A 66,834-nucleotide genomic window follows, 5' to 3' on the forward strand; every position below is an offset into this window, starting at 1 on the left:
CAAAGGCTCGGCTGAGAAGTTGTGAGGTAATGCCAGGTGACCAGGATGTCCCAATGATCCACAAGCAATTCACACTGCAGGAGAATGACTCTGGGTCGCTGGGAAGTTCCATCATATGAGGAAGAAGAACTGGATTGGACTGATACTTTAGCCTGAATGAGAGACTGTGTGGAAGGATGCCCAGATGAAGACCTGGACTGTTGCTAGACATGTCATGAGTACAGTTCTAATTTGATGATATGTTTTGGGTGCAGGGATTATGGTATGGAATAAGGGGTGGTGTGTGGTGGTTTAGGCTGGGGGCTGGCCTGGATGCCACTGCATAGACCACACCTGGGAGGTCTCAAGGGGTGGGCCCAGCCCAGGGGGTGGTCACAGGAGACCAGGTATTGCATTCCCATAATGCCCTGCTCCCCTATAAAATGCCCATGCGGGGTCTTCACTTCCTCTTTTGTCCCCAGCTGCAGCCTAGGTAAAATGGCTGAGCTGCTTCCCTTGAGCCTGCCCAGGCCCAAGGCTCGGTTGGGGGGGGAGGAAAGAGCTCTGGGGGGGGGGGGTGGGTTTCAGTGTACTCCCAGGGTGTGTTCTGGGATCTCTCTTTGTCACGGTGCTTGTGGTGCTTTGTAAAGCTTTCATTGCTGTTTGTTTTGTTTTTAAATTGTTTTTCTATTTAAACTTTCCATCACTTTTGCAATCCTTTTGTCTGAGTCGTTGTTTTCTGCCTGTGGTGGGTAGGGGGTTTGCCCCAACCCAGTACACAGCCTCAGCTCCCCACTCCCTCCCCACAGGGCTGGAGGTGAGAGGCACCAAGAGCTTCAAAGTGCAGCCCCTGGCACTTGGACTTGTCTCCTGGGAGCCTTCTCTTCTCCAGATTGAACAGCCCCAACTATTCAAGTTCTGAGCAGAGAAAGGGTCAGGAGGCTAACAAAACTTCCCAGGCTCCAAAGATTTGGCCAACAGTGAGATGAGTCCTTGCAAAGTGGAGCTGTGGTTTCACCCAGGCTGCTTGTGTGGCTTCACCCTTGGAGCTAATCCCTCAGCCACCACCTTGGTAATGCCAGAATTCACCTCCAGAGGCTTGGTTTTGGAAAAGGAGAAGGCCATGTGCTGGCCCCTGGCCCCAGGGTGGTCCTGCATTGGTGAAGGACCTCTGCTGAAGTCTCTGCAGCCAGCTGCAGCCCGGCTCTAGCTCCAAACCAGGCCACAGAGGCTTCGGTGTGCTGCTGGGAGGTGCAAGCTCTGCTGGCTGCTGTTGGCTGCAGAGGCAAAGCCTGCAGGGGCATTTTCTGCACCCTGGGGGGGAAGGTGGCAGCAGGTGACCTGTGCCCTGTGTCCCTGCAACAGCCTCAGCTCCCTGCTCCCCACTCCCTCCCCACAGGGCTGGAGGTGAGCGGCACCAAGAGCTTCAAGATTGTCCCCGAAAGCCTCTCCGTCACCTTCGAAGACACTGATGGTTTCTACAGGCCTGGCATCCCCTACACTGGCATGGTAATGGAGGGGTCCCTGCATCCCACAGGGCTCCTCTGCACCCTGCTGCAGCCAGCCATGTCCCTGCTGCCCCCCAGCCCCGTGCAGAGCAGCCCACCCCGGGGCTCCTCCCCTGCCCTCCCGCTGCAGATGCTGCTGAAGGGAGCTGCCGGCGCCGCGCTGCCGCAGAAGCAGCTCCTGCTCATCGTGAGGCACCAAGGAGGAGAGGTGAGGAAGACCCTCCTGACTGACTCCTCAGGGACAGCCTCCTTCGAGCTGGACACCTCTGGTTGGACTGGCAGAGCTGGTGGCCAGGCTGAGAGAGTTGGCCTTGGGCAGCCTGCAGAAGAGAAGGCTCCAGGGAGAGCTTCTGGTGGCCTTGCAGTGCTTCAAGGGCCCAGCAGAGAGCTGGGGACAGAGCTTTGAGCAGGGCCTGATGTGACACAGCCTGCTGTGGCTGGGGCTGTCCCTGGGGGCTGCAGGGGGCTGCACTGGCTGAGCTTGGAAGGTCTCTTCCAGCTCAACCTGTTCTGTCATCCAGTGGCTCTGTGGAGCTGTGCTCTTCCCTGTGGGCTCTCAGTGGCCATGGCTGCTGTTCCCCTGCCTGCCCTGCTCAGGTAGTGCTGGACACCCTCCTGTGCTCCCCTGCCTGTCCTTCAGGAGCAGTCCCACCTGCTGCTGGTGTCCAGAAGAGTCTGCTCTCCCCCAGCCCCATGAACACAAGCAGGGAGCACGGCCCTGAGCTGCTGCTGCTGCCCCAGGCTGTGGGCATGGCTCAGTGCCCCACAGGCACCCTGGGGTTCACTGTGGCAGGAGCTGGGGGCCAGCAGCACTCCAAGCCCTCCAGGACACAGCACAGGATGTGTTGGGCACCTCGAGGAGCAGGAGGCTGATCCAGGAGCAGGAAGGGCTTTGCCTGTGGGATCAGTGCCTGCAGGGCAAGTACTGCCCAGAGGATTTGCCATCTGCTGGTGGTGATTTGGGAGCAGGAGCCCAAGTGCCTTGGCCCCAGGCCCTGCAGAGCAGGCAGCCCTCAGCCCATGTGGTGCTGCTTCTCCTCCTGCCTTGCTGCCCACGCCATCAGTGCCCTCTCTGCTTCCAGCTCTTTATTCAGCAAAGCAAAGGGAAGATGCAGCCCCTCTGGCACATCACTGGGGGGCACAGGAGACCTGAGCCTCCAAGCCCAGCTGAGTTTGGATCAGGAGCCTGCAGCAAAGAAGCTTTCTTGCAAGCAAAGCAGTTTGCTGCTTCCACCTCCCTTAGCCCCCTTGGAGATTTCTTTGGTTTCCAGCCTGGGGGAGTGGGGCCAGGGCCAGGGCTGCACCCAGAGCCCCCTCTCCATGGCCACCCACCAGGCTTCCACTCCTCTCCCAAGGCCTGTGGTCAGCCCAGGCTCAGCTCACCTGCCCTGCTGTCCTCTCCAAGGGGCTGCAGGGGCACCAGGACTCCATGGGGGGCTCAGAGTCTTCTTCTCAACACTGCTGCTCAGGCTGCTGCTGGGTCAGGTGAAGGGGGCCAAGGGATGGGAAGAGGCTGCCAGCTCTGGAGGTGGTGGGTGGCTGCTGGCTGTGGCAGGGATGGGGCTGGAGGCACAGCCAGGCAGCTGCAGTTTGCCTTCACTTTGATGCTGGAGGCTTAAAAACAGGAATACAGCAGGGGTAGAATCAGGGAAGGGATTGGAAGGGACCTTTAAAGCTCAGCCAGTGCAGCCCCCTGCAGCCCCCAGGGACAGCCCCAGCCACAGCAGGCTGCTCACAGCCCCACACAACCTCCCCTGCACTGCTGCCAGGCATGGGACAGCTCCCAGCTCTCTGGGCAGCCTGGGCCAGGCTCTCCCCACCCTCACTGCCAAACATTTCTCCTTCTCTCCACTCTCAAGCTCCCTCTTGCCCTTTCCAACCATCCCTCCTTGTCCTGTCCCATCAGGCCCTGCTCAAAGCTCTGTCCCCAGCTCTCTGCTGGGCCCTTGAAGCACTGCAAGGCCACCAGAAGCTCTCCCTGGAGCCTTCTCTTCTGCAGGCTGCCCAAGGCCAACTCTCTCAGCCTGGCCACCAGCTCTGCTCACCTGCACCAGCAGCAGTCTCCCTGCACCAGCAGCAGTCTCCCTGCACCAGCAGCAGTCTCTCACCACCAGCAGCAGTCTCTCTGCACCAGCAGCACTCTCCCACCACCAGCAGCAGTCTCCCTGCACCAGCAGCAGTCTCCCTGCACCAGCAGCAGTCTCCCACCACCAGCAGCAGTCTCCCACCACCAGCAGCAGTCTCCCTGCACCAGCAGCAGTCTCCCACCACCAGTAGCAGTCTCCCACCACCGCCACAGCTCTGCTCACCTGCACCAGCAGCACTTTGGAGTCGGTGTCCTGCTGCCCCTGGCTGAGCACTGTGGGCACCTGGGTGCCACAGAGATTGCCAGAGTTCAGGGTCCTGGCCACAGCCATGGCAGTCATGTTCCCTGCAGAGGCAGATGGGGAGGTCACTGTGCCACTGCCTCAGGGGCTGGCTCCAGCTCAGAGCCATCCTGGGGAGCTGGGGAAGGAAGAGGAGGAGGGTGGGGGTGGGGCTGTGATGGGACCAGAAGTGGAGGGAAGAGGCTGGAGAGTGGAATGGAATGGAATGGAATGGAATGGAATGGAATGGAATGGAATGGAATGGAATAGAATAGAATAGAATAGAATAGAATAGAATAGAATAGAATAGAATAGAATAGAATAGAATAGAATAGAATAGAATAGAATGGAATAGAGCAGGTTGGAAGAGATCTTTGAGGTCATCCAGTCCAACCTCTCCCCCAGCACCATCTGATCAGCTAAACCATGGCACCAAGGGCCTCATCCAGGCTCTTCCTAAACACCTCCAGGGATGGGACAGCACCAAGCATAAGTTGCTTCATTACCTTTCCAGGGATGGAGGTGAGGCTGAAGGGGAAAGTGGAAGAGGAGAGAGGTGGCTGGGAGAGGGAGGAAGGGTTTGGAGGGAAGAGGCTGGAGAGTGGAGAAGGGAAAAGGGAAATTGGAGAGAGGTGGTTGGGAGAGGGAGGAAGGGATGAGGGAAGCAGTGAGAAAGGGGAGGTTTGTGAGGGGTGTCACTGCTGGCCTCCCCTGCCCCCTCCCCAGCCCTCTGCTGTCCCCTCTGTACCCTGGCTGGTGGCTCTCAGTCTCCAGTGGAAGGTCCTCGGTTCCTCGGGGCAGACGCAGTCTCTGTAGACCCTGCTCATTCCTGCCAGCATCTCCAGCCCCACAGGTGTCACCAGCCTCACCTGGACCTGCCAGGCCATGGCCACAGCTCCATCAGCCCCCACCAGCCCCCAGCCCCAGGGCCCCCTCCCCGGCCCCACTCACCCGCAGGCACTGCTGCAGGTAGTTGGCGACGGTGGCCACGGGGGTGAAGGCTTCGTGGGGGGCCACGGAGGAGGGCAGTGCCAGCTCCACGGAGAGGGGCTTGAAGGTGGTCAGGGTGGTGGCAGGGGCCAGCCCCAAGCCCAGGGGAGTCGTGCAGAGCATCCCAGCCTCCCAGCTGGTGGTAGCGTTGGGCACTGTCACCATCACCTCTGCCGAGCCGCTCTCCCTGCAGGGCAGGGGAGGATGGGGCAGAGCTTGCAGGCTGGGCTTGATTTGGCACAGCCAATGCCCTTCCTCCAGGTCCTGGGCACCTGACCCCGCCAGCAGCTCAGTGGGCCAGGAGAGTTGAAGGCCACCTGCTGGCCAGCACAGACTCGGGGATGGGCTGAGGCACCCTCGCTGCCCCTGCCCCTCATGGCAGCTCCTGGATCTCATGGCAGTCCCTGCCTCTCATGGCAGCCCCTGCCCCTCATAGCAGCCCCTGCCCCTCATGGCAGCCTCTGCCCCTCATAGCAGCTCCTGGATCTCAAGGCAGCCCCTGCCTCTCATGGCAGCCTCTGCCTCTCATAGCAGCTCCTGGATCTCAAGGCAGCCCCTGCCCCTCATGGCAGCCTCTGCCCCTCATAGCAGCTCCTGGATCTCAAGGCAGCCCCTGCCCCTCATGGCAGCCTCTGCCTCTCATGGCAGCCCCTGCCCCGCATGGCAGCTCCTGGATCTCATGGCAGCCCCTGCCCCGCATGGCAGCCCCTGCCTCTCATGGCAGCCCCTGCCCCGCATGGCAGCTCCTGGATCTCATGGCAGCCCCTGCCCCTCATGGCAGCCCCTGCCCCTCATGGCAGCCCCTGCCTCTCATAGCAGCCCCTGCCTCTCATGGCAGCCCCTCCCTCCAGAACAGATCCTGAATCCCTCTCAGGGATCCTGAATCCCTCCTGGGTATGCTGCTGAGTTCCCAGGGAAGGAGCTGGACATGTCTCAGTGTGACTCCTGGACACCGAGCTGGAGCTGTGGGTGCTGCACCCAGGGGTGAGGCTGATGAGGTCAGGGCAGCCCCTTGGCTCCAGCTCTGCTGGAGCTCCCAACTCACCCCACGGGGAGCAGCTCCCACAGCCACGTCCTCAGCAGGTCCCTCTGCAGCCCAGTGTCCTGCAGCACCCCTGCCTGCTCAATGGCCTCCAGGGGTGCTCCTGCAAGCAGTGTGCTGTCAGAAAGGAAGGAAGGGAAGAGGCAGGATGTCCCTTCTGCAGCCAGCACCCAGGCAGCTCCAGCCCCTCCCCTCTTGCCTCTGTCGAAGAGAAGGCTTTGGAACGTCTGGTACCGGAACCTGAAGGAGCAGCCCAGGAGGGTGTTGGTGATCACTTTCAAACTTGCATCCTGAAACGTGGCCCAGAACAGAAGCATGGAACACAGCCACCCCAGGAGGGCTGCAGGCTTGGGCAGAGTGCCTGGAAGCTGCCTGCTGGAAGAGGACCTGAGGGCACTCGGCCAAGGGTGGCTGAAGATGATGCAGGGCCACCAGAACATTGAGAGGTTGCAGCAGGGCCAGGGAAGGGCAACAGAGCTCTGGGAAGGGTCTGGAGAACAGGGCTGGGGAGGAGCAGCTGAGGGAGCTGGGGGTGTTGAGCCTGGAGGAGGCTGAGGGAGATCTCATTGCTCTCTGCAGCTCCCTGAGAGGAGGCTGGAGCCAGGTGGGGGCTGGGCTCTGCTCCCAACTATCACAGAATCATAGAACCAATAAAGTTGGAAGAGACCTTTGAGATCACCAAGTCTAACCTCTCACCCAGCACCATCTGATCAACTCAACCATGGCACCAAGGGCCTCATACAGGTTCTTCCTAAACACCTCCAGGGATGGGGACTGCACCACCTCCCTGGGCAGCACATCCCAGTGGCCAATCTCTCTTGCTGGGAAGAACTTTCTCCTCACCTCCAGCCTAAACCTCCCTTGGCACAGCTTGAGACTGTGCCTTCTTGTTCTCCTGCTGCTTGCCTGGCAAAAGAGCCCAACCCCCACCTGGCTACAACCTCCCTGCAGGCAGCTGGAGAGAGCAAGAAGGTCTCCCCTGAGCCTCCTCTTCTGCAGGCTAAGCAACCCCAGCTCCCTCAGCCTCTCCTCCCAGGGCTGTGCTCCAGACCCCTCCCCAGCTTTCTTGCCCTTCTCTGGACACCTTCCAGCAGCTCAACCTCTTTCCTAACCTGAGGAGCCCAGAACTGGACACAGACCTCAAGGTGTGGCCTCAGCAGTGCTGAGCACAGGGCACAAGGACTTCCCTGCTCCTGCTGGCCACACTCTTCCTGCTGCAGGCCAGGATGCCCTTGGCCTTCTTGGCCCCTGGGCACACTGCTGCCTCCTGTTCAGCTGCTGTCCCCCAGCACCCCCAGGTCTCTCTCGGCCTGGCTGCTCTCAGCCACTCTGCCCCAGCCTGCAGCACTGACAGGACAAGAGGAGATGGTCTCAGGTTGCAGCAGGGGAGGGTTAGGCTGGATATGAGGAATAATTTCCTTGCTGCAGGGGTGGTCAGGGACCGGCCCAGGCTGCCCAGGGGGGTGGTGGAGTCCCCATGCCTGGAGGTGCTCAGGGAGCCTGTGGCCATAGCCCCTGGGGCCATGCCCTGGGGGCAGGGTGGGGCTGGGCTCCTGGTCCAGCCTGAAGGAGTCTGTGATTCTGAGAGCATTCCTCATGAGCACAGACAGGGGGCTGGCTGGGGGAGGGGGCAGTTGTCCCCAGCACCCTGGGAGGGAGAGGAGTGTGAGGGAGGGCTGGGGGGCTCCTACCTTCAGGAGCGTGGAGGGGCCTGGGGTGTCTGCAGCCCTGCGCTGCAGGCTGTGTAAGCAGCGCTTCCAGCTGTGGTTGCCTGGCACCTCGAAGCAGTTGAGGGCAGCCACGTGTGGGGTCACGTCTATGAACCCCAGCAATGCACACGTGGGTAAGTCATCCTCTTCCACTTCAGAGGGGTACTTGCCTTCATAGAACCTGGGGATGCTGTCATAGACCTACAGCAAAGCCACACACAGAACACTGCCGGCCCAGCTCCAGCCTCTGTGGCCCCAGGCTTTGCTCCTGGAGCTTCTGCACCTCCCAGGGCATGGCAGTGATGCTGCCCTGCTGCCAGCCTCTCCCCTGGGCCTCATCACTGCCCCATCTCTCTTCTCTCCAAGAGCAGGGGATGCTTCCCACCCCCCACCCCCTCTTCTGGGGGTTTCCACCCCAGGAGGCACCCCGGAGCGCCTCAGCTGGAGCCTGAGGGGCAGCTCCAGGGAGAAGCAGCCTCTCAGCCCTGGAGCACAGGAGAGGAGATGGGTGGGGAGACACTAGAACAGGGTGCCCAGGGAGGCTGTGCATGCTGCTGGGAGGCATCACCAGGCAGTGGTGCAGCATCTCCCCAGCAAAGCCCCGAGGGCCATGGGTGGTGGCAGTGGCTCACTGCAGGCTCCTGGACACCCAGCAACTCCCCAGGCTCCCTGCTGCCCTCCTCTAGAATAGGTGGCAGTAGAAAGAAACCGCTGGCCCCATGCCCCTGCCCAGCCCAGGGCCAGCTCAGCTCTGAGGTTACTTCATCCTCACCACATCAGGGCTGAGCCTGGGCTTGGAAGCTGAGGGCTGAGCGCGTTGGTCCCTGGCGTAGGTAGCACAGAGTGACCCTGGGGCAGCCTGCACCTTCAGCCGGAGCTGGGAGCCCCCCAGGGCCCTCTGCTCTGAGAAGGAGAGGTTCACCTGGGGAGGGAGGAAGCCTTTGCATTAGGAGAGTGGGAGCTGGTCCCAGGCAGCACCTCTGTGCCACAGCCTGGCCCCAGGCACCAGCAGAGGATGGAGAGTGAGGGGCGTGAGCAGAGCCAGGAGGTGGTTTGCAGCAGCAGCAGGAATGGGAGGGGAAGGAGAACCCTCCCTGAAAGGAGAGTCTGGGGGTGAGGGAAAGCTCTGCTGAGGAGTGAGGCTCAGTGCCTGCAGCTCCCCACCAAGGCCAGCAGCAGCTCCCCTGGCTCTGGCAGCCCCTGCTTCTGGGGACGACGGAGATTGGAACCAATACGGCTGATCAATATGATCTAGTATTGTTCCTTTATTGCTTCATCATTGATCCGTTATAAAGCCAGCATAGTGCAAAGCAGACAGTAGAGCTGACAGGCTAGTAAGGAGTGCGCAGAAGTGCGCATTAAGAAAAACTTTACAAGTCATATAAGCTCGGGGGGCATTGCTGGCATGGCGTCATTGGCCCCTCACGAGTGACCACACACTGTACTACTGTGGATTATTGGTTAACAAGCGGGATTGTTGATATACGAGTGTGTCCTGTCATCCCAAGATAACTCTCTATGTTTATGGCTACCAGTGCCCTGCTTTGGTTACACAGAGCAGGCACAGCACTGTTCTGCTGTACTGCTAGCCACTTCCGCACTCATGCTGGGCATGGCCTACCACCATGTCAGGCTCTAGGCCTACACTGCCAGATTGCTCACAGTGCCTGTCACAACCATTACCACACCTGCTCACCTTGGTGGGGAAGCACTTGGCCACGCTGAACTTGGTGCTGTCAGCCACCAGCTCCCCATCAGGCAGCACCATGTAGCCCAGCACCCTGAACCTGGGTGCCAGCTGGAGGCTGATGGGCAGCTCCAGGGAGAAGAAGCCTTTCAGCCCTGGACCACAGGAAAGGAGAGGAGGTGGATGGGGAGACTCTGGCACAGGCTGCCCAAGGAGGCTGTGGCTGCCTCCTCCCTGGAGGTGTTCAGGGCCAGGCTGGATGAGGCCTTGAGCCAGCTGGGCTGGTGGGAGGTGTCCCTGCCCGTGGCAGGGGGCTGGAACTGGATGATCTTGAAGGTTCCTTCCAGCCCAAACCATTTCCTGGTGCTGTGAGCCTATGAGGAGCAGGGATGGAGAGCAGAGCCCTGCACAGCCCCTCCATGCCTTGAGACTTACCAGGCTCTGCATGCAGCTCTTTCCTGAGGACAGTGACTATGGCCCCCTTGGCCAGGACCTGCAGAGGAGGAGATGGAACAACCAAACTGATGCTGAGCAGGGAATGAGCACAAGCAGCCGAGGGGGGTACCACGGAGGAGGCTCAGGGAGAGACCATTAGAGCCACATCCTGCAGGAGGGATGGAAATGGTGCCTCAAGACCTGCCAGCTCCAGCTCTCAGGGCTGGCTGGGAATGGTTTCTGCTGAAGCCCTCCCCTGGGCAGCCTCCCCTGCAGCCTCCCATCCCTCCCCAGGTGAAGACTCACCAGGAAGACCACATCCAGGCTGTGCTGCTCCATCCCCGTGGCCTTCTCCCCCAAGAAGTAATCCACCTCCAGCTGCAGGGTCTGGCCACAGGGCAGCTCCTTTGCCACCCTGTGGATGGCCAGGAAGGCTTTTCCCCCCCAGGAGCTGGGGTACAGGCGGTAAACAACACTTTGGTAGTGGGAGCTGCCCAGGATTTCAGGCTCTGCAGCTGGAGGTCCATCCTTGAAGACTCCCTGAGGGCAACAGCAAAGAGCAGAAGCAGGGAGGGGGGCAGAGCCACCCTGCAGCTGTGGCATCCCTGCAGGAAGGTTGCCAAGGAGCAGAGCCCAGCTGTGCTCAGCACCCAAAGCAGAGAGCTGAGCAGCAGCACAAGGGACCCTCGAAGGGGGTGGCAAGAGCAGGAGGCAAGGGCTGAGCAGCAGGTGTGAGCAGGGGGTAGGAACTGAAAGCCCAACCCCTGAGGATCTGATCTTGTGCCCCAGGTGGTGAAGGCAGAAAGGGGTCCTGAAAATGGGTCCTGAAACTGGGCAGTGGAGTGGGAGAGCAGGAAGGCAGAGAGGAGGAACTTGCAGAGAGCAGCATGACTGAGAGTTGTGCAGCAGGAGCAGGAAGGGTCTGCAGGTGGGCAAGCAAGGCTTGAAGAGGGCTAAGGAACAGGTGGAGCTTTCAGCAGGGGGGTGCTGAGGGGGCAAAAGGACCAGCTGGGGTCAAGAGGAGGCTGGAAGGTGCCCCATAAGAAGAGCTCTGCCTCCTGAGGGCTCACTCACGTGCAGGGTGATCTTGTCACTCCAGCCAGAGGTGTCCAGCTCCACAGAGGCTCTCCCCAGCTCATCTGTCAGCAGGGTTTGTATCCCCACCAACCCTGTCACATTGTTGATCAGAAGGAGGAGCTCCTTCTCCCTCAGCACAGAGCCCTTGGGGCCCTTCAGCAGCACCTGCACCAGGAAAGAAAGGGAAATGGCCTGGGCTGGGCTGGGCTGCAGGTGTGGGGCAGAGGGCAGGGCTGGGCAGGGCAGGGGCTCAGAGAGAGTAGGGTTGGGGGCAGCAGGGTGCAGCCCCCCCCCCCTGTTACCGTGGCTTTGTAGGGAGCCCCAGGATTGTAGAAGAAATCAGGGCTCTGGAGGCTGATTGTGGTTGTTTCCTGCACGACCAGACAGGTTTGGGTCACCGTCTGCCACAGCCCTGGGGACAGGAGAGAGGAGTGAGGAGAGAGGAGTGAGGAGAGAGGGGAGAGGGGAAAGGTGAGAGATGAGAGAAGACAGGAGAGATAAGACAGGGGAGAGGAGAGAGTGGAGAGGAGAGAGGGGAGAGGAGAGAGGGGAAAGGAGAGAGGACAGAGGAGAGAAGAGAGAGGGGAGAGGGGAGAGGAGAGAGGATAGAGGAGAGAGGGGAGAGAGGAGAGAGGAGAGGGGAGAGAGGGGAGAGAGGAGAGGGGGAGAGAGAGGAGGGGAGAGGGGAGAGAGAGGAGCGGAGAGGGGAGAGAGAGGAGAGAGGAGAGAGGAGAGAGGGGAGAGGAGAGAGGGGAGAGGAGAGAGGCTCTCAGCAACTGTCCCGGTGATGCCCTCCAGGAAAGATGGGTCAGAGACTCTCAAAAGCACAGTGATTGACCCAGCCAGGGGAGAGCAGGGCAGAGGTCATGAAGGTCAGCAAGGGCGTGTGCTGGACCCTGCCCCTGGGGAGGAACAACCTCCTGCACCAGGACAGGTGAGGGGAGCCCTGCTGGGAAGCAGCTCCAAGGAGGAGGAGCTGGGAGAGCTCGGGGGCAAGCTCCCCATGAGCCAGCAAGGTGCCCTGGTGGGCAAGAAGGGCTATGGGCTCCTGGGGTGCATTAAAGAGAGTGTAGCCAGCAGGTCGAGGGAGGTTCTCGTCCCCCTCTGCTCTGCCCTAGGGAGGCCACATCTGGAGTTCTGGGTCCAGCTCTGGGCTCCCCAGTTCCAGGGAGACAGAGAACTGCTGGAGAGAGTCCAACAGAGGCTACAAAGCTGCTGAGGGGCCTGGAGCAGCTCTGGGAAGAGCAAAGGCTGAGAACCCTGGGGCTGAGAGCCTGGAGGAGAGCAGCCCCAGAGGGAAGCTGAGCAATGCTCAGCAAGAGCTAAAGGCTGGGGGGCAAGAGGCTGGGGCCAGACTCTGCTCAGTTGTGCCCAGGGACAGCCCAAGGGGCAAGGGGCACAAACTGGCACCCAGGAGGTTCCATCTGAGCAGGAGGAGAAAGTTATTTGGTGTGAGGGTGCTGGAGGCCTGGAGCAGGCTGCCCAGGGAGGTTGTGGAGTCTGCTGCTGTGGAGAGCTTCCAACCTCCCCTGGGCATTGTGCTGCTGGGCAAGATGCTGTGGGTGCCCTGCTGGGCTGGACTGGGTGAGCTCCAGAGGTCCCTCCCAGCCACTATCGATCTGTGCTTCTGTGCTCATGGATGGGGAGGGGAGAGACCCCAGGGAGACCTGAGGGGGGCAGTAGTGCCGTGCCCTCCAGGTGCCACCACTCCAGGACACCGCAGGCTGGCCCTTGGCAGGGCGATGCTCACCGGTGCCCTCCTGCTGCAGCCAGGCGACGGCGTAGAGCCGAGGCATGGCGTAGGGGTTGCTCAGGTTGAAGGCAGCCGCCGGCACCTCGCTGGAGATGCAGCCCTTCCTCCCTGTCTGAAGCGAGCGCCAGCGTCAGCAGCGGCCCCTGGCTGGGCCCCTGAGGGCCATCTGCCCTCACCCTCACCCCCCCGGCCGCCGCTGCCCCCTCCCTCCTGTCCTGCAGCCCTTGGATCCCGCAGGCTTGCTCCCCCACGCTGGGCCGGTGCCACTCCGTGCCACGCACACCTGGCTGCCCCCTTCCTGCCCATCCTGGCCCTACAACCACCCAAAGGTCCCTGCTCGGCTCCCCTGCTCTCCTGGGGGGTTGGTCTCTGGGTTTGCAGGAGAGCAGGATGGGTGCTGATGCCCAGCTGAGGCAGCCAGCCATCGGCAGCCCAGCGTGGGGAGACCCCTCCGGGACCAGCAGCCCTGTGCCTCCCGGCTCTGGCGATGCCCTCACCTGGCCCCTCAAGACGGCGCAGTGCCGGGTGGGTCTGTCCGGGGGTAAGATGTACTGGCACAGCCTGGCATCAGCGCTGCCCCGGAAAGCCTTCCCGGAGGGGTTCCTGGCCGGGGAGCAGGAGCTGGCTGGGTGGCTGCTGGGGGCAGCAGCACCCGGGGCGGGCTCGCTGCTGGGGCTGCCCTGCCACTCACCACCCACAGACGCGCAGTGGGATCGTCTCGTCCTCCGGCGTCACGGCGTGGGGCAGCTGGAGCAGCGCTGCAAACTGGGGGAGACCTGGGGGGGAGGGAGGGAGGGAGAGAGGGAGGGACCCCAGTGGGGACCGGGGCTGTGCCCATAGCTTCCTTCAGCGGCTCCCGGCCGTGGCCAGAGACGGCAGGCGGAGCCCAGCCTCCCGTGTCCCCACGCACCCTGCTCCTTCACGCTGAAGCTGTGGCTGTTTCTCCCTGTCCTGATGGTGTAGGTGCCCGGGACGGAGTCAGGGGGCAGCAGGAAGGACAGCTCCGCCATGCCCTGCCGCAGCCTCACCCCCCTCCACTCCATCACTTGCTCGAAGTCGGGGCCCTGCGCACGGGGACAGCCGGCGGTCAGCCCTCGCCCGTGGGGCTGGACGTGGGCTGACAACTTCGAGGGCTCAAATCCTGCGTGGGACCCTCCATAAGGAGCAGAGGCTTTGCCCTGCCACCGTGCTCAGAGCAGCCCCGAGGGCATCAGCCCTGCCAAGGGAAGACTGCCCCTGGGCGCCTGCCTGAGCCGAGCCCCAGCCTGGCCGCGGCAGCTGGAGGGGGCAGGGGGCTGCTCCAGCCCGGACCGGGGGCTCAGGGCCTTCTCCAGCCTGGGTCAGAGTCTCTGTGGCCATAGGCACTGCCGTCTCCATCCATGCCCAGAGGACTTCCCCATCCTGCAGGCAGGCACCCAGCTGACCTGAGTGGGCTGGAAATGAGGGTGAGGGTCCCAAAGCCTTGCTCCTGATAACTTCTCTCAGCAGCCACGGGGGTGAGGTGGGGAGTCCCTTTCCCTGCTCCTTGAGCCCAGCTCCACAGACGTGTGGGGCCCTTGGCTGCTCCCCAGGGAGCTGGCAGGTGGGCACCCGGGGACAACTCACCTGCAAGGTCACCAGCTGGAGCTGCAAAGAGAGAGAGAGAGAGGAAACCTTCAGCATGCCCAAAGCACCTGGGGCTGAGCTGGGCTTTGAGTCTGGGGGCTCTGGGTTGGCCCCTGCAGAGCTGTGCCAGTGCCAAAGGCAAGGGCTGGTACCAGGGCACTCAGGCTGTGCCACATCTCTTTGGTGTTTGGGGAATTCCCTCCCCACACACATCTCCTCCATGCTTGTGCTGGCACAAGGCTGTGGCACTGTGCTGGCACTGAAGCCTGTGGCACGGTGCTGGCACTGAAGGCTCTGTCTGTGTGGTGGCACTGACGGCTGTGTCTGTGCTGGCACTGAAGGCTGTGGCATTGTGCTGGCACAAGGCTGAGGCACTGTGCTGGCACTGAAGGCTGTGTCTGTGTTGGCACTGAAGGCTGTGGCACTGTGCTGGCACTGAAGGCTGTGTCTGTGCTGGCACTGAAGGCTGTGGCACTGTGCTGGCACTGAAGGCTGTGGCACTGTGCTGGCACAAGGCTGAGGCACTGTGCTGGCACTGAAGGCTGTGTCTGTGTGCTGGCACTGGAAGCTGTCTGTGCTGGCACTGAAGGCTGTGTCTGTGCTGGCACTGAAATCTGTGTCTGTGCTGGCACTGAAGGCTGTGTCTGTGCTGGCACTGAAGGTGTGGCACTGTGCTGGCACTGAAGGCTGTGCCACTGCTGCCCAGGCTGCTGATCCTGGGCCCGTGGGGGCCCTGTTGTCTCCATGCCCACCCTGCACCCCGACCCTTCCTCACCTCCCTGTCTCTGGGCATCAGGTTGTGGTCCAGGCAGACGATTCTCAGCTTCACTGCAGAAGGCAAAGGCAGGGGCAGGAGTGACTGCTGCAGCCCAGGGCCCACCCCTGGGCATCCCACCCCTGGGTACCCCACCCCTGGGCACCTCACCCCTGGGCACCCCACCCCTGGGCACCTCACCCCCAGGCACCTCACTCCCGGGCACCCCACCCCTGGGCATTCCACCCCGGGCACCCCACCCCCGGGCACCTCACCCCTGGGCACCTCCCCCCCGGGCACCTCCCCCAGTGGCGGTTCCCCCTCACCAGCCGCCCCAGGCTCGTAGGAGTCCTTATCCGTCTGGAGCAAGACTCTCAGCTCCAAGGCTTCCAGCAGCACCAGCCGCTTCTCAGAGACCTGCAGGGAAGCTCCCTGGATGGAGAGCTGCAGCTCTGCCACCTCCTGGAAGGCTTCCTGCTCCGCAGGGACCTGTCCCCAGGCAAACAGCAGAGCTGGGGCCAGAGCCTGGGGGGGGGCGCCCCTGAGACAGCACCCCCAGAGCCCGGCCCCACCACCCCGTGGCGCCAGGGAAGCACCAGGAGGGCACCAGGGAGGCAGCAGGGAGGCAGCAGGAAGGCACCAGGGAGCCATAGGAGGGCACCAAGGAGTCAGCAGGAGGGCACCAAGGAAGCAGCAGGGAGGCAGCAGGGAGGCAGCAGGAAGGCAGCAAGGAAGCATGAGGGAGGCAGCAGGGAACCATAGGAAGGCAGCAGGGAGGCAGCAGGAAGGCATCAGGAGGGCACCAGGAGGGCAACAGGAAGGCACCAGGAGGGCACCAGGAAGCCGCCAGGAGGGCACCAGGAGGGTACCAGGGCACTGCTGTGTGTGGGAAGCTGATGCAGATAAAGCCCACAAGGTCTCTACGTTCCTCCTGTCCCTCTGCTCTTCACCTCCCTCCCTCCCTCTCCACCCTGGATGGACTTCCTGTGCCCTGCCAGCTGCCCCAGGCTGGCTCTGGCAGGGGCAGGGGCAGGGGCAGGGGCAGGGACAGGGACAGGGTCTAGAGCTGGGGCAGGGGCAGGGGCAGGGGCAGGGGCAGGGGCAGGGACAGGGGCAGGTGCAGGGGCAGGGGCAGGTGCAGGGGCAGGGGCAGGGACAGGGACAGGGGCAGGGGCAGGGGCAGGGTCAGGGAGAGGGGCTGGGGCTGGGACAGGGACAGGGACAGGGGTAGGGGCAGGGGCTGGGGCTGGGACAGGGGCTGGGACAGGGGCAGGGGCAGGGGCTGGCTCCCCCCATCCCGCGGGGCTGCCACTCACGTGGGTGAAGCGAGGCCAAGCCAGCTGCAGGACTCCACTGCCCTGCTCCTCCAGCACCACATCAGGCACCTCATGGCTGCTCTCCAGGTGCAGGGTGACCCTCACAGGCGCCTCCAGCTCCACGAGGTGGATGTGCACTTGGCCCGTGTGTGTGTAGTGGAAGGTAGAGGGGAAGATCACCAGGTAGTGCCTGGGGAGGGGGCACCCCGTGAGGGGAGGCTAGCAGAGACACACACCCCCCCCCCCACCCCCCCCACCCCCCCAAGCCTCGGGGCTCCTTTCCACTCCGGGCTGCCCTGGTGTGGGGCACCTGGGTGTTGTCCTAGCCCTGGGTGGTCTCTGCAGGGCTCCACCTTGCTCCCCGGGAGGCCAGGGCAGAGCTCCCTCCACCTAAACACCTTGGGAGCAGCCAAGGTCCATCTGAGGAGGGAGGAAAGGCTCTGCTGCCCCCCTGGCCCCGCTGGGAGGATGCACCTGCACCAAACCAGCCCAGAGACACCAACCCCAGGTGTAAAGTCCACTGTGGAGACCACCCAGCACCCCCAGCACTGCCACCCCGAGCAGCAACGGGCTGACAGCGAGGACTGCCACAGCAGTGGGACCAGACCGTGCCAGCAGTGGGACCAGACCGTGCCAGCAGTGGGACCAGACCGTGCCAGCAGTGGGACCAGACCGTGCCAGCAGTGGGGCCAGACCGTGCCGGCAGGCCGGGCCAGGCAGACACAGAAGGCTTACTGCTTTGCAGATGCTCCAGCTGTCAGGGAGGAGATGAAAAGCAGAAGACAAGGCAGGGTGGCTGCAGAGCCCATGCTTGGGGGACCAGGTGGAAGCAAGGGGGTCCCAGAGCCCCTGTGCTGGGGGCTGCTGCTGCTGCTGCTGCTGCTTCTCCTCAAGCTGTCAGCTCCCTGCAGGCAGCCAGCAAAAGGCTGTGGCTGGCACCCAGCCACGCAGCTGGGACAATGTTTAACCACCAGACCCAAGCCTGGCTGGGTTCAAGGCTCTGGCAGTCACAGAATCCCAGAACTGTCAGGGTTGGAAGGGGCCTCCAAGACCACCCAGCTCCCACCCCCTGCCATGGGCTGGGACAACTTTCACCAGCCCAGCTTGTCCCCAGCCTCAGCCAGCCTGCCCTTCAGCACTCCCAGGCATCAGGCAGCCACAGCCTTCCTGGGCACCCTGCTCCAGTGTCTCACCAGCCTCCCACTGAGGAAGCCAACACCCATCTCACCCAGGGCCCCCCCTGCACTTCCAGAGCCCCAGCCGAGTGCTGAGGCTGCCAGGGGCTGAGCCCTGCTGGCACCTCGCTGCCTGGTGGCCTGCTGGATGCCAGTGCCCCCTGCCCTGCTTCCCACTGCTCAGCCCCACAGCCCTGCCCCAGGCTCCAGGGCTCCATTCCCATGGCAGCCCTGCAGCTCTGCTGCCCCTTCCTCAGCCTGCTGGAGCCTGTGTGAGCCACGCAGGGCACCCCCAGCCCCCGGGGGCTGCAGCGCCCCCAGGCAGGGCTGACTGCAGCAGGATTCAGAGAAATCCAGAGCTGGCAGGGCTGGAAGGGACCTCAAGGCTCAGCCAGCCCCAACCCCCTGCCATGCCCAGGGACACCTCACACCACAGCAGCTTGCTCACAGCCACCTCCAGCCTGGCTGTAAACACCTCCAGGCAGGAGGCTTCCACCACCTCCCTGGGCAGCCTGTGCCAGGCTCTCACCACCCTCCTGGCCAACAACTTCTTCCTCACAGCCAAACTCAATCTCCCCACTTCTAGTTCTGCTCCATCCCCCCCAGTCCTATCCCTCCCTGACACCCTCAGAAGTCCCTCCCCAGCTTTCTTGCAGCCCTCTGCAGATCCTGGAAGGCCACAAGGAGGTCTCCTGGGAGCCTTCTCCTCTCCAGCCTGCACAACCCCAACTCCCTCAGGCTGTGCTCACAGCAGAGCAGCTCCAGCCCTCTGCTCCTCCTCGTGGCCCTGCTCTGGACACCTTCCAGCCCCTCCAGACCCTTCCTGGCACAGAGGCTCCAGAAATGGCCCCAGAGCTCCAGCTGTGGTCTCAGCAGAGCAGAGTCAAACCATAGCCAGGCTGGGGGGCAGCTGCTGACCCCCAGGCCAGCTGAGGCAGGATGGCATAAAGAGGAGTTCTGGGAAAGGACCTCATGACCCTTGGCCACCTCCTGCTCCACTGAGTTCCTGCTCAGGGGAAGCCTCTTCCCTGGGGCTGATGTTTTGGCCTGGAGAATGGCCATGGGTTTACAGAGTCCCAGCCAGGAGCAGGACTGAGGCCAAAGCAGGGAGCTGCAGCCTGGCTTGGCCATGGCTTGGCCAGCTTTGGAGACAGGAGGTGAAGCCTGCCCAGGTGCAGCCCATGGAGCTGGCTCATGTCCAGCTGTGCACCCCCTAGCCCCCCCAGGTCCTTCTCCACAGGGCTGCTCTCCAGCCCTTCACCCCCAGCCTGGATTAACAGTGGGAGCTGTCCTGACCCAGCTGCAGAACCTTGCACTTGGCCTTGGTGAACCTCATGAGGTCCACATGGATCCACTGCTCCAGCTTGTCCAGGTCCCTCTGGATGGATCCCACCCCTCAGGTGCCACCCTCAGCACTCAGCTTGCTGAGGGATCCTCCCTGGCTTCTCTCAGCACCATCTCTGCCTCTCCCCACATCCCCAGAGAGAAGGGGACACTCAGGACACTCTGCCTGACCTGGAGCTGTCTCAACCTCCCTAACCCCCCTCCAGGGGAGGAAGGGGCAGCTCAGCCATGCCCTGCCTGGTGCCAGGCTCCCAGGGGCAGTGCACAGAGGGCAGCTGGAGCTGGCAGCAGAGCCCAAAGGCTTCCTGCTCCTCTGCCCATGAAACTGGAGGAGGCTTGGCACAAGGACAGCCCAAGCCCCTCTGGCCAGCTGCTGTTGGGCTAGCTGCCAGGCCTGGGAGGGAGCCCTGCTGGCAGATGGCTGCCAGCCCAGGGCCTGGCTCAGGAGCTGCAGTCTGCCTTCCTTTGGGGAACTTGTCCCTTCCCATCCCTGCCATCATTTCCCAGAAAGCCAGGGGAGCCCTCCCCGTGCTCTGGAGCCTCCAGGGCCTCTGGGGACCTTTGCTCACGTTGCAAAACCCTCCCTGGGAAGCCTTGAACCCAGGCGGCCGTGGGCAGAGGGCAAACATTGTTTGGCTATATCTGCAGCTCCATGCTGCAGCCCTCTGCCAAGCCCTGGTGGCTGCCTGGCTGGGAAGCAAAGAGCTCCACTCAGGGCACAGCAGATGCAGCTCTAGGCACATCCAAGCCCCGGAGAAGGAGGCTGTGGCCAGCCCTGAGGTGCCTGAGGCATGAGGTCCCCAGCTGCCCTTCCCATCCTGCTGCTCCTCACCCTGCAGCTCACAGCCTGGGCATCGGCAGCGCCGTAAGAGCTCTCTGTCTCTCTCTCTGTCTGTGTCTGTCTGTCCAGGCCTGGTGGGAGGGCACAGGGTCTGGGCCCCTTGGCATTATGCAGTGGGATCTATCCCTTCCTGTCTGATTGTTTGCTCAGGCTGCTGAGCTGTTCCTGCCCGTGGCTGTGGAGGGCTTGGCCCACGGGGGGCCACTGGTTCTGGGGGCTGCTGGTTGCTGCCTGACCTGCAGCCCCTGGGTGAGCTGAGCCTTTGCTCTGGGGAGCTGAGACGTCCAGGAGAGGCCAGGAGCAGAGCAGGGGGGCTGGAGGAGGTGGCCCTGCAGCCCAGCCCTGGTTCCTCTGGCCCCGGGAGCTCCTCCCAGCCTCTGTGGGGTCTGTGCCGGGGTGGACCTCATCCCCACGCCTCTGCTGCCAGCTCCTCTCCTTGCCAGGACATATGTGGTCACCTGCCCAGCTGTCATCTACCACCCCTACACCACCACCCTCTGGGTCCATCTCAGTGGCCTCTCCGAGCCTGCCCAGGTGACCATCCAGCTGCAGAGGGCAGACAAGACCCAGAGCATCACCCTGCTGGACAGGGAGGTCCAGGAGCCTCATCTGTACCTCAACATCACCTTCCCTGTGAGTGCCACCCCACAGGGAGCTGCCAGCATGCAGTGGGGGTGCCCTGGACACCCCAGTGTCCAAGCAGCTTCCAGCAGCTCCCCTGAGCAAGGGGCTGTGGGCCAAAGTGGGGCTGGGAGCAAGGGTGCCCTCCCTCCCCTTCCCTTGGTAGGATCTCATCCCCTGTGAGGGCAAAACCATTCTGAGCAAGCTGAGCTGGCTGGGAACAGCTGCCTGCAGGGGGCTTGGGCTAGGGGACCTCTCCAGGTCCCTTCCAGGCCAAGCCAGTCTATGATTCTATGCCTCCAAGCTCAGCCCAGTCCCTTGGTGGCTGAAATCCCCTGGCAGCAGCCCTGCAGGCTGGGGCAGGGGGCTTGGGGGGGGACATTTCTTGCCAGCCCCTGGCTCAGGGAAGATGCTGCTGTGGGGGAAGTGAAGGGACCCTGGGAGGAAGGAAGGGAGGGAGGGGGCAGGGCATGGTGGCCATGGCACACCCCTTGTCCTCACCTGCTGCCTGCTGTTGGCCCTGGCAGGCTCCAGCCCCTGCCCAAGGGGAGGAGGAGGTGGCAGAGCTGCAGGTCTCCATCCAGGGAGGGTCTCTCCAGGTCTCTGAGAAGAAGAAGGTGATGCTGAAGGCTCTGCAGCCTGGCATCCTCATACAGACAGACAAGGCTGTCTACAAGCCTGGGCAGCAAGGTGAGGGGGGCAGGCTGGGCCACCCTGCCCTGGGCTGAAGGAGCTGCTGGGCCAAGGGGTGTGAGGGGGGCTCAGCCTTGCTGCTGGTGCTGCATGGAAACAGGGGGACTCCTCCTGGGCTGCACTGGGAACCCCAGCACCGGGCCAGGGCAATGCCAGGGCATGCTGGCAGCGCTGGAGGCTGTGCTGCCTGGGGGCAGTGCCCCACTGCTGGGCTTGGGGGTGGCTTTCCATCCCCTTGGCCCGTGAGGGATGTCTCTCCCTGAGGATTCCCTCATTGGCACTTCCCTGCTGGCTCTCTGCAGTGAAGCTCCGAGTGCTGTCCCTGGACCGAGACTTGGCTGCCAGCAATGAGAAGGTGAGAGCAGGGCTGGGGAAGGGCACAGGGCTCCTCTGCACCACCCTCCTCTGCCCTGGGGGCCATGAGGCAGCTGGGGAGGGCAGCCAGGGGAATCATCCTGGGCTGCAGCAAGAAAAGCAGAGCCAGCAGGGCCAGGGAGGGGATTCTGCCCCTCTGCTCTGCTGAGACCACAGCTGGAGCTCTGGGGCCAGCTCTGGAGCCTCTGTGCCAGGAAGGATCTGGAGGGGCTGGAAGGTGTCCAGAGCAGGGCCAGGAGGAGGAGCAGGGGGCTGGAGCTGCTCTGCTGTGAGCACAGCCTGAGGGAATTGGGGTTGTGCAGGCTGGAGAGGAGAAGGCTCCCAGAAGACCTCCTTGTGGCCTTCCAGTATCTGCAGAGGGCTGCAAGAAAGCTGGGGAGGGACTTTTGAGGGTGTCATGGAGTGAGGGAACTGGGGGGGATGGAGCAAAACTAGGAGTGGGGAGATTGAGACTGGCTGTGAGGAAGAAGTTGTTCCCCAGGAGGGTGGTGAGAGCCTGGCAGAGGTTGCCCAGGGAGGTGGTGGAAGCCTCCTGCCTGGAGGTGTTTGCAGCCTCCAAAGCCTCCAAAGGCTGGCTGAGCCTTGAGGTCCCTTCCAGCCCTGACAATTCTGCATCCTCCACCAGTGCTGCCCAAGTTTGAGCTGAGCATTGCTCTCCCCACCGTGGTGCTGGAGAAGGACAAGTTCCAGATGGAGATCTGTGGACGGTGAGCCCGAAACAGGCTGTGCCAGGGTGAGGGAGGGGAGGGGATAGGATGGGATGGGATGGGATGGGATGGGATGGGATGGGATGGGATGGGATGGGAGAGAAGAGAAGAGAAGAGAAGAGAAGAGAAGAGAAGAGAAGAGAAGAGAAGAGAAGAGAAGAGAAGAGAAGAGAAGAGAAGAGAAGAGAAGAGAAGAGAAGAGAAGAGAAGAGAAGAGAAAAGAAAAGAAAAGAAAAGAAAAGAAAAGAAAAGAAAAGAAAAGAAAAGAAAAGAAAAGAAAAGAAAAGAAAAGAAAAGAAAAGAAAAGAAAAGAAAAGAAAAGAAAAAAGAAAAGAAAAGAAAAGAAAAGAATAGCAGCACATCCCAGTGACCAATCTCTCTTGCTGGGAAGAATTTCTTCCTCACCTCCAGCCTAAACCTCCCCTGGCACAGCTTCAGACTGTGTCCTCTTGTTCTGCTGCTGTGTGCCTGGCAGAAGAGACCAACCCCCACCTGGCTCCAACCTCCCTGCAGGGAGTTGCAGAGAGCAAGAAGGTCTCCCCTGAGCCTCCTCTTCTGCAGGCTAAGCAACCCCAGCTCCCTCAGCCTCTCCTCCCAGGGCTGTGCTCCAGACCCCTCCCCAGCTTTCTTGCCCTTCTCTGGACACCTTCCAGCAGCTCAACCTCTTTCCTAACCTGAGGAGCCCAGAGCTGGACACAGAACTCAAGGTGTGGCCTCAGCAGTGCTGAGCACAGGGCACAAGGACTTCCCTGCTCCTGCTGGCCACACTCTTCCTGCTGCAGGCCAGGATGCCCTTGGCCTTCTTGGCCACCTGGGCACACTGCTGGCTCATGTTCAGCCTACTGTCAACCTCTACCCCCAGCTCCCTCTCTGCCTGGCTGCTCTCCAACCACTCTGCCCCCAGCCTGCAGCACTGCCTGGGGTTGTTGTGGCCAAAATGCAGCCCCTGGCACTTGGACTTGTCTCCTGGGAGCCTTCTCTTCTCCAGACTGAACAGCCCCAACTATTCAAGTTCTGAGCAGAGAAAGGGTCAGGAGGCTAACAAAACTTCCCAGGCTCCAAAGATTTGGCCAACACTGAGATGAGTCCTTGCAAAGTGGAGCTGTGGTTTCACCCAGGCTGCTTGTGTGGCTTCACCCTTGGAGCTAATCCCTCAGCCACCACCTTGCTCATGCCAGAATTCACCTCCAGAGGCTTGGCTTTGGAAAAGGAGAAGGCCATGTGCTGGCCCCTGGCCCCAGGGTGGTCCTGCATTGGTGAAGGACCTCTGCTGAAGTCTCTGCAGCCAGCTGCAGCCCGGCTCTAGCTCCAAACCAGGCCACAGAGGCTTTGGTGTGCTGCTGGGAGGTGCAAGCTCTGCTGGCTGCTGTTGGCTGCAGAGGCAAAGCCTGCAGGGGCATTTTCTGCACCCTGGGGGGGAAGGTGGCAGCAGGTGACCTGTGCCCTGTGTCCCTGCAACAGCCTGTGGTGGTTTAGGCTGGGGGCTGGCCCGGATGCCACTGCATAGACCACACCTGGGAGGTCCCAAGGGGTGGGCCCAGCCCAGGGGGTGGTCACAGGAGACCAGGTATTGCATTCCCATAATGCCCTGCACCCCTGTAAAATGCCCATGCGGGGTCTTCACTTCCTCTTTCATCCCCAGCTGCAGCCTAGGTAAAATGGCTGAGCTGCCTCCCTTGGGCCTGCCCAGGCCCAAGGCTGGGTTGGGGGGGGAGGAAAGAGCCCTGGGGGGGAGGGTTGGGTGTACCCCCAGGTGGGGATGGGATGTTCTTGGGTGTGTTCTGGGATCTCTCTTTGTCACGGTGCTTGTGGTGCTCTGTAAAGCTTTCATGTAGGCAGTTAGGACCCAGCGTTCAGAAGATCTCACGTTGTACGGGAAGATAGGGCCCCTCTCCTGATAGCCAATAGTGTTTAGTTTACGGAAGTGACGTAAATTTTAGTTATATAGTGTAGTGTCGTTCACTAATAAAGGCCATTTGCCGTCCACCACAGTGGTGTCTGCGAGCCGATGGACCAAGCGGTCTGGGGTTGGCTGCCGTGCCGTTCCTGAACCAGGTCGCCACGCCTACGACAGGCAACAAGTGGTGCCGAAACCTGGGAATTCGCCTGGAATCGGGTGAACGGCAGCCGGAGCGGCTGGACCAGCCCAGCGGGGAGGACGCTCCCGGACCAACAAGGAGGATGGAAGCCCTTGTGAAGGTCGCATCGCAGTTACAGAAGCAGTGGGGTATTGATTGTGAACCCGAAAAATTTATTCTCGCAGTTGCGAGGTTGTTGCAGCTGGGGGATATAAGTCATCCGGTGCACATTCTCCACCAAGAAACGTGGAGCAGATGCACTGAAGTGCTAGCTCTGGAGACTATGTCCTCAGGCTGTGGGAAGGATCTTAGGTCGTGGGGGAAAGTTGTGCGGGCTCTGCAGAGGGCCAGGCAGGAGAAGGAGATCTGGAGGGCGATGAAGGACTGTTTGTCGGCCATCCTGAGGTGGGGAGTCGGGGCAGCCACGCGGTCTTTGCGCCCCCCAGATGACGGCAATTCTACCAAGCCTTAGGAATTCCAGGAGGGCGATACGCCCCCCGAATCCCCGAACCCCGACCCGCTCGTGGAGGGACAGAACCAAGCCAAATCCTTCTGGGGTGAGTTAGCCAAGGAGGCCTGGGGTGCCGCAGGAAAATCGGAGTTTGAGGATGTCTGGGCCAGACCTCTGCCATATGCGCCCCAAGATGGCGCCAAACGAAAAGGAGAAGGGCGGGGCGAGCATTCTACCAGCGGGAACAGGGAGGAGGTGCTATAACCAATCAGCGCACACAAACGGGAAGGGGAGGAGAACGAGAAGGAGAAAGGTGGTGGGGGCGAGCCAAGCAGGGAGGAGTGGCCCGCCCACGAGGGAAGTGGGCGGGGCCGGCGTGTGAGTGAGGGGTGGAAAGCCAGTCAGAATGACTATTTGGAAAAATACCTTTACAGGGCAAACCCCCCGCCGAGCAGAAGGTGGAGCGAGCCAAGAGGGAGGGAACGGCCCACCCGCAAGGGAGGTGGGCGGGGCCAGGGCCCAACAAAAAAGTATTGGAATCCAAAAGCAGCCAGTCAGTCGAGTTGCGACTCTGGGTCAGATACTAGCCAGGTCGAGTGGCTCGCAACTGATTCAAACTCTGAGGAGGAGGAGGTGGGGGTAGATAGAGTCAAAAGATAAAGTATCCCCATCCACTATAAAGAGGTACCACGAGGGGGAAAAGTTCCTCTCACGGATTGGGGGAAAATAAAGATTGCATGTGCTGATTGGGCCCCAGCAGCTACACTAGCGTTCCCGGTCCAGGTGACAGACAGGGGACAAAGGGTCCACTCGCCAATAAACCCTAAGGATGTGGAAGCGATTGTTAAAGCAATTGCAGACAAAAGGCTTAATTCTGCCATGGTCTCCACCCTTATAGATGGGGTTTTTGGGGGAGATGACATGCTCCCGTTCGATACAAAGGAAACCTGTAGATTGATCTTTGACGGGGCAGGGATGATTGTGTTTAAACAAGAATGGGAGGACAACTGTACAAGGCAACTAGCTCAAGTAACTGGGGCAGATCACCCGCTCCACGGCTCCAGTCTGCATCAGCTAATGGGTACAGACCCAACAATGGTTACCCCCCAGGCACAGGACCAAGGCCTGCGGGCCCATGAAGTTATGACAACTACTCGTGCAGCTAGAGAGGCCATTCGCACAGCCTCTGGAGTTATTGCCAAGTCATCGCCATGGTCTGCAATAAAGCAAAATGAAAGTGAGAGCTTCATGCAATTTGTAGATCGCCTCCAGGCAGTGGTCGACTCTTTGACCCTGCCTGCGGAAGCAAAAGGCCCGGTCCTTGCAGACTGCTTACGTCAGCAGTGTAATTCAAAAACCAAAGATATTTTGCGATCGCTGCCAGCGGGGTCAAGTCTCGCAGACATGATTAAGCATGTCGTACATGAAGAGCATTTGGCCCCAATTCAGGTGGCTGTTTGCACTGCAATAGCTGACGTGATGGCATGTTTTAGCTGTGGCCAGGCAGGCCACGTGGTGGCAAACTGCCCTCGGTTGGGGGATTCGCCAACATCGTTTTCCCCACGCCAGAATCAACCCAGAGGACCGTGTTGGGCCTGTGGAAAGAAAGGACATTTTGCTAAGGACTATAGATCTAAAAACCAGGGAAACGGGGTGGGGAGAGGGCACTTGGGCCACATATGGCCCTCTCCCACTTGGGACATGAGGCGGCCCAACTATGTCAACCTCAGATGGGGCGAAGCGTTCTCGAACTCCCTGCCCCTTCGAGAAGCGACCAACTTTGTGGCCCAACCGATGATCCAACTGAATCTGCCTCTATCTCAAGAACAGCAAGGACCATCCCTTGGGGGCGAGACCTTAGGGTGGCCCTGGCAGTAAAGTGTGACAACCCGCCAGTGGTGTGGGGGTTCTGTTCTCTCTATAGTGCCCCCCATGGCACCACCATTAATGTCCCCTTCTTGATTGACACTAGAGCAGATGTTACGGTTATTCCTGAGACAAATTGGCCTCCACGCTGGAAATTGGAAGATGCCCCCATGGCGAGTAGAGTTGGGGGATTGAGTCGAGCTCAGAGGAGCGTTCAGTTGGTAGCAATTACAATTCACAGTGAAACGGGACCGGAGAAAACCATCACCCTTTTTCCATATGTTATGTCAGGAGTCCCACCCCTGTTGGGAAGGGACGTGCTAGCTTTATTAAAAGCCAGGGTGACAAATTTATTCTAAGGGCCACTGCTGCACACCCACTTCTACCGATTAAATTGACGTGGAAATCTTCCGACCCAGTATGGGTCGAGCAGTGGCCCTTATCAAGGCCTCGAATGGATGCTCTTCTTGAGCTGGTTGATCGCGAGCTGCAGCGAGGGCACATAGAGCCTTCTACTAGCCCGTGGAATACTCCAGTTTTTGTAATACCCAAACGAACTGGTGAAGGGTTTTGTCTCCTTCATGATCTGAGTGAGGTAAATAAGAGAATTCAACCAATGGGTCCTGTTCAAATGCTGTTGCCTATGAATTCTGTGATACCAGAAGGACAGCCTTGTGCTGTCCTCGATATTAAGGACTGTTTCTTTTCGATATCCCTGCATGAGGAGGACAAGGAGCGGTTTGCTTTTTCTGTTGTGTTTCCAAACAGTCAACGCCCTAATCTACGCTTCCAGTGGAAAGTGCTGCCCCAAGGAATGATCAACTCACCTGCTATCTGCCAGATTACAGTGGATCGGGCATTGGTACCAGTTCGGCGTAGTGATCCAACTGCGACTATCATTCAATATATGGATGATATTTTGACCGCTGCGCCGTCAGGAAGTCAGGTGGACCAGTTGGTGTCAACAATTTCAGAGACTTTAAAAGCAAATGGGTTTGAAATCGCGAGTGCAAAGATCAAAAGAGGACCATGTGTAAGTTTTTTGGGAGTGGAGATCACAAGCTCTTACGTGACCCCCCCCAAATGAAGATTCGTCGGGACATCAAAACACTCCATGATATGCAACAGTTAGTGGGGTCCCTGCAATGGCTCCGTAATATTGTCCTGATAAGTCCTGAAATCATGGCCCCCCTGCATGATCGTCAAAAAGGACAGAACCCATGGGAACCAAAAACTCTAACAAGGGAAGCAATGAACTCTCTTGATTTTATCAAGCAACAGGTATCCTCAAGTTCACTCGCTACGTGTCCTCACTGTCAAAAAGCACCACTGTGGTCCAGTGGAGTTAATCCCAGAGGTCTTAAAGCCTCTGAGGTGTGGCAGACGGACTTTACGCTCTGTCACTTGCTGAAGCCTCAAGCGTGGCTACCGGTTACTATAGACACATATAGCGGGGTGATTGTGGCCACTCAACACCTTAGGACTGACTCCAAAGCAACCATTCAACATTGGCTTACAGCCATGGCATGGCTTGGTGTCCCTAATCAGATCAAAACAGATAATGGTCCCAATTTTGTGTCTAAATCAATCCAGGCATTTGCTTTGAAATGGGGTATCACCCTAATACACGGCATCCCGTATAATAGCACGGGACAGGCCATAGTAGAATGAGCAAATCAAACTCTGAAAACTACATTGGAGGTATTAGCAAAAGCAGAAGGTTTTGTCAACATCATTCCCCCAGGAGACCAAGCACGCCTCCTGGCGACTGCTTTGCTAGCACTGAATCAATTTCCTAGGGGGGAGGAGGTGAATAGCCCCGCTCAAAAACATTGGGCCACTCAAGCACTAGAGGAAGGCCCATTGGTCATAGTTAGAAATGAGCTGGGAGAATGGGAACAGGGGTGGAAATTAGTTCTGACAGGCCGAGGGTATGCCGCAGTTAAAAAAGATGGTAGAGTTCAATGGTGTCCACTTAAGTCTATTAAACCAGGTCTTCAGAATAAAACTAATGAAAGTGTGAGTTTCTTTTCACAGGACCAGATCATTGGACACCCTTGTGACCCATATACCCCAGTGGCAAGAGACGATGACGAGCTGGCAAGTGTCCTGTCCAAGCCTGGGAGTTCCGCACTGGCAGAATCCAGAGAACGGCAAAATAGCCTCCGCAGAGGGGGGCTGTGATGCCTTGAGCCGTCTAAAGAATGTTTAGCTAGTGTTATTCTTAGTTATCCTTAGTCATTGTGCCTTACATTTTTTATTCAAGTTTATGATGTATACTTTTAAAATTGTTCTATTTTTTAGGATTCTTATATTTTAGCTAATTTGGTTACGCATAGGGAGGGGGGAATTGTAGGCAGTTAGGACCCAGCTTTCGGAAGATCTCGCGTTGTACGGGAAGATAGGGCCCCTCTCCTGATAGCCAATAGTGTTTAGTTTACGGAAGTGACGTAAATTTTAGTTATATAGTGTAGTGTTGTTCACTAATAAAGGCCATTTGCTATCCACCACATTGGTGTCTGCGAGCTGATGGACCGAGCGGCCTGGGGTTGGCCGCCGTGCCGTTCCTGAACCAGGTCGCCACGCCTACGACAGGCAACACTTTCATTGTTGTTTGTTTGTAAATTGTTTTTCTATTTAAACTTTCCATCACTTTTGCAATCCCTTTGTCTGAGTCGTTGTTTCTGCCCTGTGGTAGGGAGGGGGTTTGCCCCAACCCATTACATTTTGGCGCACCAACGTGGGGATGGCTGCTGTGCCCACTCTGCAGATCGATTGCAAACAATGGAGAGTTTAAATTTAGTTCTGGGCATCGGTTTGGGTTTGCAAGTTGGGGCTCAAGTTTTCTTGTTGGGGCGACTGTGTGAACTCTCCTGTGGACTGCAGAAGGCCTCCTGGTGCGTGGCTGATGGCACGGACGTCCCTCCTGTTGCTTGGGAACAGCGAGGGGTGGCTCTTTCTGTGACTTTCTGCCCAGGGTGGCTTAAGAATGGTTGGGTAGCCTAAGAAGGCGAGACCTGCCTTCTTCTCCTTGTTCTCTGCGGAGTAACAAGCGGCAGGGAGTGGAGCAGAGGAGGGGGGCAGCGGCAAGCAGAGTGGGGTTGGCCCGTGGCCGCTGCGGGGGACAGCCACCCATGGTGAGCGGGCAAGCGATGGCTTCTGAAATCCGAGGGCGAGCAGGGACGTCAGCTGGAAAGCTGATCTCAATGGCCCTGAGAACGTGCTTGTGGCTTTGGCTGAAGCAACTGTTTGGACGCCCAAAGTGGTGGAGGTGACTTGGACTCTGCATCGCAGCGACAGAGACGGTGGGGGCCGGGCCGGGCTGTGTTCAAGCGGCGGCAGCGGCAGCTGTAAATCTTTCCCTGGTGTTTTCAGACATGCTCCGAGAATGGCGCCAAGCACCTGGCTCTGCCTCCTCTCTTCTCAGAGAGTTGTGCTGCAGCCGCCCCCTCTGCCAGGGGAGAGCTGTGAATCGGATGCGGTGATGCCTCGGTACACGAAGCCTCAGTGGGGGGGGTAATGTGCCTCTGTTGTGCCTGCGATGCGCCTGCGATGTGCCTGCGATGTGCCTGTGATGTGCCTGCGATGTGCCTGTGATGTGCCACTGATGTGCATGCGATGTGCCTGCGATGTACTTGTGATGTGCCTGCCTTGTGCTTGTGATGTGGCTGCGATGTGGCTGCGATGTGCCTGTGATGTGCCTGCGATGTGCCTCTGATGTTCCTCTGATGTGCCTCTGATGTGTCTGTGATGTGGCTGCCATGTGCCTGTGATGTGCCTGTGCTGTGATGTGCTTGTGATGTGCCTGCCATGTGCCTGTGATGTGCCTGCGATGTGCCTCTGATTTGCCTCTGATGTGCCTCTGATGTGCCTCAATTTTTACTAGAAGGGCAGAATGTCTTCCTGACAGCTGGCCTGCAGAGCTAGCAGAAGGAGCCAGGGAGCTGCACAGTTTCCCTATGTTCCATGAGGCGGTGGTTGGAACTCTCCTTAGCAGCTTGGATCCCCACAAGTCCATGGCACCAGAAGGGATTCATCCTAGGGTGCTGAGAGAGCTGGCAGATGAGCTGGCCAAGCCACTCTCCATAATTTTCCAGCAGTCCTGGCTCACTGGCGAGGTCCCAGAGGACTGGAAGCTGGCCAACGTGGTGCCCATCCATAAGAAGGGCCAGTTGGATGAGCCAGGGAATTACCGGCCTGTCAGCCTGACCTCAGTGCCAGGCAAGATCATGGAACAGGTCATCCTGAGTTCAATAACACAACACTTACAGGATGGCCAAGGGATCAGGCCAAGCCAGCATGGATTTAGGAAGGGCAGGTCCTGCCTGACCAACCTGATCTCCTTCTATGATCAGGTGACCCGCCTGGTGGATGTGGGGAGGCCTGTTGATGTAGTCTACCTGGACCTCAGCAAGGCCTTTGACACCGTCCCCCATAGCAAACTGCTGGCCAAGCTGTCAGCCCATGGCTTGGACGGGAACACACTGCGATGGGTTAGGAACTGGCTGGAGGGTCGAGCCCAGAGAGTGGTGGTGAATGGTGCCACAGCCAGCTGTCAGCCAGGCACCAGTGGTGTGCCCCAGGGGTCAGTGCTGGGCCCTGTGCTCTTTAACATCTTTATTGATGATCTGGATGAGGGCATTGAGTCCATCATCAGTAAATTTGCTGACGACACCAAGCTGGGGGCAAGAGTTGATCTGCTGGAGGGTAGAGAGGCTCTGCAGAGAGACCTTGACAGGCTGGACAGATGGGCAGAATCCAACGGCATGAGATTTAACACATCCAAATGCCGGGTTCTGCACATTGGCCACAACAACCCCATGCAGTGCTACAGGCTGGGGTCAGAGTGGCTAGAGAGCAGCCAGGCAGAGAGGGACCTGGGGGTGCTGGTTGATGGTAGGCTTAACATGAGCCTGCAGTGTGCCCAGGCAGCCAAGAGGGCCAATGGCATCCTGGCCTGCACCAAGAACAGTGTGGCCAGCAGGAGCAGGGAGGTCATTCTGCCCCTGTACACTGCACTGGTTAGGCCACACCTCGAGTACTGTGTCCAGTTCTGGGCCCCTCAGTTTAGGAAGGATGTTGACTTGCTGGAACGAGTCCAGAGAAGAGCAACAAAGTTGGTGAGGGGTTTGGAACACAAGCCCTATGCGGAGAGGCTGAGGGAGCTGGGGCTGCTTAGCCTGGAGAAGAGGAGACTCAGGGGTGACCTTATCACTCTCTACAACTACCTGAAGGGAGGTTGTAGACAGGCTGATGATGGTCTCTTCTCCCAGGCACCCAGTACCAGAACAAGAGGACACAGTCTCAGGCTGTGCCAGGGGAGGTTCAGGTTGGATGTTAGGAAGAAGTTCTATACAGAAAGAGTGATTGCGCTATGGAATGGGTTGCCCGGGGAGGTGGTGGAGTCGCCGTCATTGAAGGTGTTCAGAAGGAGACTTGATGGAGTGCTTGGTGCCATGGGTTAGCTGTTTGGGTGGGTTGGATTGGTTGATGGGTTGGACACGATGATCTTGAAGGTCTCTTCCAACCTGGTTTGGTTTATTCTAATGTGCCTCTGATGTGCCTGCGATGTGCCTGCAACGTGCCTTGCTTGTGATGTGGCTGCGATGTGGCTGCGATGTGCCTGCGATGTGCCTGTGATGTTCCTGCGTTGTGCCTGTGATGTTCCTGTGATGTGCCTGCCATGTGCCTATGATGTGGCTGCCATGTGCCTGTGATGTGCCTGCGATGTTCCTGCGATGTGCCTGTGATGTGCTTGTGATGTGCCTGCGATGTGCTTCTGATGTGCCTGCGATGTGCCTCCGATGTGCCTCTGATGTGCCTCTGATGTGCCCCTGATGTGCCTCTGATGTGCCTGTGATGTGCCTGCGATGTGCCTCTGATGTGCCTCTGATGTGCCTGTGATGTGCCTGCGATGTGCCTCTGATGTGCCTCTGATGTGCCTGCGATGTGCCTGCGATGCGACTGCGATGTGCCTGCCATGTGCCTGTGATGTTCCTGCGATGTTCCTGCGATGTGCCTGCGATGTGCCTCTGATGTGCCTCTGATGTGCCTCTGATGTGCCTCTCATGTGCCTGCCATGTGCCTGTGATGTGCCTGTGATGTGGCTGCGATGTGCCTGCGATGTGCTTGTGATGTGCCTGCCTTGTGCTTGTGATGTGGCTGCGATATGGCTGCGATGTGCTTGCGATGTGCCTGTGATGTGCCTGCGATGTGCCTGTTATGTGCCTGTGATGTGCCTGCGATGTGCCTGTGATGTGCTTGTGATGCGGCTGTGATGTGCCTGTGATGTGCCTGCGATGTGCCTGTGATGTGCCTGCGATGTGCCTGCGATGTGCCTGTTATGTGCCTGTGATGTGTCTGCGATGTGCCTGTGATGTGCTTGTGATGCGGCTGTGATGTGCCTGTGATGTGCCTGTGGTGTGCTTGTGATGTGGCTGCGATGTGGCTGCGATGTGGCTGCGATGTGCCTCTGATGTGCCTGCGATGCACCTGCGATGTGCCTCTGATGTGCCTGCGATGTGCCTGCGATGTGCCTCTGATGTGCCTGCGATGCGCCTGCGATGTGCCTGCAATGTGCTTGTGATGTGCCCGCGATGTGCCTCTGATGTGCTTGTGATGTGCCTGCGATGTGCCTGTGATGTGCCTGTGATGTGCCTGCGATGCGGCTGTGATGTGGCTGTGATGTGCCTGCTATGTGCCTGTTATGTGCCTGCTATGTGCTTTTGGTGTGGCTGCGATGTGGCTGCGATGTGCCTGTTATGTGCCTGCGATGCGGCTGTGATGTGCCTGTGATGTGCTTGCAATGTGCTTGTGATGTGCCTCTCATGTGCCTGTGATGTGCCTGCGATGCGCCTGCGATGTGCCTGCCATGTGCCTGTGATGTACCTGTGATGTGCCTACGATGTGCTTATGATGTGCCTGCGATGTGCCTGCGATGCGCCTGCGATGTGCCTGCGATGTGCCTGTGATGTGCCTGTGATGTGCTTGTGATGTGGCTGCGATGTGCCTGTGATGTACCTGTGATGTGCCTACCTTGTGCTTGTGATGTGGCTGCGATATGGCTGCGATGTGCCTGTGATGTGCCTGCGATGTGCCTCTGATGTTCCTCCGATGTGCCTGTGATGTGCCTGTGATGTGCTTCGATGTGCCTGTTATGTGCCTGTGATGTGCCTGCGATGTGCCTGTGATGTGCTGGTGATGCGGCTGTGATGTGCCTGTGATGTGCCTGTGATGTGCTTGTGATGTGGCTGCGATGTGGCTGCGATGTGGCTGCGATGTGCCTCTGATGTGCCTGCGATGCGCCTGCGATGTGCCTCTGATGTGCCTGCGATGTGCCTCTGATGTGCCTGCGATGCGCCTGCGATGTGCCTGCGATGTGCTTGTGATGTGCCTGCGATGTGGCTGCGATGTGCCTGCGATGCGGCTGTGATGTGCCTGTGATGTGCCTACGATGTGCCTGTTATGTGCCTGCTATGTGCTTTTGGTGTGGCTGCGATGTGGCTGCGATGTGCCTGTTATGTGCCTGCGATGCGGCTGTGATGTGCCTGTGATGTGCTTGCAATGTGCTTGTGATGTGCCTCTCATGTGCCTGTGATGTGCCTGCGATGCGCCTGCGATGTGCCTGCCATGTGCCTGTGATGTACCTGTGATGTGCCTGCGATGTGCCTGCGATGTGCCTGCGATGTGCTTGTGATGTGGCTGCGATGTGCCTGCGATGCGCCTGCGATGTGCCTGCGATGTGCCTGTGATGTGCTTGTGATGTGGCTGCGATGTGCTTGTGATGTGCCTGCGATGTGCTTGTGATGTGGCTGCGATGTGGATGCGATGTGCCTGTGATGTGCTTGCGATGTGCTTGTGATGTGCCTCTCATGTGCCTGTGATGTGCCTGCGATGCGCCTGCGATGTGCCTGCCATGTGCCTGTGATGTACCTGTGATGTGCCTGCGAAGTGGTTGTGATGTGGCTGCGATGTGCCTGCGATGCGCCTGCGATGCGCCTGCGATGTGCCTGTGATGTGCCTGTGATGTGCCTGCGATGTGCCTGCAATGTGCCTGCGATGTGCCTGCAATGTGCCTGCGATGTGCCTCTGATGTGCCTCTGATGTGCCTGCGATGTTCCTGCTATGTGCCTGTGATGTGCCTGCGATGTGCCTGTGATGTGCCTGTGATATGCCTGCGATGTGCCTGCCTTGTTCTTGTGATGTAGCTGTGATGTGCCTGCGATGTGGCTGCGATGTGCCTGCCATGTGCCTCTGATGTGCCTGTGATGTGCCTGCGATGTTCCTGTGATGTGCTTGTGATGCGGCTGCGATGTGCCTGCGATGCGCCTGCGATGTGCCTGTGATGTGCCACTGATGTGCCTGCGATGTGCCTGCCATGTGCCTGCCATGTGCCTGTGATGTGGTTGTGATGTGCCTGTGATGTGCCTCTGATGTGCCTGTGATGTGCTTGTGATGTGGCTGCCATGTGCCTGTGATGTGCCTGTGATGTGCTTGTGATGTGCCTGCGATGTGCCTGCGATGTGCCTGCGATGTGCCTGCGATGTGCCTGTGATGTGCCTCTGATGTGCCTGTGATGTGCCTGCGATGTGCCTGTGATGTGCCTGTGATGTGCTTGCAATGTGCTTGTGATGTGCCTCTCATGAGCCTGTGATGTGCCTGCGATGCGCCTGCGATGTGCCTGCGATGTGCCTGCCATGTGCCTGTGATGCACCTGTGATGTGCCTGTGATGTGCTTGTGATGTGCCTGCGATGTGCTTGTGATGTGGCTGCGATGTGCCTGCGATGCGCCTGCGATGTGCCTGCGATGTGCCTGTGATGTGCTTGTGATGTGGCTGCGATGTGCCTGTGATGAACCTGTGATGTGCCTGTGATATGCTTGTGATGTGCCTGCGATGTGCTTGTGATGTGGCTGCGATGTGCCTGTGATGTGCCTGCGATGTGCTTGTGATGTGCCTGCGATGTGCTTGTGATGTGGCTGCGATGTGCCTGCGATGCGCCTGCGATGCACCTGCGATGTGCCTGCGATGTGCTTGTGATGTGCCTGTGATGAGCCTGCGATGCGCCTGCGATGTGCCTCTGATGTGCCTGTGATGTGCCTGTGATGTGCCTGCGATGTGCCTGCAATGTGCCTGCAATGGGCCTGTGATGTGCCTGCGATGTGCCTGCGATGTGCCTGCAATGTGCCTGCGATGTGCCTCTGATGTGCCTCTGATGTGCCTGTGATGTGCCTGCGATGTTCCTGCTATGTGCCTGTGATGTGCCTGCGATGTGCCTGTGATGTGCCTGTGATATGCCTGCGATGTGCCTGCCTTGTTCTTGTGATGTAGCTGCGATGTGCCTGCGATGTGGCTGCGATGTGCCTGCCATGTGCCTCTGATGTGCCTGTGATGTGCCTGCGATGCGCCTGCGATGTGCTTGTGATGTGCCTGCGATGTTCCTGTGATGTGCTTGTGATGTGGCTGCGATGTGCCTGCGATGCGCCTGCAATGTGCCTGCGATGTGCCTCTGATGTCCCTGCCATGTGCCTGTGATGTGGTTGTGATGTGCCTGTGATGTGCCTCTGATGTGCCTGTGATGTGCCTGTGATGTGCCTGTGATGTGCCTCTGATGTGCCTGTGATGTGCCTGTGATGTGCCTCTGATGTGCCTGCCATGTGCCTGTGATGTGGTTGTGATGTGCCTGTGATGTGCCTGTGATGTGGTTGTGATGTGCCTGTGATGTGCCTCTGATGTGCCTCTGATGTGCCTGTGATGTGCCTCTGATGTGCCTGTGATGTGCCTGCGATGCGCCTGCGATGTGCCTGCCATGTGCCTGTGATGTACCTGTGATGTGCCTGCGATGTGCCTGTGATGTGCTTGTGATGTGGCTGCGATGTGCCTGTGATGAACCTGTGATGTGCCTGCGATGTGCTTGTGATGTGCCTGTGATGTGCTTGTGATGTGGCTGCGATGTGGATGCGATGTGCCTGTGATGTGCCTGCGATGTGCTTGTGATGTGCCTGCGATGTGCTTGTGATGTGGCTGCGATGTGCCTGCGATGCACCTGCGATGTGCCTGCGATGTGCCTGTGATGTGCCTGTGATGTGCCTGCGATGTGCCTGCAATGTGCCTGCAATGGGCCTGTGATGTGCCTGCAATGTGCCTGCGATGTGCCTCTGATGTGCCTCTGATGTGCCTGCGATGTGCCTGCGCTGTTCCTGCTATGTGCCTGTGATGTGCCTGCGATGTGCCTGTGATGTGCCTGTGATATGCCTGCGATGTGCCTGCCTTGTTCTTGTGATGTAGCTGCGATGTGCCTGCGATGTGGCTGCGATGTGCCTGCCATGTGCCTCTGATGTGCCTGTGATGTGCCTGCGATGTGCCTGCGATGTGCTTGTGATGTGCCTGCGATGTTCCTGTGATGTGCTTGTGATGTGGCTGCGATGTGCCTGCGATGCGCCTGCGATGTGCCTGCGATGTGCCTCTGATGTGCCTGCCATGTGCCTGTGATGTGGTTGTGATGTGCCTGTGATGTGCCTCTGATGTGCCTGTGATGTGCCTGTGATGTGGCTGCCATGTGCCTGTGATGTGCCTGTGATGTGCTTGTGATGTGCCTGCGATGTGCCTGTGATGTGCCTCTGATGTGCCTGTGATGTGCCTGCGATGTGCCTGCGATGTGCCTGTGATGTGCCTGTGATGTGCCTCTGATGTGCCTGTGATGTGCCTGTGATGTGCCTCTGATGTACCTGCGATGTTCCTCGGATGTGCTTGTGATGTGGCTGCGATGTGCCTGCGATGCGCCTGCGATGTGCCTGTGATGTGCCTGCGATGTGCCTGTGATGTGCCTGTGGTGTGCCTCTGATGTGCCTGTGATGTGCCTGCGATATGCCTGCGATGTGCCTGCCTTGTGCTTGTGATGTGGCTGCGATGTGGCTGCGATGTGCCTGTGATGTGCCTGCGATGTGCCTGCCATATGCCTGCCATGCGCCTATGATGTGGCTGCGATGTGGCTGCGATGTTCCTGTGATGTGCCTCTGATGTGCCTGTGATGTGCCTGCGATGTGCCTGTGTGTGCCTGCCTTGTGCTTGTTATGTGGTTGCGATGTGGCTGCGATGTGCCTGTGATGTCCCTGCGATGCGCCTGCGATGCGCCTGCGATGTGCCTGTGATGTGCCTGCGATATGCCTGTGATGTGCCTGCGATATGCCTGTGATGTGCCTCTTATGTGCCTGCGATGTGCCTGCGATGTGCCTGCGATGTGCCTGTGATTTGCCTGCCTTGTGCTTGTGATGTGCTTGCGATGTGCCTGCGATGTGCCTGTGATGTGCCTGTGATTTGCCTCTGATTTGCCTGTGATGTGCCTGCGATGTGCTTGTGATGTGCCTGCCATGTGCCTATGATGTGGCTGCCATGTGCCTCTGATGTGCCTGCGATGTGCCTCTGATGTGCCTGCGATGTGCCTGCGATGTGCCTGCGATATGCCTGTGATGTGCCTGCAATGTGCCTGCGATGTTCCTGCGATGTGCCTGCGATGTGCCTCTGATGTGCCTGCAATGTGCCTCTGATGTGCCTGCGATGTTCCTGCGATGTGCCTGTGATGTGCCTGTGATGTGCCTCTGATGTGCCTGTGATGTGCCTGTGATGTGGCTGCGATGTGCCTGCAATGTGCCTGCGATGTGCCTGTGATGTGCCTCTGATGTGTCTGTGATGTGCCTCTGATGTGCCTGTGATGTGCCTGCGATGTGCTTGTGATGTGCCTGTGATGTGCCTCTGATGTGCCTGCGATGTTCCTCGGATGTGCTTGTGATGTGGCTGCGATGTGCCTGCGATGCGCCTGCGATGTGCCTGTGATGTGCCTGCGATGTGCCTGTGATGTGCCTGTGGTGTGCCTCTGATGTGCCTGTGATGTGCCTGCGATATGCCTGCGATGTGCCTGCCTTGTGCTTGTGATGTGGCTGCGATGTGGCTGCGATGTGCCTGTGATGTGCCTGCGATGTGCCTGAAATATGCCTGCCATGCGCCTATGATGTGGCTGCGATGTGGCTGCGATGTGCCTGTGATGTGCCTCTGATGTGCCTGCGATGTGCCTGCAATGTGCCTGCAATGTGCCTGCGATGTGCCTGCAATGTGCCTGCGATGTACCTGCAATGTGCCTGCGATGTGCCTGCAATGTGCCTGCGATGTGCCTCTGATGTGCCTCTGATGTGCCTGCGATGTGCCTGCGATGTTCCTGCGATGTGCCTGCGATGTGCCTCTGATGTGCCTGTGATGTGCCTGCGATGTGCCTCTGATGTGCCTGCAATGTCCCTGCGATGAGCCTGTGATGTGCCTCTGATGTGCCTGCGATGTTCCTGCGATGTGCCTGCGATGTGCCTCTGATGTGCCTGTGATGTGCCTGCGATGTGCCTCTGATGTGCCTGCAATGTCCCTGCGGTGGGCCTGTGATGTGCCTCTGATGTGCCTGCGATGTTCCTGCGATGTGCCTGCGATGTGCCTGTGATGTGCCTGTGATGTGCCTGTGATGTGCCTGCGATGTGCATTTGTGTAGCTTTGGACCGCGACTGGAAGCAGTCGGCTGAGGCTCTCTGGAGGGATGGAGAAAAGTGGTCGTTGCTCCGACCGACTTGCCCCAGGGGTGGAAAAAAGCCACTGAGGAACTGTAAAAGCAAACAAAGGCTCGGCTGAGAAGTTGTGAGGTAATGCCAGGTGACCAGGATGTCCCAATGATCCACAAGCAATTCACACTGCAGGCGAATGACTCTGGGTCGCTGGGAGGTTCCATCATATGAGGAAGAAGAACTGGATTGGACTGATACTTGAGCCTGAATGAGAGACTGTGTGGAAGGATGCCCAGATGAAGACCTGGACTGTTGCTAGACATGTCATGAGTACAGTTCTCATTTGATGATATGTTTTGGGTGCAGGGATTATGGTATGGAATAAGGGGTGCCGTGTGGTGGTTTAGGCTGGGGGCTGGCCCGGATGCCACTGCATAGACCACACCTGGGAGGTCTCAAGGGGTGGGCCCAGCCCAGGGGGTGGTCACAGGAGACCAGGTATTGCATTCCCATAATGCCCTGCTCCCCTATAAAATGCCCATGCGGGGTCTTCACTTCCTCTTTCGTCCCCAGCTGCAGCCTAGGTAAAATGGCTGAGCTGCTTCCCTTGGGCCTGCCCAGGCCCAAGGCTGGGTTGGGGGGGGAGGAAAGAGCCCTGGGGGGGGGGGGTTTGGGTGTACTCCCAGGGTGTGTTCTGGGATCTCTCTTTGTCACGGTGCTTGTGGTGCTCTGTAAAGCTTTCATTGCTGTTTGTTTTGTTTTTAAATTGTTTTTCTATTTAAACTTTCCATCACTTTTGCAATCCTTTTGTCTGAGTCGTTGTTTTCTGCCCGTGGTGGGGAGGGGGTTTGCCCCAACCCATTACACAGCCTCAGCTCCCCACTCCCTCCCCACAGGGCTGGAGGTGAGAGGCACCAAGAGCTTCAAAGTGCAGCCCCTGGCACTTGGACTTGTCTCCTGGGAGCCTTCTCTTCTCCAGACTGAACAGCCCCAACTATTCAAGTTCTGAGCAGAGAAAGGGTCAGGAGGCTAACAAAACTTCCCAGGCTCCAAAGATTTGGCCAACAGTGAGATGAGTCCTTGCAAAGTGGAGCTGTGGTTTCACCCAGGCTGCTTGTGTGGCTTCACCCTTGGAGCTAATCCCTCAGCCACCACCTTGCTCATGCCAGAATTCACCTCCATAGGCTTGGTTTTGGAAAAGGAGAAGGCCATGTGCTGGCCCCTGGCCCCAGGGTGGTCCTGCATTGGTGAAGGACCTCTGCTGAAGTCTCTGCAGCCAGCTGCAGCCCGGCTCTAGCTCCAAACCAGGCCACAGAGGCTTCGGTGTGCTGCTGGGAGATGCAAGCTCTGCTGGCTGCTGTTGGCTGCAGAGGCAAAGCCTGCAGGGGCATTTTCTGCACACTGGGGGGCAAGGTGGCAGCAGTTGACCTGTGCTCTGTGTCCCTGCACCAGCCTCAGCTCCCCACTCCCTCCACCAGCACGGCTGGAGGTGAGCGGCACCAAGAGCTTCAAGATTGTCCCCGAAAGCCTCTCCGTCACCTTCCAAGACACTGATGGTTTCTACAGGACTGGCATCCCCTACACTGGCATGGTAATGGGGGAGGTCCCTGCACCCCACAGGGCTCCTCTGCACCCTGCTGCAGCCAGCCATGCCCCTGCTGCCCCCCAGCCCCGTGCAGAGCAGCCCACCCCGGGGCTCCTCCCCTGCCCTCCTGCTGCAGATGCTGCTGAAGGGAGCTGCCGGCGCCGCGCTGCCGCAGAAGCAGCTCCTGCTCATCGTGAGGCACCAAGGAGGAGAGGTGAGGCAGACCCTCCTGACTGACTCCTCAGGGACAGCCTCCTTCGAGCTGGACACCTCTGGTTGGACTGGCAGAGCTGGTGGCCAGGCTGAGAGAGTTGGCCTTGGGCAGCCTGCAGAAGAGAAGGCTCCAGGGAGAGCTTCTGGTGGCCTTGCAGTGCTTCAAGGGCCCAGCAGAGAGCTGGGGACAGAGCTTTGAGCAGGGCCTGATGGGAAAGGACAAGGGGGGAGGGTGGGAAAGGACAAGGCGGGAGGGTTGGAAAGGGCAAGAGGGAGCTTGAGAGTGGAGAGAAGGAGAAATGTTTGGCAGTGAGGGTGGGGAGAGCCTGGCCCAGGCTGCCCAGAGAGCTGGGAGCTGCCCCATGCCTGGCAGCAGTGCAGGGGAGGTTGTGTGGGGCTGTGAGTAGCCTGCTGTGGCTGGGGCTGTCCCTGGGGGCTGCAGGGGGCTGCACTGGCTGAGCTTGGAAGGTCTCTTCCAGCTCAACCTGTTCTGTCATCCAGTGGCTCTGTGGAGCTGTGCTCTTCCCTGTGGGCTCTCAGTGGCCATGGCTGCTGTCCCCCTGCCTGCCCTGCTCAGGTAGTGCTGGACACCCTCCTGTGCTCCCCTGCCTGTCCTTCAGGAGCAGTCCCACCTGCTGCTGGTGTCCAGAAGAGTCTGCTCTCCCCCAGCCCCATGAACACAAGCAGGGAGCACGGCCCTGAGCTGCTGCTGCTGCCCCAGGCTGTGGGCATGGCTCAGTGCCCCACAGGCACCCTGGGGTTCACTGTGGCAGGAGCTGGGGGCCAGCAGCACTCCAAGCCCTCCAGGACACAGCACAGGATGTGTTGGGCACCTCGAGGAGCAGGAGGCTGATCCAGGAGCAGGAAGGGCTTTGCCTGTGGGATCAGTGCCTGCAGGGCAAGTACTGCCCAGAGGATTTGCCATCTGCTGGTGATGATTCGGGAGCAGGAGCCCAAGTGCCTTGGCCCCAGGCCCTGCAGAGCAGGCAGCCCTCAGCCCATGTGGTGCTGCTTCTCCTCCTGCCTTGCTGCCCATGCCATCAGTGCCCTCTCTGCTTCCAGCTCTTTATTCAGCAAAGCAAAGGGAAGATGCAGCCCCTCTGGCACATCACTGGGGGGCACAGGAGACCTGAGCCTCCAAGCCCAGCTGAGTTTGGGTCAGGAGCCTGCAGCAAAGAAGCTTTCTTGCAAGCAAAGCAGTTTGCTTCTTCCACCTCCCTTAGCCCCCTTGGAGATTTCTTTGGTTTCCAGCCTGGGGGAGTGGGGCCAGGGCCAGGGCTGCACCCAGAAACCCCCTCTCCATGGCCACCCACCAAGCTTCCACTCCTCTCCCAAGGTCTGTGGTCAGCCCAGGCTCAGCTCACCTGCCCTGCTGTCCTCTCCAAGGGGCTGCAGGGGCACCAGGACTCCATGGGGGGCTCAGAGTCTTCTTCTCAACCCTGCTGCTCAGGCTGCTGCTGGGTCAGGTGAAGGGGGCCAAGGGATGGGAAGAGGCTGCCAGCTCTGGAGGTGGTGGGTGGCTGCTGGCTGTGGCAGGGATGGGGCTGGAGGCACAGCCAAGCAGCTGCAGTTTGCCTTCACTTTGATGCTGGAGGCTTAAAAACAGGAATACAGCAGGGGTAGAATCAGGGAAGGGATTGGAAGGGACCTTTAAAGCTCAGCCAGTGCAGCCCCCTGCAGCCCCCAGGGACAGCCCCAGCCACAGCAGGCTGCTCACAGCCCCACACAACCTCCCCTGCACTGCTGCCAGGCATGGGGCAGCTCCCAGCTCTCTGGGCAGCCTGGGCCAGGCTCTCCCCACCCTCACTGCCAAACATTTCTCCTTCTCTCCACTCTCAAGCTCCCTCTTGCCCTTTCCAACCATCCCCCCTTGTCCTGTCCCATCAGGCCCTGCTCAAAGCTCTGTCCCCAGCTCTCTGCTGGGCCCTTGAAGCACTGCAAGGCCACCAGAAGCTCTCCCTGGAGCCTTGTCTTCTGCAGGCTGCCCAAGGCCAACTCTCACAGCCTGGCCACCAGCTCTGCTCAGCTGCACCAGCAGCAGTCTCCTACCACCAGCAGCAGTCTCCCTGCACCACCAGCAGTCTCCCACCACCAGCAGCAGTCTCCCTGCACCAGCAGCAGTCTCCCAGCACCAGCAGCAGTCTCCCACCACCAGCAGCAGTCTCCCACCACCGCCACAGCTCTGCTCACCTGCACCAGCAGCACTTTGGAGTCGGTGTCCTGCTGCCCCTGGCTGAGCACTGTGGGCACCTGGGTGCCACAGAGGTTGCCAGAGTTCAGGGTCCTGGCCACAGCCATGGCAGTCATGTTCCCTGCAGAGGCAGATGGGGAGGTCACTGTGCCACTGCCTCAGGGGCTGGCTCCAGCTCAGAGCCATCCTGGGGAGCTGGGGAAGGAAGAGGAGGAGGGTGGGGGTGGGGGTGTGATGGGACCAGAAGTGGAGGGAAGAGGCTGGAGAGTGGAATGGAATGGAATGGAATGGAATGGAATGGAATAGAATAGAATAGAATAGAATAGAATAGAATAGAATAGAATAGAATAGAATAGAATAGAATAGAGCAGGTTGGAAGAGATCTTTGAGGTCATCCAGTCCAACCTCTCCCCCAGCACCATCTGATCAGCTAAACCATGGCACCAAGGGCCTCATCCAGGCTCTTCCTAAACACCTCCAGGGATGGGACAGCACCAAGCATAAGTTGCTTCATTACCTTTCCAGGGATGGAGGTGAGGCTGAAGGGGAAAGGGGAAGAGGAGAGAGGTGGCTGGGAGAGGGAGGAAGGGTTTGGAGGGAAGAGGCTGGAGAGTGGAGAAGGGAAAAGGGAAATTGGAGAGAGGTGGTTGGGAGAGGAAGGAAGGGATGAGGGAAGCAGTGAGAAAGGGGAGGTTTGTGAGGGGTGTCACTGCTGGCCTCCCCTGCCCCCTCCCCAGCCCTCTGCTGTCCCCTCTGTACCCTGGCTGGTGGCTCTCAGTCTCCAGTGGAAGGTCCTCGGTTCCTCGGGGCAGACGCAGTCTCTGTAGACCCTGCTCATTCCTGCCAGCATCTCCAGCCCCACAGGTGTCACCAGCCTCACCTGGACCTGCCAGGCCAGGGCCACAGGTCCATCAGCCCCCACCAGCCCCCAGCCCCAGGGCCCCCTCCCCGGCCCCACTCACCCGCAGGCACTGCTGCAGGTAGTTGGCGACGGTGGCCACGGGGGTGAAGGCTTCGTGGGGGGCCACGGAGGAGGGCAGTGCCAGCTCCACGGAGAGGGGCTTGAAGGTGGTCAGGGTGGTGGCAGGGGCCAGCCCCAAGCCCAGGGGAGTCGTGCAGAGCATCCCAGCCTCCCAGCTGGTGGTAGCGTTGGGCACTGTCACCATCACCTCTGCCGAGCCGCTCTCCCTGCAGGGCAGGGGAGGATGGGGCAGAGCTTGCAGGCTGGGCTTGATTTGGCACAGCCAAGGCCCTTCCTCCAGGTCCTGGGCACCTGACCCCGCCAGCAGCTCAGTGGGCCAGGAGAGTTGAAGGCCACCTGCTGGCCAGCACAGACTCGGGGATGGGCTGAGGCACCCTCGCTGCCCCTGCCCCTCATGGCAGCTCCTGCCTCTCATGGCAGCCCCTGCCCCTCATGGTAACCCCTACCCCTCGTGGCAACCCCTGCCCCTCATGGCATCCCCTACCTCTCATGGCAGCCCCTGCCCCTCATGGCAGCCCCTGCCCCTCATGGCAACCCGTGCCCCTCATAGCAGCCCCTGCCCCTCATGGCAGCCCCTGCCCCTGCCCCTGCCTGTCATGGCAGCCCCTGCCCCTCATGGCAGCCCCTGCCCCTGCCCCTGCCTGTCATGGCAGCCCCTGCCCCTCATGGCAGTCCCTGCCTCCCATGGCAGCCGATGCCCCTCATGGCAGCCCCTGCCTCTCATGGCAGCTCCTGGATCTCATGGCAGCCCCTGCCCCTCATGGCAGACCCCGCCCCTCATGGCAGGCTCTGCCTCTCATGGCAGCCCCTGCCCCTCTTGGCAGCCCCTGCCCCTCATGGCAGCCCCTGCCTCCCATGGCAGCCCCTGCCCCTCATGGCAGCCCCTGCCTCCCATGGCAGCCCCTGCCTCTCATGGCAGCTCCTGCCCCTCATGGCAGCCCCTGCCTCTCATGGCAGCCCCTGCCTCTCATAGCAGTCCCTGCCCCTCATGGCAGCCCCTGCCTCTCATGGCAGCCCCTGCCCCTCATGGCAGCCCCTGCCTCCAGAACAGATCCTGAATCCCTCTCAGGGATCCTGAATCCCTCCTGGGTATGCTGCTGAGTTCCCAGGGAAGGAGCTGGACATGTCTCAGTGTGACTCCTGGACACTGAGCTGGAGCTGTGGGTGCTGCACCCAGGGGTGAGGCTGATGAGGTCAGGGCAGCCCCTTGGCTCCAGCTCTGCTGGAGCTCCCAACTCACCCCACGGGGAGCAGCTCCCACAGCCACGTCCTCAGCAGGTCCCTCTGCAGCCCAGTGTCCTGCAGCACCCCTGCCTGCTCAATGGCCTCCAGGGGTGCTCCTGCAAGCAGTGTGCTGTCAGAAAGGAAGGAAGGGAAGAGGCAGGATGTCCCTTCTGCAGCCAGCACCCAGGCAGCTCCAGCCCCTCCCTTCTTACCTGTGGCGAAGAGAAGGCTTTGGAACGTCTGGTACTGGACCCCGAAGGAGCAGCCCAGGAGGGTGTTGGTGATCACTTTCAAACTTGCATCCTGAAATGTGGCCCAGAACAGAAGCATGGAACACAGCCACCCCAGGAGGGCTGCAGGCTTGGGCAGAGTGCCTGGAAGCTACCTGCTGGAAGAGGACCTGAGGGCACTCGGCCAAGGGTGGCTGAAGATGAGACAGGGCCACCAGAAGGTGGTCACCAGCAGCCTGGCTTGGATCAGCAGTGGTGTGGCCAGCAGGAGCAGGGCAATGATTGTCCCCCTGCACTGGGCCACACTGTGAACCCTGGGTTCAGTTTTGGGGACCTCACTCCAAGAAGGACATTGAGAGGTTGCAGCAGGGCCAGGGAAGGGCAACAGAGCTCTGGGAAGGGTCTGGAGAACAGGGCTGGGGAGGAGCAGCTGAGGGAGCTGGGGGTGTTGAGCCTGGAGGAGGCTGAGGGAGATCTCATTGCTCTCTGCAGCTCCCTGAGAGGAGGCTGGAGCCAGGTGGGGGCTGGGCTCTGCTCCCAACTATCACAGAATCATAGAACCAATAAGGTTGGAAGAGACCTTTGAGATCACCAAGTCTAACCTCTCACCCAGCACCATCTGAGCAACTCAACCATGGCACTAAGGGCCTCATCCAGGCTCTTCCTAAACACCTCCAGGGATGGGGACTCCACCACCTCCCTGGGCAGCACATCCCAGTGGCCAATCTCTCTTGCTGGGAAGAACTTCCTCCCCACCTCCAGCCTAAACCTCCCCTGGCACAGCTTGAGACTCTGTCCTCTTGTTCTGCTGCTGATTGCCTGCAAAAGAGCCCAACCCCCACCTGGCTCCAACTTCCCTGCAGGGAGTTGCAGAGAGCAAGAAGGTCTCCCCTGAGCCTCCTCTTCTCCAGGCTAAGCAACCCCAGCTCCCTCAGCCTCTCCTCACAGGGCTGTGCTCCAGACCCCTCCCCAGCTTTCTTGCCCTTCTCTGGACACCTTCCAGCAGCTCAACCTCTTTCCTAACCTGAGGAGCCCAGAACTGGACACAGGACTCACGGTGTGGCCTCAGCAGTGCTGAGCACAGGGCACAAGGACTTCCCTGCTCCTGCTGGCCACACTCTTCCTGCTGCAGGCCAGGATGCCCTTGGCCTTCTTGGTCCCCTGGGCACATTGCTGCCTCCTGTTCAGCTGCTGTCCCCCAGCACCCCGAGGTCCCTCTCTGCCTGGCTGCTCTCAGCCACTCTGCCCCAGCTTGCAGCACTGACAGGACAAGAGGAGATGGTCTCAGGTTGCAGCAGGGGAGGGTTAGGCTGGATATGAGGAATAATTTCCTTGCTGCAGGGGTGGTCAGGGACTGGCCCAGGCTGCCCAGGGGTGTGGTGGAGTCCCCATGCCTGGAGGTGCTCAGGGAGCCTGTGGCCATAGCCCCGGGGGCCATGCCCCGGCGGCAGGGTGGGGCTGAGCTGCTGGTCCAGCCTGAAGGAGTCTGTGATTCTGAGAGCATTGCTCATGAGCACAGACAGGGGGCTGGCTGGGGAAGGGGGCAGGTGCCCCCAGCACCCTGGGAGGGAGAGGAGTGTGAGGGAGGGCTGGGGGGCTCCTACCTTCAGGAAGGTGGAGGGACCTGGGGTGTCTGCAGCCCTGCGCTGCAGGCTGCGTATGCAGTCCTTCCAGCCGCGGTTGCCAGGCACCTCGAAGCAGTTGAGGGAGGGCAAGTTTGGGGTCATGCCTATGAACCCCAGCAATGCACACGTGGGTAAGTCATCCTCTTCCACTGCCAAGGGGTAGTTGCCTTCATAGAAGCTGGGGATGCTGTCATAGACCTACAGCAAAGCCACACACAGAACACTGCCGGCCCAGCTCCAGCCTCTCTGGCCCCTGACATTGCTCCTGGAGCTTCTGCACCTCCCAGGGCATGGTAGTGATGCTGCCCTGCTGCCAGCCTCTCCCCTGGGCCTCATCACTGCCCCATCTCTCTTCTCTCCAAGAGCAGGGGATGCTTCCCACCCCCCCACCCCCTCTTCTGGGGGTTTCCACCCCAGGAGGCACCCCGGAGCGCCTCAGCTGGAGCCTGAGGGGCAGCTCCAGGGAGAAGCAGCCTCTCAGCCCTGGAGCACAGGAGAGGAGATGGGTGGGGAGACATTAGAACAGGGTGCCCAGGGAGGCTGTGCATGCTGCTGGGAGGCATCACCAGGCAGTGGTGCAGCATCTCCCCAGCAAAGCCCCGAGGGCCATGGGTGGTGGCAGTGGCTCACTGCAGGCTCCTGGACACCCAGCAACTCCCCAGGCTCCCTGCTGCCCTCCTCTAGAATAGGTGGCAGTGGAAAGAAACCGCTGGCCCCATGCCCCTGCCCAGCCCAGGGCCAGCTCAGCTCTGAGGTTACTTCATCCTCACCACATCAGGGCTGAGCCTGGGCTTGGAAGCTGAGGGCTCAGCACGTTGGTCCCTGGCGTAGGTAGCACAGAGTGACCCTGGGGCAGCCTGCACCTTCAGCCGGAGCTGGGAGCCCCCCAGGGCCCTCTGCTCCGAGAAGGAGAGGTTCACCTGGGGAGGGAGGAAGCCTTTGCATTAGGAGAGTGGGAGCTGGTCCCAGGCAGCACCTCTGTGCCACAGCCTGGCCCCAGGCGCCAGCAGAGGATGGAGAGTGAGGGGCGTGAGCAGAGCCAGGAGGTGGTTTGCAGCAGCAGCAGGAATGGGAGGGGAAGGAGAACCCTCCCTGAAAGGAGAGTCTGGGGGTGAGGGAAAGCTCTGCTGAGGAGTGAGGCTCAGTGCCTGCAGCTCCCCACCAAGGCCAGCAGCAGCTCCCCTGGCTCTGGCAGCCCCTGCTCACCTTGGTGGGGAAGCACTTGGCCACGCTGAACTTGGTGCTGTCAGCCACCAGCTCCCCATCAGGCAGCACCATGTAGCCCAGCACCCTGAACCTGGGTGCCAGCTGGAGGCTGATGGGCAGCTCCAGGGAGAAGAAGCCTTTCAGCCCTGGACCACAGGAAAGGAGAGGAGGTGGATGGGGAGACTCTGGCACAGGCTGCCCAGGGAGGCTGTGGCTGCCTCCTCCCTGGAGGTGTTCAGGGCCAGGCTGGATGAGGCCTTGAGCCAGCTGGGCTGGTGGGAGGGGTCCCTGCCCGTGGCAGGGGGCTGGAACTGGATGATCTTGAAGGTTCCTTCCAGCCCAAACCATTTCCTGGTGCTGTGAGCCTATGAGGAGCAGGGATGGAGAGCAGAGCCCTGCACAGCCCCTCCACGCCTTGAGACTTACCAGGCTCTGCATGCAGCTCTTTCCTGAGGACAGTGACTATGGCCCCCTTGGCCAGGACCTGCAGAGGAGGAGATGGAACAACCAAACTGATGCTGAGCAGGGAATGAGCACAAGCAGCCGAGGGGGTACCACGGAGGAGGCTCAGAGAGAGACCATTAGAGCCACATCCTGCAGGAGGGATGGAAATGGTGCCTCAAGACCTGCCAGCTCCAGCTCTCAGGGCTGGCTGGGAATGGTTTCTGCTGAAGCCCAACCCTGGGCAGCCTCCCCTGCAGCCTCCCATCCCTCCCCAGGTGAAGACTCACCAGGAAGACCACATCCAGGCTGTGCTGCTCCATCCCCGTGGCCTTCTCCCCCAAGAAGTAATCCACCTCCAGCTGCAGGGTCTGGCCACAGGGCAGCTCCTTTGCCACCCTGTGGATGGCCAGGAAGGCTTTTCCCCCCGAGGAGCTGGGGTACAGGCGGTAAACAACACTTTGGTAGTGGGAGCTGCCCAGGATTTCAGGCTCTGCAGCTGGAGGTCCATCCTTGAAGGCTCCCTGAGGGCAACAGCAAAGAGCAGAAGCAGGGAGGGGGGCAGAGCCACCCTGCAGCTGTGGCATCCCTGCAGGAAGGTTGCCAAGGAGCAGAGCCCAGCTGTGCTCAGCACCCAAAGCAGAGAGCTGAGCAGCAGCACAAGGGACCCTCGAAGGGGGTGGCAAGAGCAGGAGGCAAGGGCTGAGCAGCAGGTGTGAGCAGGGGGTAGGAACTGAAAGCCCAACCCATGAGGATCTGATCTTGTGTCCCAGGTGGTGAAGGCAGAAAGGGGTCCTGAAAATGGGTCCTGAAACTGGGCAGTGGAGTGGGAGAGCAGGAAGGCAGAGAGGAGGAACTTGCAGAGAGCAGCACGACTGAGAGTTGCGCAGCAGGAGCAGGAAGGGTCTGCAGGTGGGCAAGCAAGGCTTGAAGAGGGCTAAGGAACAGGTGGAGCTTTCAGCAGGGGGGTGCTGAGGGGGCAAAAGGACCAGCTGGGGTCAAGAGGAGGCTGGAAGGTGCCCCATAAGAAGAGCTCTGCCTCCTGAGGGCTCACTCACGTGCAGGGTGATCTTGTCACTCCAGCCAGAGGTGTCCAGCTCCACAGAGGCTCTCCCCAGCTCATCTGTCAGCAGGGTTTGTATCCCCACCAACCCTGTCATGTTGTTGATCACAAGGAGGAGCTCCTTCTCCCTCAGCACAGAGCCCTTGGGGCCCTTCAGCAGCATCTGCACCAGGAAAGAAAGGGAAATGGCCTGGGCTGGGCTGGGCTGCAGGTGTGGGGCAGAGGGCAGGGCTGGGCAGGGCAGGGGCTCAGAGAGAGTAGGGTTGGGGGCAGCAGGGTACAGGCCCCCCCCTGTTACCGTGGCTTTGTAGGGAGCCCCAGGATTGTAGAAGAAATCAGGGCTCTGGAGGCTGATTGTGGTTGTTTCCTGCACGACCAGACAGGTTTGGGTCACTGTCTGCCACAGCCCTGGGGACAGGAGAGAGGAGTGAGGAGAGAGGAGAGAGGAGTAAGGAGAGAGGAGAGAGGGGAAAGGAGAGAGGAGAGAGATGAGAGAAGACAGGAGAGATAAGACAGGGGAGAGGAGAGAGGAGAGAGGAGAGAGTGGAGAGGAGAGAGGTGAGAGGAGAATGGGGAGAGGAGAGAGGAGAGAAGAGAGAGGGGAGAGGAGAGAGGAGAGAGAGGAGTGAGGGGAGAGGAGAGAGGAGAGAGGGGAGAGGGGAGATGAGAGAGAGGAGAGGAGAGAGGAGAGAGGAGAGGAGAGAGGGGAGAGGGGAGAGGGGAGAGGAGAGAGGAGAGAGAAGAGAGGAGAGAGGGGAAAGGGGAGAGGGGAGAGGGGAGAGGGGAGAGGAGAGAGGGGAGAGGGGAGAGGGGAGAGGAGAGAGGAGAGAGGGGAGAGGGGAGAGGGGAGATGAGAGAGAGGAGAGGAGAGAGGAGAGAGGAGAGAGGGGAGAGGGGAGAGGGGAGAGGGGAGAGGGGAGAGGAGAGAGGAGAGAGAAGAGAGGAGAGAGGGGAGAGGGGACAGGAGAGAGAGGAGAGAGGAGAGAGGGGAGAGGGGAGAGGGGAGAGGAGAGAGGGGAGAGGGGAGAGGCTCTCAGCAACTGTCCCGGTGACGCCCTCCAGGAAAGATGGGTCAGAGACTCTCAAAAGCACAGTGATTGACCCAGCCAGGGGAGAGCAGGGCAGAGGGATCCTCATGAAGGTCAGCAAGGGCGTGTGCAGGACCCTGCCCCTGGGGAGGAACAACCTCCTGCACCAGGACAGGTGAGGGGAGCCCTGCTGGGAAGCAGCTCCAAGGAGGAGGAGCTGGGAGAGCTGGGGGGCAAGCTCCCCATGAGCCAGCAAGGTGCCCTGTTGGGCAAGAAGGGCTATGGGCTCCTGGGGTGCATTAAAGAGAGTGTGGCCAGCAGGTCGAGGGAGGTTCTCGTCCCCCTCTGCTCTGCCCTAGGGAGGCCACATCTGGAGTCCTGGGTCCAGCTCTGAGCTCCCCAGTTCCAGGGAGACAGAGAACTGCTGGAGAGAGTCCAACAGAGGCTACAAAGCTGCTGAGGGGCCTGGAGCAGCTCTGGGAGGAGCAAAGGCTGAGAGCCCTGGGGCTGAGAGCCTGGAGGAGAGCAGCCCCAGAGGGGAGCTGAGCAATGCTCAGCAAGAGCTAAAGGCTGGGGGGCAAGAGGCTGGGGCCAGACTCTGCTCAGTGGTGTCCAGGGACATCCCAAGGGCCAAGGGGCACAAACTGGCACCCAGGAGGTTCCATCTGAGCAGGAGGAGAAAGTTATTTGGTGTGAGGGTGCTGGAGGCCTGGAGCAGGCTGCCCAGAGAGGTTGTGGAGTCTCCTGGTGTGGAGAGCTTCCAACCTCCCCTGGGCATTGTGCTGCTGGGCAAGATGCTGTGCGTGCCCTGCTGGGCTGGACTGGGTGAGCTCCAGAGGTCCCTCCCAGCCCCTATCGATCTGTGCTTCTGTGCTCATGGATGGGGAGGGGAGAGACCCCAGGGAGACCTGAGGGGGTTGTAGTGCCGTGCCCTCCAGGTGCCACCACTCCAGGACACCGCGGGCTGGCCCTTGGCAGGGCGATGCTCACCGGTGCCCTCCTGCTGCAGCCAGGCGACGGCGTAGAGCCGAGGCATGGCGTAGGGGTTGCTCAGCTTGAAGGCAGCCGCCGGCACCTCGCTGGAGATGCAGCCCTTCCTCCCTGTCTGAAGCGAGCGCCAGCGTCGGCAGCGGCCCCTGGCTGGGCCCCTGAGGGCCATCTGCCCTCACCCTCACCCCCCCGGCCGCCGCTGCCCCCTCCCTCCTGTCCTGCAGCCCTTGGATCCCGCAGGCTTGCTCCCCCACGCTGGGCCGGTGCCACTCCGTGCCACGCACACCTGGCTGCCCCCTTCCTGCCCATCCTGGCCCTACAACCACCCAAAGGTCCCTGCTCGGCTCCCCTGCTCTCCTGGGGGGTTGGTCTCTGGGTTTGCAGGAGAGCAGGATGGGTGCTGATGCCCAGCTGAGGCAGCCAGCCATCGGCAGCCCAGCGTGGGAAGACCCCTCCGGGACCAGCAGCCCTGTGCCTCCCGGCTCTGGCGATGCCCTCACCTGGCCCCTCAAGACGGCGCAGTGCCGGGTGGGTCCGTCCGGGGGTAAGATGTACTGGCACAGCCTGGCATCAGCGCTGCCCCGGAAAGCCTTCCCGGAGGGGTTCCTGGCCGGGGAGCAGGAGCTGGCTGGGTGGCTGCTGGGGGCAGCAGCACCCGGGGCGGGCTCGCTGCTGGGGCTGCCCTGCCACTCACCACCCACAGACGCGCAGTGGGATCGTCTCGTCCTCCGGCGTCACGGCGTGGGGCAGCTGGAGCAGCGCTGCAAACTGGGGGAGACCTGGGGGGGAGGGAGGGAGGGAGGGAGAGACCCCAGTGGGGACCGGGGCTGTGCCCATAGCTTCCTTCAGCGGCTCCCGGCCGTGGCCAGAGACGGCAGGCGGAGCCCAGCCTCCCGTGTCCCCACGCACCCTGCTCCTTCACGCTGAAGCTGTGGCTGTTTCTCCCTGTCCTGATGGTGTAGGTGCCCGGGACGGAGTCAGGGGGCAGCAGGAAGGACAGCTCCGCCATGCCCTGCCGCAGCCTCACCCCCCTCCACTCCATCACTTGCTCGAAGTCGGGGCCCTGCGCACGGGGACAGCCAGCGTCAGCCCTCGCCCGTGGGGCTGGATGTGGGCTGACAACTTCGAGGGCTCAAATCCTGCGTGGGACCCTCCATAAGGAGCAGAGGCTTTGCCCTGCCACCGTGCTCAGAGCAGCCCCGAGGGCATCAGCCCTGCCATGGGAAGACTGCCCCTGGGCGGCTGCCTGAGCCGAGCCCCAGCCTGGCCGCGGCAGCTGGAGGGGGCAGGGGGCTGCTCCAGCCCGGACCGGGGGCTCAGGGCCTTCTCCAGCCTGGGTCAGAGTCTCTGTGGCCATAGGCACTGCCATCTCCATCCATGCCCAGAGGACTTCCCCATCCTGCAGGCAGGCACCCAGCTGACCTGGGTGGGCTGGAAATGAGGGTGAGGGTCCCAAAGCCTTGCTCCTGATAACTTCTCTCAGCAGCCACGGGGGTGAGGTGGGGAGTCCCTTTCCCTGCTCCTTGAGCCCAGCTCCACAGACGTGTGGAGCCCTTGGCTGCTCCCCAGGGAGCTGACAGGTGGGCACCCGGGGACAACTCACCTGCAAGGTCACCAGCTGGAGCTGCAAAGAGAGAGAGAGAGAGAGAGAGGAAACCTTCAGCATGCCCAAAGCACCTGGGGCTGAGCTGGGCTTTGAGTCTGGGGGCTCTGGGTTGGCCCCTGCAGAGCTGTGCCAGTGCCAAAGGCAAGGGCTGGTACCAGGGCACTCAGGCTGTGCCACATCTCTTTGGTGTTTGGGGAATTCCCTCCCCACACACATCTCCTCCATGCTTGTGCTGGCACAAGGCTGTGGCACTGTGCTGGCACTGAAGCCTGTGGCACGGTGCTGGCACTGAAGGCTCTGTCTGTGTGGTGGCACTGACGGCTGTGTCTGTGCTGGCACTGAAGGCTGTGGCATTGTGCTGGCACAAGGCTGAGGCACTGTGCTGGCACTGAAGGCTGTGTCTGTGTTGGCACTGAAGGCTGTGGCACTGTGCTGGCACTGAAGGCTGTGTCTGTGCTGGCACTGAAGGCTGTGGCACTGTGCTGGCACTGAAGGCTGTGGCACTGTGCTGGCACAAGGCTGAGGCACTGTGCTGGCACTGAAGGCTGTGTCTGTGTGCTGGCACTGGAAGCTGTCTGTGCTGGCACTGAAGGCTGTGTCTGTGCTGGCACTGAAGGCTGTGTCTGTGCTGGCACTGAAATCTGTGTCTGTGCTGGCACTGAAGGCTGTGTCTGTGCTGGCACTGAAGGTGTGGCACTGTGCTGGCACTGAAGGCTGTGCCACTGCTGCCCAGGCTGCTGATCCTGGGCCCGTGGGGGCCCTGTTGCCTCCATGCCCACCCTGCACCCTGACCCTTCCTCACCTCCCTGTCTCTGGGCATCAGGTTGTGGTCCAGGCAGACGATTCTCAGCTTCACTGCAGAAGGCAAAGGCAGGGGCAGGAGTGACTGCTGCAGCCCAGGGCCCACCCCTGGGCATCCCACCCCTGGGTACCCCACCCCTGGGCACCTCACCCCTGGGCACCCCACCCCTGGGCACCTCACCCCTGGGCACCTCCCCCTGGGCACCTCCCCCAGTGGCGGTTCCCCCTCACCAGCCGCCCCAGGCTCGTAGGAGTCCTTATCCGTCTGGAACAAGACTCTCAGCTCCAAGGCTTCCAGCAGCACCAGCCGCTTCTCAGAGACCTGCAGGGAAGCTCCCTGGATGGAGAGCTGCAGCTCTGCCACCTCGTAGAAGTCTTCCTGCTCGGCAGGAACCTGTCCCCAGGCAAACAGCAGAGCTGGGGCCAGAGCCTGGGGGGGGCGCCCCTGAGACAGCACCCCCAGAGCCCAGCCCAACCACCCCGTGGCGCCAGGGAGGCACCAGGAGGGCACCAGGGAGGCAGCAGGAAGGCAGCAGGAAAGCACCAGGAAGGTGCCAGGAGGGCATCAGGAGGGCAGCAGGAAGGCACCAGTAGGGCACCAGGAGGGTACCAGGATGGTACCAGGAGGGCACCAGGAGGGCATCAGGAGGTGTGAGAGACTAATAAGTTTGTCTCTCTTGATGTGAGTCAACAAAGATAAACTGATAGCAGAGCCACTGGAAAGAAGGTGGAAAGAATCCTGTCTACCAATCCTGGATGCAAATCAGCTTGTGATTGCATCGTGATAACACAGGACTACAACAATGGACCCAAGGACCCAGCCATCACGCCTTTAGGGCAAGATAATCTCCAGCCATCAAGTACCCTGGGCAGGGCAACACAATGGGCTTTACCACCTGTTTCCTGAGGTGTAAGGAATGTGGGGGGCCTTGTCTGGATGGAGATGGGGCAGACGGAGATTCCCCCCCTCCACCCAAAACCTTGCCAAACACACAGCAATACACAGAACCTAAGGATTATTTCCTGCCCCTGGAATTCCTGAGGGACAATATTTGAATACATACCTAAGGACTAAAAACTGTATAAAAGACTGGAGCAACTACTGGTTTGGAGAGAGAAACAGAGGAGAAAAACGGGGAGAGAAACGGAGATGAAGGAAAACACAGGAGACGGAGCATGCCGCTGAGAAGGGAAAGCCAGGACAATGCTGCTCCGGAGAAAAGAAGCTGCCCGGAGGACCACAGCTCTTCTCCAGCCAAAGCCTCAGCAGCCTTTCTCTACAGACCCAGGCTGCCCAGAGGAGCCTCAGCACCGTTCCTCTACAAACCCAACATCTCCTGCAGCACCTTTCCTCCACAGACTTTAACTGTCGTGGGGGGGATGAAGGGTGTGGTAATATAATTCCTTTCCTCTTCTCTCTCTCTTCTCTCTCTCCCTCTCTCTTTTCTCCCTCTCCCCTTCTTATGTCCACTTTCCTATGTCCACTTTATTTACGTAATAAACAGCCTAGCTGTTGATACTTTGGCCTCGTTTGTGCCTCTGATTTCACAACACGGGAACATTTAAAAGAACTGTGTCTCCGGACCGAGACATTTAATGTCTCCGGACCTTGACAGGAGGGCAGCAGGAAGGCACCAGGAGGGCAGCAGGAACGCACAGGGAAGGCACCAGGAGGGCACCAGGATGGCAGCAGGAAGGCACCAGGAGGGCAGCAGGAAGGCACCAGGAGGGCACTAGGAGGGCAGCAGGAAGGCACCAGGAAGGCACCAGGAGGGCACCAGGAGGGCACCAGGAAGGCACCAGGAGAGCACCAGGAGGGCACCAGGAGGGCACCAGGGCACTGCTGTGTGTGGGAAGCTGATGCAGATAAAGCCCACAAGGTCTCTACGTTCCTCCTGTCCCTCTGCTCTTCACCTCCCTCCCTCCCTCTCCACCCAGGATGGACTTCCTGTGCCCTGCCAGCTGCCCCAGGCTGGTTCTGGCAGGGGCAGGAGCAGGGGCAGGGGCAGGGGCAGGGACAGGGGCAGGGGCAGGGGCAGGGGCAGGGGGGGGCTGCCACTCACGTGGGTGAAGCGAGGCCAAGCCAGCTGCAGGACTCCACTGCCCTGCTCCTCCAGCACCACATCAGGCACCTCATGGCTGCTCTCCAGGTGCAGGGTGACCCTCACAGGCGCCTCCAGCTCCACGAGGTGGATGTGCACTTGGCCCGTGTGTGTGTAGTGGAAGGTTGAGGGGAAGATCACCAGGTAGTGCCTGGGGAGGGGGCACCCTGTGAGGGGAGGCTAGCAGAGACACCACACCACCCCCCCACCCCCCCAAGCCTCGGGGCTCCTTTCCACTCCAGGCTGCCCTGGTGTGGGGCACCTGGGTGTTGTCCTAGTGCTGGGTGGTCTCTGCAGGGCTCCACCTTGCTCCCCGGGAGGCCAGGGCAGAGCTCCCTCCACCTAAACACCTTGGGAGCAACCAAGGTCCATCTGAGGAGGGAGGAAAGGCTCTGCTGCCCCCCTGGCCCCGCTGGGAGGATGCACCTGCACCAAACCAGCCCAGAGACACCAACCCCAGGTGTAAAGTCCACTGTGGAGACCACCCAGCACCCCCAGCACTGCCACCCCGAGCAGCAACGGGCTGACAGCGAGGACTGCCACAGCAGTGGGACCAGACCGTGCCAGCAGTGGGACCAGACCGTGCCAGCAGTGGGACCAGACCGTGCCAGCAGTGGGGCCAGACCGTGCCGGCAGGCAGGGCCAGGCAGACACAGAAGGCTTACTGCTTTGCAGATGCTCCAGCTGTCAGGGAGGAGATGAAAAGCAGAAGACAAGGCAGGGTGGCTGCAGAGCCCATGCTTGGGGGACCAGGTGGAAGCAAGGGGGTCCCAAAGCCCCTGTGCTGGGGGCTGCTGCTGCTGCTGCTGCTGCTTCTCCTCAAGCTGTCAGCTCCCTGCAGGCAGCCAGCAAAAGGCTGTGGCTGGCACCCAGCCACGCAGCTGGGACAATGTTTAACCACCAGACCCAAGCCTGGCTGGGTTCAAGGCTCCGGCAGTCACAGAATCCCAGAACTGTCAGGGTTGGAAGAGGCCTCAAAGACCACCCAGCTCCCACCCCCCTGCCATGGGCTGGGACACCTTTCACCAGCCCAGCTTGTCCCCAGCCTCAGCCAGCCTGCCCTTCAGCACTCCCAGGCATCAGGCAGCCACAGCCTTCCTGGGCACCCTGCTCCAGTGTCTTACCAGCCTCTCACTGAGGAAGCCAACACCCATCTCACCCAGGGCCCCCTGCACTTCCAGAGCCCCAGCCGAGTGCTGAGGCTGCCAGGGGCTGAGCCCTGCTGGCACCTCGCTGCCTGGTGGCCTGCTGGATGCCAGTGCCCCCTGCCCTGCTTCCCACTGCTCAGCCCCACAGCCCTGCCCCAGGCTCCAGGGCTCCATTCCCATGGCAGCCCTGCAGCTCTGCTGCCCCTTCCTCCGTCTCGCAGACATGATTAAGCATGTCGTACATGAAGAGCATTTGGCCCCAATTCAGGTGGCTGTTTGCACTGCAGTAGCTGACGTGATGGCATGTTTTAGCTGTGGCCAGGCAGGCCACGTGGTGGCAAACTGCCCTCGGTTGGGGGATTCGCCAACATCAATTCCCCTGCGCCAGAATCAACCCAGAGGACCCTGTTGGGCCTGTGGAAAGAAAGGACATTTTGCTAAGGACTGTAGATCTAAAAACCAGGGAAACGGGGTGGGGAGAGGGCACTTGGGCCACATATGGCCCTCTCCCACTTGGGACATGAGGCGGCCCAACTATGTCAACCTCAGATGGGGCAAAGTGTTCTCGAACTCCCTGCCCCTTCGAGAAGCGACCAACTTTGTGGCCCAACCGATGATCCAACTGAATCTGCCTCTATCTCAAGAACAGCAAGGACCATCCCTTGGGGGCGAGACCTTAGGGTGGCCCTGGCAGTAAAGTGTGACAACCCGCCAGTGGTGTGGGGGGTCTGTTCTCTCTATAGTGCCCCCCATGGCACCACCATTAATGTCCCCTTCTTGATTGACACTGGAGCAGATGTTACGGTTATTCCTGAGACAAATTGGCCTCCACGCTGGAAATTGGAAGATGCCCCCATGGCGAGTAGAGTTGGGGGATTGAGTCGAGCTCAGAGGAGCGTTCAGTTGGTAGCAATTACAATTCACAGTGAAACGGGACCGGAGAAAACCATCACCCTTTTTCCATATGTTATGTCAGGAGTCCCACCCCTGTTGGGAAGGGACGTGCTAGCTTTATTAAAAGCCAGGGTGACAAATTTATTCTAAGGGCCACTGCTGCACACCCACTTCTACCTATTAAATTGATGTGGAAATCTTCCAACCCAGTATGGGTCGAGCAGTGGCCCTTATCAAGGCCTCGAATGGATGCTCTTCTTGAGCTGGTTGATCGCGAGCTGCAGCGAGGGCACATAGAGCCTTCTACTAGCCCGTGGAATACCCCAGTTTTTGTAATACCCAAACGAACTGGTGAAGGGTTTTGTCTCCTTCATGATCTGAGTGAGGTAAATAAGAGAATTCAACCAATGGGTCCTGTTCAAATGCTGTTGCCTATGAATTCTGTGATACCAGAAGGACAGCCTTGTGCTGTCCTCGATATTAAGGACTGTTTCTTTTCGATATCCCTGCATGAGGAGGACAAGGAGCGGTTTGCTTTTTCTGTTGTGTTTCCAAACAGTCAACGCCCTAATCTACGCTTCCAGTGGAAAGTGCTGCCCCAAGGAATGATCAACTCACCTACTATCTGCCAGATTACAGTGGATGGGGCATTGGTACCAGTTCGGCGTAGTGATCCAACTGCGACTATCATTCAATATATGGATGATATTTTGACCGCTGTGCCGTCAGGAAGTCAGGTGGACCAGTTGGTGTCAACAATTTCAGAGACTTTAAAAGCAAATGGGTTTGAAATCGCGAGTGCAAAGATCAAAAGAGGACCTTGTGTAACTTTTTTGGGAGTGGAGATCACAAGCTCTTACGTGACCCCCCCCAAATGAAGATTCGTCGGGACATCAAAACACTCCATGATATGCAACAGTTAGTGGGGTCCTGCAATGGCTCCGTAATATTGTCCTGATAAGTCCTGAAATCATGGCCCCCCTGCATGATCGTCAAAACGGACAGAACCCATGGGAACCAAAAACTCTAACAAGGGAAGCAATGAACTCTCTTGATTTTATCAAGCAACAGGTATCCTCAAGTTCACTCGCTACGTGTCCTCACTGTCAAAAAGCACCGCTGTGGTCCAGTGGAGTTAATCCCAGAGGTCTTAAAGCCTCTGAGGTGTGGCAGACGGACTTTACGCTCTGTCAGTTGCTGAAGCCTCAAGCGTGGCTAGCGGTTACTATAGACACATATAGCGGGGTGATTGTGGCCACTCAACACCTTAGGACTGACTCCAAAGCAACCATTCAACATTGGCTTACGGCCATGGCATGGCTTGGTGTCCCTAATCAGATCAAAACAGATAATGGTCCCAATTTTGTGTCTAAATCAATCCAGGCATTTGCTGTGAAATGGGGTATCACCCTAATACACGGCATCCCGTATAATAGCACGGGACAGGCCATAGTAGAATGAGCAAATCAAACTCTGAAAACTACATTGGAGGTATTAGCAAAAGCAGAAGGTTTTGTCAACATCATTCCCCCAGGAGACCAAGCACGCCTCCTGGTGACTGCTTTGCTAGCACTGAATCAATTTCCTAGGGGGGAGGAGGTGAATAGCCCCGCTCAAAAACATTGGGCCACTCAAGCACTAGAGGAAGGCCCGTTGGTCATAGTTAGAAATGAGCTGGGAGAATGGGAACAGGGGTGGAAATTAGTTCTGACAGGCCGAGGGTATGCCGCAGTTAAAAAAGATGGTAGAGTTCAATGGTGTCCACTTAAGTCTATTAAACCAGGTCTTCAGAATAAAACTAATGAAAGTGTGAGTTTCTTTTCACAGGACCAGATCATTGGACACCCTTGTGACCCATATACCCCAGTGGCAAGAGACGATGACGAGCTGGCAAGTGTCCTGTCCAAGCCTGGGAGTTCCGCACTGGCAGAATCCAGAGAACGGCAAAATAGCCTCCGCAGAGGGGGGCTGTGATGCCTTGAGCCGTCTAAAGAATGTTTAGCTAGTGTTATTCTTAGTTATCCTTAGTCATTGTGCCTTACATTTTTTATTCAAGTTTATGATGTATACTTTTAAAATTGTTCTATTTTTTAGGATTCTTATATTTTAGCTAATTTGGTTACGCATAGGGAGGGGGGAATTGTAGGCAGTTAGGACCCAGCGTTCGGAAGATCTCGCGTTGTACGGGAAGATAGGGCCCCTCTCCTGATAGCCAATAGTGTTTAGTTTACAGAAGTGACGTAAATTTTAGTTATATAGTGTAGTGTTCTTCACTAATAAAGGCCATTTGCTGTCCACCACATTCGTGTCTGCGAGCTGATGGACCGAGCGGTCTGGGGTTGGCCGCCGTGCCGTTCCTGAACCAGGTCGCCACGCCTACGACAGGCAACACTTTCATTGTTGTTTGTTTGTAAATTGTTTTTCTATTTAAACTTTCCATCACTTTTGCAATCCCTTTGTCTGAGTCGTTGTTTCTGCCCTGTGGTAGGGAGGGGGTTTGCCCCAACCCGTTACATTTTGGCGCACCAACGTGGGGATGGCTGCTGTGCCCACTCTGCAGATCGATTGCAAACAATGGAGAGTTTAAATTTAGTTCTGGGCATCGGTTTGGGTTTGCAAGTTGGGGCTCAAGTTTTCTTGTTGGGGCGACTGTGTGAACTCTCCTGTGGACTGCAGAAGGCCTCCTGGTGCGTGGCTGATGGCATGGACGTCCCTCCTGTTGCTTGGGAACAGCGAGGGGTGGCTCTTTCTGTGACTTTCTGCCCAGGGTGGCTTAAGAATGGTTGGGTAGCCTAAGAAGGCGAGACCTGCCTTCTTCTCCTTGTTCTCTGCGGAGTAACAAGCGGCAGGGAGTGGAGCAGAGGAGGGGGCAGCGGCAAGCAGAGCGGGGTTGGCCCGTGGCCGCTGCGGGGGACAGCCACCCATGGCGAGCGGGCAAGCGATGGCTTCTGAAATCCGAGGGCGAGCAGGGACTTCAGCTGACAAGCTGATCTCAATGGCCCTGAGAACGTGCTTGTGGCTTTGGCTGAAGCAACTGTTTGGACGCCCAAAGTGGTGGAGGTGACTTGGACTCTGCATCGCAGCGACAGAGACGGTGGAGGCCGGGCCGGGCTGTGTTCAAGCGGCGGCGGCAGCTGTAAATCTTTCCCTGGTGTTTTCAGACATGCTCCGAGAATGGCGCCAAGCACCTGGCTCTGCCTCCTCTCTTCTCAGAGAGTTGTGCTGCAGCTGCCCCCTCTGCCAGGGGAGGGCTGTGAATCGGACGCGGTGATGCCTCGGTACACGAAGCCGCAGAGGGGGAGGTAATGTGCCTGTGATGCGCCTGCGATGTGCCTACGATGTGCCTCTGATGTGCCTGTGATGTGCCTGCGATGTGCCTGTGATGTGCTTGCAATGTGCCTATGATGTGCCTATGATGTGCCTCTGAGGTGCCTGTGATGTGCCGGCGATGTGCCTGTGACGTGCCTCTGATGTGCCTGCGATGTGCCTGCGATGTGCCTCTGATGTGCCTGCGATGTGCCTATGATGTGCCTGCGATGTGCCTCTGATGTGGCTGCGATGTGCCTGTGATGTGCCTGCCATGTGCCTGTGATGTGCCCGCGATGTGCCTGCGATGTGCCCGTGATGTGCCTGCCATGTGCCTGTGATGTGCCTGTGATGTGGCTGCGATGTGCCTGTGATGTGCCTGCGATGTGCCTCTGATGTGCCTGTGATGTGCCTGTGATGTGCCTGTGATGTGTCTGCGATGTGCCTCTGATGCGGCTGTGATGTGCCTGTGATGTGCCTGCGATGTGCCTGTGATGTGCCAGCGATGTGCCTCTGATGTGGCTGCGATGTGCCTGTGATATGCCTGCGATGTGCCTGTGATGTGCCTGTGATGTGCCTGCGATGTGCTTGTGATATGCCTGCGATGCACCTGTGACGTGCCTGCAATGTGACTGTGATGTGCCTGTGATGTGCCTGCGATGTGCCTGCGATGTGCCTGTGATGTGCCTCTGATGTGCCTGTGATGTGCCTGCGATGTGCTTCTGATGTGCCTGTGATGTGCCTGCGATGTGTCTCTGATGTGCCTGTGATGTGTCTGCGATGTGCCTCTGATGCGGCTGTGATGTGCCTGTGATGTGCCTGCGATGTGCCTGTGATGTGCCAGCGATGTGCCTCTGATGTGGCTGCGATGTGCCTGTGATGTGCCTGCGATGTGCCTCTGATGTGCCTGTGATGTGCCTGCGATATGCTTGTGATATGCCTGCGATGCACCTGTGACGTGCCTGCAATGTGACTGTGATGTGCCTGTGATGTGCCTCTGATGTGGCTGCAATGTGCCTGCGATGTGCCTCTGATGTGGCTGTGATGTGCCTGCGATGCGCCTGCGATGTGCCTGCCATGTGCCTGTGATGTGGCTGCGATGTCGCTGCGATGTGCCTGCGATGTGCTGGTGATGTGCCTGCGATGCACCTGTGACGTGCCTGCAATGTGACTGCGATGTGCCTGTGACGTGCCAGCGATGTGGCTGCGATGTGCCTGCGATGTGCCTGTGATGTGCCTCTCATGTGCCTGCGATGTGGCTGTGATGTGCCTGCGATGTGCCTCTCATGTGCCTGCGATGTGGCTGTGATGTGCCTGCGATGTGCCTGTGATGTGCCACTGATGTGCCTGTGATGTGCCTGCCATGTGCCTGTGATGTGCCTGTGATGTGGCTGCGATGTGGCTGCGATGTGCCTGTGATGTGCCTGCCATGTGCTTGTGATCTGCCTGTGAGGTGGCTGCGATGTGGCTGCGATGTGCCTGTGATGTGCCTGCCATGTGCCTGTGATGTGCCTGTGATGTGGCTGCGATGTGCCTGCGATGTGCCTGCCATGTGCCTGCCATGTGCCTGTGATGTGCCTGCGATGTGGCTGCGATGTGCCTGCGATGTGCCTGTGATGTGCCGGCCATGTGCCTGTGATGTGCCTGCGATGTGCCTGCAATGCGCCTGCGATGTGCCTGCGATGTGCCTGCAATGTGGCTGTGATATGCCTGCGAAGTGGCTGTGATGTGCCACTGACGTACCTGCGATGTGCCTGCCATGTGCCTGCCATGTGCCTGTGATGTGCCTCTGATGTGCCTGCGATGTGCTTCTGATGTGCCTGTGATGTGCCTGCGATGTGCTTCTGATGTGCCTGTGATGTGCCTGTATGTGTCTCTGATGTGCCTGCGATGCGCCCGCGATGTGCCTGCGATGTGCCTGCGAAGTGGCTGTGATGTGCCTGCGATGTGCCTGTGATGTGCCACTGATGTGCCTGTGATGTGCCTGCGATGTGCCTGTGATGTGCCTGCGATGTGCCTGTGATGTGCCTGCGATGTGCTTCTGATGTGCCTGTGATGTGCCTGCGATGTGTCTCTGATGTGCCTGTGATGTGTCTGCGATGTGCCTCTGATGCGGCTGTGATGTGCCTGTGATGTGCCTGCGATGTGCCTGTGATGTGCCAGCGATGTGCCTCTGATGTGGCTGCGATGTGCCTGTGATGTGCCAGCGATGTGCCTCTGATGTGGCTGCGATGTGCCTGTGATGTGCCTGCGATGTGCCTCTGATGTGCCTGTGATGTGCCTGTGATATGCTTGTGATATGCCTGCGATGCACCTGTGACGTGCCTGCAATGTGACTGTGATGTGCCTGTGATGTGCCCTGATGTGGCTGCAATGTGCCTGCGATGTGCCTCTGATGTGGCTGTGATGTGCCTGCGATGCGCCTGCGATGTGCCTGCCATGTGCCTGTGATGTGGCTGCGATGTCGCTGCGATGTGCCTGCGATGTGCTGGTGATGTGCCTGCGATGCACCTGTGACGTGCCTGCAATGTGACTGCGATGTGCCTGTGACGTGCCAGCGATGTGGCTGCGATGTGCCTGCGATGTGCCTGTGATGTGCCTCTCATGTGCCTGCGATGTGGCTGTGATGTGCCTGCGATGTGCCTCTCATGTGCCTGCGATGTGGCTGTGATGTGCCTGCGATGTGCCTGTGATGTGCCACTGATGTGCCTGTGATGTGCCTGCCATGTGCCTGTGATGTGCCTGTGATGTGGCTGCGATGTGTCTGCGATGTGCCTGTGATGTGCCTGCCACGTGCTTGTGATCTGCCTGTGAGGTGGCTGCGATGTGGCTGCGATGTGGCTGCGATGTGCCTGTGATGTGCCTGCCATGTGCCTGTGATGTGCCTGTGATGTGGCTGCGATGTGCCTTCGATGTGCCTGCCATGTGCCTGCCATGTGCCGGTGATGTGCCTGCGATGTGGCTGCGATGTGCCTGCGATGTGCCTGTGATGTGCCGGCCATGTGCCTGTGATGTGCCTGCGATGTGCCTGCAATGCGCCTGCGATGTGCCTGCGATGTGCCTGCAATGTGGCTGTGATATGCCCGCGAAGTGGCTGTGATGTGCCACTGACGTACCTGCGATGTGCCTGCCATGTGCCTGCCATGTGCCTGTGATGTGCCTCTGATGTGCCTGCGATGTGCTTCTGATGTGCCTGTGATGTGCCTGTATGTGTCTCTGATGTGCCTGTGATGTGCCTGCGATGTTCCTGCGATGCGCCCGCGATGTGCCCGCGAAGCGCCCGCGATGCGCCTGCGATGCGCCCGCGATGTGCCTGCGATGTGCCAGCGAAGTGGCTGTGATGTGCCTGCGATGTGCCTGTGATGTGCCACTGATGTGCCTGCGATGTGCCTGCGATGTGCCTGCGATGTGCCTGTGATGTGCCTGTGATGTGCCTGTGATGTGGCTGCGATGTGCCTGTGATGTGTCTGCGATGTGCCTCTGATGCGGCTGTGATGCGTCTGTGATGTGCCTGCGATGTGCCTGTGATGTGCCTGCGATGTGCCTCTGATGCGGCTGTGATGTGTTTGTGATGTGCCTGCGATGTGCCTGCGATGTGCCTTTGATGTGCCTGCGATGTGCCTCTGATGTGCCTGTGATGTGCCTGCGATGTGCCTGCGATGTGCCTGTGATGTGCTTGTGATATGCCTGCGATGCACCTGTGACGTGCCTGCAATGTGACTGTGATGTGCCTCTGATGTGCCTGCGATGTGCTTCTGATGTGCCTGTGATGTGCCTGCGAAGTGTCTCTGATGTGCCTGTGATGTGCCTGCGATGTGCCTGTGATGTGCCTGCGATGCGCCTGCGATGTGCCTACCATGTGCCTGTGATGTGGCTGCGATGTCGCTGCGATGTGCCTGCGATGTGCTGGTGATGAGCCCGCGATGCACCTGTGACGTGCCTGCAATGTGTCTGCGATGTGCCTGTGACGTGCCAGCGATGTGGCTGCGATGTGCCTGCGATGTGCCTGTGATGTGCCTCTCATGTGCCTGCGATGTGGCTGTGATGTGCCTGCGATGTGCCTCTCATGTGCCTGCGATGTGGCTGTGATGTGCCTGCGATGTGCCTGTGATGTGCCACTGATGTGCCTGCGATGTGCCTGCCATGTGCCTGTGATGTGCCTGTGATGTGGCTGCGATGTGGCTGCGATGTGCCTGTGATGTGGCTGCGATGTGGCTGTGATGTGCCTGCCATGTGCCTGTGATGTGCCTGTGATGTGGCTGCGATGTGGCTGCGATGTGCCTGTGATGTGCCTGCCATGTGCCTGTGATGTGCCTGTGATGTGGCTGCGATGTGCCTGCGATGTGCCTGCGATGTGCCTGCCATGTGCCTGCCATGTGCCTGTGATGTGCCTGTGATGTGGCTGCGATGTGGCTGCGATGTGCCTGTGATGTGCCTGCCATGTGCCTGTGATGTGCCTGTGATGTGGCTGCGATGAGCCTGCGATGTGCCTCCGATGCGGCTGTGATGTGCCTGCAATGTTCCTGCGATGCGCCTGCGATGTGGCTGTGATGTGCCTGCGATGCGCCTGCGATGTGGCTGTGATGTGCCTGCGATGTGCCTGCAATGCGCCTGCGATGTGCCTGCGATGTGCCTGCAATGTGGCTGTGATATGCCTGCGAAGTGGCTGTGATGTGCCACTGATGTGCCTGCCATGTGCCTGCCATGTGCCTGTGATGTGCTTGTGATGTGGCTGCGATGGGCCCTGCGATGTGCTTGTGATGTGCCTGCCTTGTGCTTGTGATGTGGCTGCGATGTGCCTGCAATGTGCTTGCGATGTGCCTGCAATGTGCCTGCGATGTGGCTGCGATGCGCCTGTGATGTGCCTGAGATGTGCCTGCAATGTGCCTGTGATGTGCCTGCCATGTGTCTTCGATGTGCCTGTGATATTCCTGCGATGTGCCTACGATGTGCCTGTGATGTGCCTCACATGTGGCTGCGATGTGACTGCGATGTGGCTGTGATATGCCTGCGATGTGGCTGTGATATGCCTGCGATGTGCCTGTGATGTGCCACGGATGTGCCTGTGATGTGCCTGCCATGTGCCTGCCATGTGCCTGTGATGTGCCTGCGATGTGGCTGTGATATGCCTGCGATGTGCCTGTGATGTGCCACGGATGTGCCTGCGATGTGCCTGCCATGTGCCTGCCATGTGCCTGTGATGTGCCTGCGATGTGCCTGCGATGTGCCTGTGATGTGCCTGCCATGTGCCTGTGATGTGCCTGCGATGTTCCTGCGATGTGCTTGTGA

At 59.5% G+C, this 66,834-nt stretch overlaps 3 protein-coding genes across 6 annotated transcripts; 1 reads left to right on the plus strand and 2 right to left on the minus strand.

Moving 5' to 3' along the window:
• Positions 1-2,558: 2,558 nt before the first annotated feature.
• Positions 2,559-19,664, minus strand: LOC137455987 (alpha-2-macroglobulin-like protein 1). The gene is made up of 23 exons (XM_068167198.1): positions 19,573-19,664; positions 16,957-17,126; positions 16,222-16,411; positions 15,232-15,394; positions 14,927-14,979; positions 14,152-14,172; positions 13,457-13,610; positions 13,238-13,322; positions 13,044-13,149; positions 12,544-12,658; positions 11,096-11,205; positions 10,791-10,958; positions 10,023-10,256; positions 9,717-9,774; positions 9,291-9,436; positions 8,367-8,516; positions 7,577-7,795; positions 6,085-6,175; positions 5,889-5,988; positions 4,805-5,030; positions 4,602-4,728; positions 3,797-3,918; positions 2,559-3,101 (listed from the first exon to the last, which is right to left on the minus strand). The coding sequence occupies exons 2-23, from the start codon at positions 17,028-17,030 to the stop codon at positions 3,084-3,086; spliced, it is 2,730 nt and encodes a 909-aa protein (XP_068023299.1). The 5' UTR covers positions 17,031-17,126; positions 19,573-19,664; the 3' UTR covers positions 2,559-3,083.
• Positions 19,427-26,716, plus strand: LOC137455989 (alpha-2-macroglobulin-like protein 1). 2 transcript variants are annotated; one of them, XR_010990937.1, is made up of 6 exons: positions 19,427-19,605; positions 20,025-20,214; positions 20,730-20,892; positions 21,198-21,250; positions 21,896-21,977; positions 23,970-26,716. XR_010990937.1 is itself a non-coding variant. In XM_068167200.1 (5 exons), exons 1-5 carry the CDS (start codon positions 19,532-19,534, stop codon positions 21,914-21,916), a joined length of 501 nt encoding a protein of 166 aa, XP_068023301.1. In that variant the 5' UTR covers positions 19,427-19,531; the 3' UTR covers positions 21,917-21,997. The 2 variants fall into 2 exon arrangements, 1 of the variants encoding a protein (XP_068023301.1); XM_068167200.1 differs by lacking the exon at positions 23,970-26,716 and having other exon boundaries at positions 21,896-21,997.
• A 15,043-nt stretch (positions 26,717-41,759) lies between these two features.
• On the minus strand, positions 41,760-56,956 carry LOC137455986 (alpha-2-macroglobulin-like protein 1). Of its 3 annotated transcripts, none has more exons than XM_068167195.1 (22): positions 56,863-56,956; positions 56,159-56,348; positions 54,327-54,417; positions 54,097-54,149; positions 53,292-53,312; positions 52,598-52,751; positions 52,383-52,467; positions 52,189-52,294; positions 51,689-51,803; positions 49,969-50,078; positions 49,666-49,833; positions 48,898-49,131; positions 48,593-48,650; positions 48,167-48,312; positions 47,731-47,880; positions 46,940-47,158; positions 45,318-45,408; positions 45,122-45,221; positions 43,862-44,087; positions 43,659-43,785; positions 42,899-43,020; positions 41,760-42,303 (listed from the first exon to the last, which is right to left on the minus strand). In XM_068167195.1, exons 1-22 carry the CDS (start codon positions 56,934-56,936, stop codon positions 42,286-42,288), a joined length of 2,658 nt encoding a protein of 885 aa, XP_068023296.1. In that variant the 5' UTR covers positions 56,937-56,956; the 3' UTR covers positions 41,760-42,285. The 3 variants fall into 3 exon arrangements, with proteins under 3 accessions (XP_068023296.1, XP_068023295.1, XP_068023297.1); XM_068167194.1 differs by having other exon boundaries at positions 54,327-54,489; XM_068167196.1 differs by lacking the exons at positions 41,760-42,303; positions 43,659-43,785 and having other exon boundaries at positions 42,929-43,020; positions 54,327-54,489.
• Between the last annotated feature and the right edge of the window lie 9,878 nt (positions 56,957-66,834).

The sequence above is a fragment of the Melanerpes formicivorus genome, unplaced genomic scaffold, assembly GCF_026170545.1.
Source record: "Melanerpes formicivorus ecotype bairdi unplaced genomic scaffold, bMelFor1.0.p_v2 SCAF_113, whole genome shotgun sequence".
Lineage (NCBI taxonomy): Eukaryota > Metazoa > Chordata > Aves > Piciformes > Picidae > Melanerpes > Melanerpes formicivorus.

Bases quoted from the DNA above. Each gene is read 5' to 3' on its own strand.
- LOC137455987 (XM_068167198.1), bottom strand. From the start codon at position 17,030: ATGGGCTCTGCAGCCACCCTGCCTTGTCTTCTGCTTTTCATCTCCTCC. The intron at 5,031-5,888 runs GTGAGTTGGGAG...CCTGCCCTGCAG, and splicing joins TGGGAGCTGCTCCCCGTGGG to GGAGAGCGGCTCGGCAGAGG. The intron at 3,919-4,601 runs GTACAGAGGGGA...CTGCCTCTGCAG, and splicing joins ACTGAGAGCCACCAGCCAGG to GGAACATGACTGCCATGGCT.
- LOC137455989 (XM_068167200.1), top strand. From the start codon at position 19,532: ATGAGGTCCCCAGCTGCCCTTCCCATCCTGCTGCTCCTCACCCTGCAG. The intron at 19,606-20,024 runs GTAAGAGCTCTC...TCTCCTTGCCAG, and splicing joins GCCTGGGCATCGGCAGCGCC to GACATATGTGGTCACCTGCC. The intron at 20,893-21,197 runs GTGAGGGGGGCA...GGCTCTCTGCAG, and splicing joins CTACAAGCCTGGGCAGCAAG to TGAAGCTCCGAGTGCTGTCC.
- LOC137455986 (XM_068167194.1), bottom strand. From the start codon at position 56,936: ATGGGCTCTGCAGCCACCCTGCCTTGTCTTCTGCTTTTCATCTCCTCC. The intron at 52,752-53,291 runs GTGAGTTGTCCC...CCCCGTGCGCAG, and splicing joins TCCAGCTGGTGACCTTGCAG to GGCCCCGACTTCGAGCAAGT. The intron at 51,804-52,188 runs GTGAGGGCATCG...CGCTCGCTTCAG, and splicing joins GCGCCGTCTTGAGGGGCCAG to ACAGGGAGGAAGGGCTGCAT.